Source organism: Centroberyx affinis, unplaced genomic scaffold (assembly GCF_046629955.1).
Source record: "Centroberyx affinis isolate AG114_WGS23_722 - 3 ecotype Tasmania unplaced genomic scaffold, CSIRO-AGI_Caff_v1 ptg000809l_1, whole genome shotgun sequence".
NCBI classification, from domain to species: domain Eukaryota; kingdom Metazoa; phylum Chordata; class Actinopteri; order Beryciformes; family Berycidae; genus Centroberyx; species Centroberyx affinis.
In genome coordinates, this window is record NW_027279412.1 from 264,282 (window position 1) to 336,370 (window position 72,089).

The 72,089-nt window shown below is 40.8% G+C and overlaps 1 protein-coding gene across 1 annotated transcript; it reads right to left on the reverse strand.

Annotated features, from left to right (window-relative positions):
- Nucleotides 1–17,986: 17,986 nt before the first annotated feature.
- On the reverse strand, nucleotides 17,987–43,165 carry gabra1 (gamma-aminobutyric acid type A receptor subunit alpha1). The gene is made up of 9 exons (XM_071520570.1): nucleotides 43,086–43,165; nucleotides 38,224–38,336; nucleotides 37,096–37,163; nucleotides 34,696–34,916; nucleotides 33,387–33,469; nucleotides 31,995–32,138; nucleotides 30,041–30,193; nucleotides 19,768–19,970; nucleotides 17,987–18,307 (listed from the first exon to the last, which is right to left on the reverse strand). Exons 1-9 carry the CDS (start codon nucleotides 43,163–43,165, stop codon nucleotides 17,987–17,989), a joined length of 1,386 nt encoding a protein of 461 aa, XP_071376671.1.
- Nucleotides 43,166–72,089: the final 28,924 nt, after the last annotated feature.

Consider the following 72,089-nt stretch of genomic DNA (forward strand, 5'->3'; position numbering starts at 1 on the left):
GTCTCAGAATGAGTAATAGCTGGCACCCTAGGCACATCACAGCCCGGCGCTGCGTCTGCCCGGGCAACGTGTTAATAATGTAATAGAGAATAAGACTTCACATCACCTCAAAATTGCCACCCCTAAGGAATAATCTGCTTGCTGTTCCTCGTGTTTTTTTTTTGGCTTTATGACACAGAAAAAGCAAGAATAACATCTGTTATTCATTAAAGAATTAAGTACTGGTGATGGAATGCATTTTTCCCCAAACATAATGGATTTTTCTGTGTGTGATTATTTTTCAATGTGTAGTACTGAGCCAGAATATAATTGCACAACCGTAGGGCTAAAAATGTGAAGCTTCCAAACAGGGAGCTGGAGTGACTAGTTGTCCTGCTTCCCTGAAAAGTCAATGGTTAGGTCTACACTAACAAAGCAACAGCAACATGGTGCCGCTTATGAATGATGCAGCCCCCTCTGGATCAATCAGTGTCAAATATGCTGACTTGTTTTAACCTGTAATTCTAGCAGCCCCTTGGGCCAATCAGCGTGATTTTGATGACAATGATTTTGACGCAGTGGGGAGATTTTTATTATTTATCCAATTTAGTTAAAAACAGGTCAGATGCAAGAGTGCAGTGGTGAGATGCATCATTCCCCAAAGTTTTGTCATAATCACATGGGCAAATGGACAAACCATGTAGCACCAATCAGTGTAATTTTGACAATGCCGGAACACAGTGGTGAGATGCTTTACTCATCCAAGATTAATTAAAATCAGCTCAGGGCTCGTACTTCAAAGCCTCGCAAAGTATGCATAATGATCTGGAACCAGCACTTCACATTCGGTATGATCTTGAAGGATAAACTGACCTTAGATCAGCAGTCCTACTCAGAGATGCTTGATAGCTATAAGGCCAGATGCTAGTGGTGAGATGCATCATTCCCCAAAGTTTTGTCACAATCCAATCCGATCGTGGGATTGGATTGGATTGGATTTAGATATCGCACATGACGCTTGGGCAAATGAACAAACCATGTTGCACCTCCCTTGGGCCAATCAGTGCAATTTTATTTAATCAAAATCTGATTAGTGGTGTCTGCGATATCATGTCTGACACATGAACGAATGAAGGAACAAACAAACAAACAAACAAACAAACAAACAAATTCATTTAACAAATTAAATGAATGAATAAATACCTAAATATAACTAACTATGCTACCAGTCTACCAATATTTTATGTTAGCATTACAAATGTATTAGCTTTTACAGCTATTGTAGAGTTAATAACTCCTACAGTATGTTGACAGCGATGACACATACTATATGTAAAACCCAACATGGCTAAATTGTTAACAGGCTAACAGGCTCATACATAATGAATGTGTATTTTTGGTTTGCCAGTAAACCAAAATCACAAACCACACATTGATTTTTTTTTCATCCATGGATAATGGCTACCTGCTATATTCAGCAGTCACATTGTGCGTGACAGAGAGATCCATCTCTGTCTCTGTCTCTCTCTCTCTCTCTCTCTCTGTCTCACTCTCCCTTCCACCAAGACAGGCAAAATGTCAAAAGCTCCCAAGTGAGGGGAGACATTTCATGGTTTTGAACAGCTCTTTCACCGCCCCGTTCCACACATACCTCTCCTCCAGCCAAGTGAGTCGGACTCAGGCACAATAGCAGGAGAGAGAGAGAGAAAGAGAGAGAATAGACAAAGAGACAAACCAACAGGAACCAACTCTATTCATTCAGACCCTGTTGAGGACCTAAATAGTTTTGTTTCCCTGTGATTGCTGCTCGGGTGTGTGCGTGTGTGTGTGTGTGTGTGTGTGTGTGTGTGTGTGCCTGTGTCTGTGTGTGTGCCTGTGTCTGTGTGTGTGTGTGTGTGCAAAAATGTATATTTATTGTGGGTATGTCTGTGTGTGCGTGCGACTGTATGTATTTTTAGCTGTGCATGTGCATACGTGTGTGTGTGTGTGTGTGTGTGTTTGCATGTGTGTGTATGTGTGCTTTTGGTGTAATATATATATATGTCCATGTGTTTGTATGTTTATATGTGCTTGTGTGTCTGTTTTGTTATTGTCTGTTATGTTTTGCCTGTGTGTGTGTGTGTGTGTGTGTGTGTGTGTGTGTGTATGCATGTATGTGTTTGTGTGTCTGTACGTGTTTGTGTGTGTGTGTTTGTCTGTGTGGTTGTATTTGTACGGGAGACAGCCAACAGCCAACCAAATATTGCAACACCTCCCCCTGCTGGATCTGCTGCAGTGAGATGAGCAGATGAATAATGGAGGCGCTGTCTCTCTCTCCCTCTATCTCATTCTCTCATTCTCTTACTCTCTTACCCTCTTAAGCTCTCTATCTCTCTCTTTTTTATTCTCTTTTCTTTATCTATCTTTTTCTTTTCCTCCCAGGCTTTTCTACCCACCCCACCCTACCCACCCTCTTTCCCACAATGATGGCTGGAGTGTTTAAAGAGAAGCCTTGCTAAAACTCCTGAGAGTCTACAGTGTTTCATGCAACCTGAATACAAAAATGAACAGTGTGGTGATGCTCATATTGAGAATCAACTCATCTATCTATCTATCTATCTATCTATCTATCTATCTATCAGACAAGGCTGTAATTTACAAGTTTATGATATGAGTTTGTAAGTCATTCTCTCTCTCTCTCTCTCTCTCTCTCTCTCTCTCTCTCTCTCTCTCTCTCCCCTTCGCTGTGGTTGACATGGTGGGTGGGGTCAAGAGTGCCAGATGACACAATGTGAAACAACAAGAGGTGGATGAAGAGGAAAAATGCATTGCCTGAGGCTGGAAGAAAAACGTCAACAATAACAAATTACATCAGCGTGCTCAGCGTGTGTGTGTGTGTGTGTGTGTGTGTGTGTGTGTGTGTGTGTGTCTGTGTGTGTGAGGTTGGGTTACACGCTAAAAAAACAACTGTTCCAATAAGTGTTCCCTAAAGATTCCTAATTAGGTGGTAGTGTTCTGTAAAACCCTTACCTAACATTTTGTTTTATATAATATACAGTATATACAGATGTTATACAAGGCAGAGGATTATTCGTACAAAAGGACACACACTTGTAACACACAGTAATCAAGTACACAAAGCTAAGAAAGATCACAAAAAGTCACAAAAAAAAATTGTCATAACAGATTTCAACTCCTTAAGTTTCCTTTCTGTCAAATCTTGCATGTACATTGAGCCTTTATAGATGCTTAATTAGCATACTGACAGGTTACATTTGCTCTTGCAAAAAGGGTGACATGGCAGTTTATATTTCAAGATTGCTTATCTGATGAATCATGAAAAATAGAAAAGTAAAAAAATAAATAAATAAATAACCAGCAGAGATTGCTTAGAGGGTGTGACATTTTTCATTTCTAGTTTCTTGAGCATAAATGGTTTAAAATATAACCATGCATGTGAGACTCCTGATAAAAACAGGGCTCTACAACAAAAATGAAAATCACTTTAATCTCCATGTACAACATAACAGGAATTTGTCAAAGCTACAGCACATGCACTCAGGGAAATGTTGCATGGGACATTGTACAGGGACTTCACATACAGTGCAGTGGGGCAGTGCAAGGCATATGGCAGACAGTCAATACATACTGTATATATTTGTCCCACAGGAATAAGTCAAAGAAGCATATAACATCATACAAGAGATTAAGCTGTTTTTCTTAATTAACTAGAGCTCAAAAGGAAGCAATGATGGACATTTTATGTGCTTGTTCTCAAGGTGATGTGTGTGTGTGTGTGTGTGTGTGTGTGTGTGTGTGTGTGTGTGTGTGTGTGTGTGTGTGCGTGCGTGTGTGTGTGCATGCATATGTGCGTGTGTGTCTGTCTGCAGGTGTATCTGTGTGCATGTGTATATGTGTTTTTGTGTGGATGGGCACATGTATGTATGCATGTACAGGGTATAGGCTATATTATTTGGATGGAGTGTGTGTGTGTGTGTGTGTGTGAGTGTGAGTGTGTGTGTGTGTGTATGTGTTGGGGGTGGGGAGGGCTTAAGGTACTGTCCTCTTTTTGCTCTTTTCAAAACATGAATGAGAGCAACCGCAGCCATTCAAAATCAAACAGATCTTGAATGTTTGGGAAGGAAATCAGCATGGCTTTTATGAGACAGCCCCAGGCATAATGTCATGTTAAATCAAATTGTCCCAAAGCAACAGTAGTAGCATCTATGTTTGATAACAGAATGAAATGTTCCACCGATTTCTTCTTCTTTGACCGACTGCATGTTGAAAGTGTCGGCATCTCTGAACGACTTCAAATAGCTCAGTTGCCTAGTAGAGCTGATGTTTGCTTAAAACGCAGTTGAAGCTGATGAGATGAACCCCATGCTGTGACAGACTGATGCCTCTGTCTTCAAGCTGGGGTCCTGTCCAAGTTTTCCCCAGTTATATTGATCCAGTTCCACACTGATAAATTGATTTTTCTCCATTTGATTTGACTCCTTTGAGGATATATAGATTTCACAATTATTTAGCATAATCAATGTAATATGGTACACTGAATTTTCATTTAGACAAATTAAACTTAAAGTCCCAGAAGACATTTCACCACTGTTTTATGTGATTTCAGAGCATAACCATGCATTTTACAAGGGTTGTGAGTGTTGCTGGGTGTTTTCTGGGTGTTTTCTGGGTGACATTTTCCAGCATGCAATGCAACATCCTTTGGCTAGGCTTTCTATGGCAACATGGCAACAATTTCTGTTTCGTTTGTCTACAGGACCTCATGTTTTTATTTGCTTCTAGTCTGATCAGAATCCATTTAACTTCCTCACCGTTTGCATTTAACCTACTAACTGTTGATGGATGCTCTAGCATCTCTTGCTTCCCCTGGGAGGTGATGTGAGATATATGTCGATTCGGTGTACACAGTCTATCACGGCTTGATTTATGGTTCAACAGACTGCTGTATGTGCTACCTGCCGTACACAGAGCGGCAGATTCCGAGCCGAGCCATACATCTAAAGATAAAAGGCTCTGAACAGACTCGGCTTGGTGAGCGGGGGGTTTGACATTTTCTGTGTGAAAACATAGCGGCAGCAAAAGTGGAAAAGTAAGTGCAGAAGCCTGTGCCCTTCAAAACTGATTCTCCTGAAATTATTTTCTTTCACAGTAATGGCACAAAAAGCATGTCGCACCTTGGCCTTACATCCAATTAATCCTTCACACTGTGGCTCCTTGGTCACACGCCATGTTATCTTGTATGTTCTGTTCTTTATTGATTTCTGCTTGTAGAGGCTTTGAGAGGAAATTATATTTTACCTGTTCAAGCCAATACATTTATTAAGGTTAAAGTCGGCATTGCGACTCACTTTGACGAAGTCGCTTGTGCAGTTTTGAAGGTAATCCCCAATTGAAAAGGGGGCAATGCTCCCTCTGAAAGGCAGTGTCACTGCCGCAATTATCTGGAAAAGGAAATAGCGATAGGAAGAAAAAAACCTGATACTTGTTATGCTCTCTCCGGTGATTGAATTCCATACAATTTGTGCCCTTTGAGTGGCTATGTTTCCTCCCGGAATAGATGGTTTCAAAGGGGCATGTCTTCATAACAGGATATGATTGAATGGTAATGTGTGGCTGAGCAGAAGTGAGCTTTATAGCCTTTTGAACTGCAGAGCTTATTAGAGATGTGCACAGCAACTACTGGTTCTGACAAAGAACATCCGAAAGGCCTTAGAGACAGAAGGTAAATTTGGAGGGATGGGGGTAGACAAAGAGAAAGAGAAAAGGATGGAGGGAGGGAGAGAGAGAGAGAACAAGAGAAAACAAGAGAGAGAATATTGGAAGCAGGAGGGAACAATGAACACAAGTGATCACTTCAAAATCCCCAAAGGGCGAAACAATGCTCAGCTTGAACAGTGCAAGGCGAGGTTGGAGCAAGGCGAAGCAGCATCGTAACCAGGTGATGCTGGGGCTGACCGCGGCTATTGTAGCTTTGCGCTGTGATTTATAGGAGCGAAAGGGAGAGAAACACCGCTCTGGGCTGGACACACACAAGCACACACACATGCACATAAAATGAATAAGCACATATGTACACACAGACACACAGATTATGCCTCCCCCTCCTCCAATACACACACATATGCACACAAAACACATATCCTACACAGATCATACAAACACTATATGTAACAGGCCAAGGTGAAGCTATAAATCTACAGCATTAGTCCGGCTTTATATCTATCTGTGGACAAATGAGTGTGTCTGGTGGTAAACTGGCCCTCTGGCTGTGACAGGTCCAGTGCCTAGCTGGGGTCACTGCTATACATGCCGACTAGAGTTTAATATGAGACAGCAGGCGGCACACACATTCTGATAATACCCTGCAAAGAAAGCAACTGAAACAGAAACAGACCATAGTTCTGTTTGGCAGCCAAGAGGTCACCGACAATGTAACCAATCAGCTTACTGCAGGAAAAAGAAACTGCATTCACAGTCATTGCTTTTCTCTTATTCCATTTTTTTAAGAGTTACAAACTGCAAACAGGTCCAAATTGTCCCATATTGGGTCCAAGCGTATTTATGCTTTGACCTTCAAGAATTAGGCAGTGTTCACTGCCGCCAACTAGCTTACTGCAGCAAAACTCCAGCCACAACCATTGTTTGGAATAAAATAATTCAAAACCACAAACAGGTCGAATTTGTTCCACATAAATCCGATTGTATTATTAGAAAGCATGGATTGTCTAGTGGAGATATGGTCACTGACTGCATAACCACCACCTTACTGCAGCAAGATACGAGAAACAACACTGCAAAAGCAAGTTTTACACATAAGTGAAGAACAAAAAAAAAAATCTATATTTCCAGAATGCATCTATTAGGGGTTCATTACATATGGGTATAGAACATCAATTGGTGCTATGTGGAAGACTTTGCATGCAGCTGCCATTATATGTACAGAACTATTTATTTCAAATGAACCATTATTTCATAAGTGCAATCCTAATCGTCTTTCAGCCGTGGTCCAAAGCCGGAAAATGAAAAAGGGGCACCATATGCCCGTATGATGCAATATGTCTGGGACTCAAATTAACTGGCGGGCTGGAATTGGTGTTTCTGTAAGCAGGCAGAAAACTAGTTAATTCCACATGAAAGCCCTCACTTGCAATTAAATGGAACAGGGTGCATTTGGTGATGTAAGCCAAATAAATTACCCCTCTGTTGTCCTGTATTAAATATAGCCATGCAACAAGCTTAAGACATCTCCTGATTCAGGGTGCTTGGCTGGCAAGGGGAAAGCAAACAAATGTAATCCAATGATGGAATAACAGGAACTTTTAATTATGTTACATAACTGCCATTATATAACGCGACCCTACAAACAACTTGTAGGTGTATATCACAATAAAAGGAGGGCAACTTTATGGATGGCAAAGTGGCTTTTGTCTTATTAAAGAGTTAAAAATACATGTGAGGTGGAGGTGGAGGTGGAGGAAGAAGAGGAAGGAGGAGGAGATATAGATAGAAACTGAGAGAGAGAGATAGATAGAGCAAGAGGGAGGGCGGATAACGGATGCCTTTATGTCTCTAATACCATAAGGGCCTGCCTATCTTGTAATACCTCCGCTGAGATGTGTCATATTCTTTGCCGTCGAGAACAGATGCCCGTGACATCTTTTAGAGGCACAAAGGAGACAGCAGCGGCATCAGGCCAAGGTGCCCTCCGTCCGCTCCGCCGCGCCTCACCTGCCACTCCTGACAGCCAAATCACTGGTCATAACCGGCACTTTACCCCACTATGTCACACACGATGAGGAAGGGAGAGATGCGGAAATCAAACACCACACTCGAGAATATAGGCAAAATATGAGGGAGAGAGGGGAAAAAAAGTGGAGGGAAGAGTGTGAGGTAAGAAAGAGAAAGAGAAGGAATAATATTGTAAAGCAGTATTAGAAACAAGCATATACAGACATCTACTGGTCACAAGCTTGTTTTTTAATCACTGGGCTACACAGAAAAATAACTGGTGCTTTAAAAGGCTCTGTGGTTTCACTAAGAACCATCACCTACTAAAGAACCACTTTATTAGTGGATGGTTCTTCATGTTCCTCATATGGTTCTTTGGGATATTAAAATGTTCTTGATTCTTATTTGAGTTAATGGATGGTGGGTGATGGCATACATTTGGAAAATAACCAAACTTCTGCATGGTCCAGAGGTGGGTGGTACACTGCCTACTAGCCTATATATACTGTGCAAACTTGCAAATGAGCCTATACAAAGGCAATTATACAAAAACACAATGCAGGTGTCTAAGCAAAGGAGTGCAGAAATGGTTCTTTAAAGATGCTTGTGGAACCAGAAATGGTTATTCTATGGCATCGCTCCAAAGAACCATTTTCAGTTTTTATTTTGCTGTGTGTACCATCGCCTTCAGTGATGAAGTGGTAAATAAAACAGTGAAGAATATTATGAACTCCAGACAGTTACCATGCCCCATGCAATCAACCAGCAATAAAGATAATTACTGTACATTTTCAGAGTCGCCTTATTTTTTTCTATTCTCAGCAATGTTTCATTTTCATGCAACTTCCATCAGCCTCGTCCTTCTTACTGAGTGTGTTTAGGTGGGTTTACGCTCCAATACATCCCTGCTCCTCATCCTCTACCCCCGTCCTCGTCTCGTCATCCGCTGCTTTGTCTCCGCTGCTCTCCTGGGTCTCTCTCTGCCCTTCCCTCAACTTACTGTCATCCTTTCCTCCTTTCCTGCCTATTTCTTCCTACCTTCCTCCCCCGCCCAACCTCTGTATCCCCTTCCACACTTTCTTCACTTCTTCCACTTTACTTTCCTCCATAACAAAATATGTTTAAATATTAAATATGATTAAATATGATATACTTCATATAATAAAGTATATTGTATCGTATCATATCATAACTACCCTTGTTTTTTCCCTGTCATTGCCTTCCATTCTTTCTTCCTTCTTCTCTTCCTTCCATCATTTCTTCCTTCCTCCTTTGAAATATACGTCTTCTTTCTCCTTGACCCCATCCATGCCTGTATTGTACCATTCCCTCATTTCCCCGCTTTCCTAATCTATCCTCTTACCTATGTCCATTGTGCACCCTCCCTTTCTTACCTCCCTTGCCCTGATCACCTCCTGACCCTTACTACCCTTACTTTCTTTTTTCCTCTCTTCCCACCCTTGCCCTCTCTCTCCACCCAGCTCCTGTTCTCCTGCCTCTCACTTCACCTTTCTTTTCTCCCGCTCGCTTTCTGCCATACCTCATTTCGATCTTGGCACAAGATCACTCCTCCTTCTCCAGAGCAATGCAACAAAACACCAGTTGCAGTCAAAACAGATGGGGTGGTTGAATAGGAGATCAATGGTTCGGCGGTCAGGCTGACCCTGAGCGGCAACTTCAAAACAAAGAACGAGACAAAGAGATTGAGAGAGAGAAAAACAAAAAAGAAAATATAAAGACAGGTGAAGAGAGAAATAGAAAGAGCAGACACAAACATCCCTCCAGTCCAAGAAAGTAAAGTGGAATGTGAATGATAGAAGAGGAGATAATGAGAAAGAGAGGAGATAAAAGAAGACTTGTGTGCTGTAATGAGAGCTGGGGAGGAAAGACAATATGCTGATGATAACACAATGGCCTGGAGACTTAACACCCTGCCCCATACCCCCTTACCCTCACCCATTCTTTCCTCTGGACTGACGTGTCTCGCCTTTGGCTACTTCCACCCTCATTAGCTGATGCCCAGCGCTCTGCAGTGTTCAACCAAGTAACGACTAGCTCATTTTGATAAACCTGTCACTGTGGGGGCACTGTAGCACACGTCGTGCTATATGACATTAACCCTAATGCAAAACCTCAGAGCAGCTCATGGGCTAATGTCTGCATCAGTCTGCCTGCGCTAGCTAGCCTGTCCACGTCCAAGCATGTCATTTTGTGTGGCGCTCTGTGCAGCGTTACGGCTACAAATGGTAACATCCCCCACGGGAGCCTTTTGTTGTAATATTTGTGACCAAACACATTTGAGGTTGATGTTGTCATTATGTGCGGCTGCTTCTGTGTCTCGGTGCGTCTTGGAAATCTCATGCGGTGCAATGGAGCCCCTCAGGGAAACTGTTGCCATCGTCTGGCTCATCTAGGCTGAGTTTGAAATGCACAGCGACAGAGCACAGCTCCGGAGTTCAGCTTGGGGTTGAGCTTCATGAACGGATAACACAGCAGAGGAAGTCAAATCAAAAGTGCTTGATGGATGTGACACAGTCATGACAACTGCCACTTCTCACATAATAGAATTGTTTGCTTTTCTGTGGTGCAGCAGGTTTGTTTAGCACCACCAGTGCTGAGTGAAGGTAAGTCATGAGTCATGCTACTCCCATGAAGAAGAGCCAGTGTGAAGGAAGCTGCTGACAGTCCCAGTCCTCCTTGGTTTAACCCAGATCTGCATATCATGAGGGAAATCATACAAGGGGAATGATAATACTGGAGCCAATATACAATGCCTTTTTTATTTTGTTTAATCTAAAGTTGTTTACCATTATTCCAAGTCAAAACTTCACTCACAATTTGTGCTGTGCATCTGCGCTTCCTGAGCCATGAAGAAAATGTAAAATTAAATGTAAATTATTGATTAATGCAGAGTAGAATAGCAAAGGGTGGAAACTATAGTAACTTTGTTGGCCTCTCACCATGGGATGGTGGATTCATACTAAAACATTACCAGCCACTTTCATTAATTTGCCATAAACAATCCGATGTTCAGAATGATTTGAATGATCAAATATGAATTTCATTCCAACAGTAATGGTAGAGTGAAAAACCTTAACAGCCACCGCACATTTACCATCATTCGGCTGGTGGTTATTTTAAATGTCCCAGCCAGGGTGTAACCACGTTATTATACTACCTCACATTACTGCCAGACATTGTACAGTTATGGACTGGGCCTTTAAGTTTTATCCCATCTAATATTCAGGAACAGCTTTTGACAATGGATTCAATTCCCGATGGAAATGACAGCCTTCTACAGTCCAAACCAATATCGACTCCTTAAGCCCTATTGAGCAAAATAAGTGACTGATTTGAATTTTTATGAAACACCACGAAAGAAAAAAAAAACGTATTAGCCTGTTGGGAGTTTATATTGTATATAAACAGTTTGCAGCACATGTATGGATGGAAAATACTGTAAAAAAAAAACAAAAACAATGCTGCCTTTAGGCACAAAGTCTTTATAATAGAAGCACTTACTTTCAGTAGGTGCACAATGTAAAGTAATTATCTTTTGCTCCAATCACCTTTTCCTTGCTGTTTACGTATTCATTTATTCATTTAAATTGAAGGGAAAAACAAATCACAGGTCCCAATACCTGACCAAATAATCTGTGAGTTGTCAAAAGGGTAATTGGGGAGAGAGAGAGACAGCAGGCAATGGAAGAGAGTGAGAGATGTTGAATAGGAGAGACAGAAAAATGAACGAGCAGGGAGAGAACTAATAGAAATCTCAGGAGATGTGAGTCCCTGGCGTGGCTGCTGCTTGTGAATTAAGAGCCAGGAGAATTGAATGTGGCACAAGGTGGCTTGGATGGGAGAGAGAGAGAGAGAGCGACTCTTTGTCCACTTTTGGCTGATCTGGAGCCTCCATCAGCCCCGGGTAGGGAGACCGGGAACTTCCATGAGAAATAGACAGAGAGAGAGAGAGAGAGAGAGAGAGAGAGAGAGAGAGAGAGGGGAGAGAGCAAGGGTGCATGTTTAATTTTAACTTTGGAGGAGACTCTGGATAAAACTCTGGGCAGCAATTCACACCGGCATCCTATGGGCGTAGTAATATGTATGCAGGTATGAGAGAGAGCAAAGAGAGTTACTGGCCAATGTTAAATACAGTAAGACATTGCATACTTTAGCAATGTCTTACTGTATTTAACATTGACCAATAATTCTCCCTTAAACCCATAATACAAAGGGCAAAGTTAATCAAAATATGAAACATGGCAGTCTAGGTTGTTGTCGAAATGCCTTTAAAGGTGCAGTAAGCACAGTTTTTACTGTGCTATAGCACAAAATTACCATAATATATCTGCAGGGGTTTGATAAGGTTGTTGATCAATACCAATAATCCTGGTCACCAATAGAGGTTGATAGAAGTGATAGATAGAAAGATAGAAGTGATTACTTAATGCTTATTTTTTTGAAAGGGGAAGGGGTGCTTGTACTTGTGACAAATCCAACCATACAATGTGCTTCCATAAAACTCAAATGTGCTTCTAAAAATGCAGAGTAAGTAAAAATAGAAAAATACAGTATATGCATTTGAGGCAGAAATAATTGGAGGACAGTTCATCCTTTTCCTAAGATTGAGAGGGGCAATCATCCCAAATCTTCCCCCAAATCTATGCCTAAATTATTGAGGGTAAGAGAGAGAGCGAGAGAGAGAGAGAGAGAGAGAGAGAGAGAGGGGGAGGGAGGACCAGGGAGAGAAGAAGAGAAAGCCTCTCCTCTCTCCGCTCCTCTGCCAGCCAGAAGCAGCTTCATTACGTAACAATCTCTGGCAGCTCGCATGCTTTTAAGGAAGACGCGCACGTTCCCCTGCACCTGAAATCTCATGCCAGGGTGGGAGAAGAGGAGGAAGAGGAGGCGGGTTGAGAGCAGAGGCAGCGAGAGAGGAGGAGAGAGAGAGTGAGAAGAAAAATGACGAGGAACAGGACGTCAGTCCAGAGATGTGTGGAACTGGCATCTGTCTCCTTTCTGTGTCTAAGAGTGAGGTATCAGCCAATTAACTTCCACTAGAAAGAAATAACCTGCATCATATGCAACACAACCTTTACCCAGTTCCTGAAAGCTTTTACATTTGCTGTTCTAAACATCTGGTGTCAGGAAGGTCTTTCCAGGGAAAAATTTTCTGGTTGCCAGGGAGAGATGCTTTTTACATCTCCGTCAGCAGCAGCAGCGGTTTGTCTGGAATAAATAGAAGACGGACTCGATGACCAGCAACAGACAACATGGCAATTCGTCAGCATCAATAGAAAATCGCAGGAAAAAGACTGGCCATACTGTTTGATTGACAGGTGATCTCTGGGAAATGCAGTGCAAAAACACCACAGCAATGACTGCTTATCACAAGAAAGAAGGATCTTGCAGTTTACCACTTTAAAGCAGACGAAGAGAACTACATTTTGGGGTATGAAACAGAAAAAGTGGAAGTGACTGAGTGATCTGAATGCAAGATGTGAGAGAAAATAGAGAAAATAGAGGAAATAGAGAAAATATGAGCGGTGCGATGACTGAGCACAGAGCAAAGGTGGAGATGGAGAATTTTATGGGATCAGGAAGCATAAGTAGGGAGGCAATAAATGAGGAGGTGAAGTATGGAGAGAAACTGAGAGAGAAAGTGCGGATAGCTGACACTGATAGGGGAGAATCATTATGGTAATAAGTGTTTCTAATGCACATGTTGTCCTCTGGGTACAGATATTTTGGCATTTGGCATTTTTTTTTTGCCATCAACTTTTTATTGAGTTTCTCTATGTAAGGGGTTAGTATACTTTTTTTTTTGCCCAAAATCAATCAATGAATTAATCATTTTCAATAACAACAAGAGTCTAGTTTTGGACAACAAAATACAGATTTATGTTACTTTTCTATTTATTTATTTATATTTTAACCTTTTTATCCAGGGAAAGTCGACTGAGCACGCTCAGTGTTTTCCAGTGACGCCCTATACTGCACATTCACTTAGCTCACAGTTAAGACATACTGTGCTAAAGGATGTTTTGAAAATTACATGCTGCAGTCTGGGGTGTTTCATAACCTTAATTCTAGCTGTGATCCTCCAAGTATTTTATCAACTTTCAGACGCAGAAGGAGCAGATCAAACTCATACTTTATGCTTTGACAACGATCCACGCCGTCAGTTAGGAAATAGATCTTGTCAAGGGAATGCAAAACTGAGTAATGTGTCTCAGTCGGGTAATTCATAGCACAGAGGACAGAGGTGAGGACATGACTTTCATTTCTTTTCTTTTTATTTAAAGACTTATGCAGAGAATCAGATTCTACAGGGCCATATCATAACCAAAAGAAACAAAAGAAAACATTTACAGAAGGTTCACCATTTCATCTTCCTCCTTCAGAACCCTTTGTCAATATTCCTTATACCACCAACACATTCCTGTGTGTGTGTGTGTGAGTGTGTGTATGTGTGCGTTTGTATGTTTTGTATGTGCGTGTTTGTCTGTGTCCATATGTATATAGTCCCACTCTATTATCTCTAACTCTAATCAACTTTTGTGCTTTAGAAAATTAGGTTTTTTTTTACATTTCAGTCAAAACATATTTTGCTTGATAAAAATACAAGAAAATAAATAAATAAATAAAAAAACTCCAGTAGGTACCGAGGAATAACCAAAGACCCAATGTTGAAAAGTAAGTGCTGCTGAGAACTGCAATGGACCTTGCATCAAACATAATGAAATAGATGTTTTTGGATGCCTACGAATGCCTTATATACATGTTGTATCCACTGCATATGAGTGTGAAGGTAAAAGTTGGAAGCTCATGATTGCACTGTGCCTCATATTTCACATTCTCTTTCTGGACCATTTAATGCATACTGTGTACCAAAACCAGACGTGGGTCAAAAATATTTTGCAATTAATCCTTAGTGTGTTTGTTTTATCCTGCTTGGAATACAAGATAGGTGGGGTTTAGCATCAGAGGAATTCCTACAATGTCAGATAAGCTGTCAAACACAGAAAAGTGTATTAAATTGACCTTCATGTACTTTACTGTATGGTAAAACTTTCTGCTGCTCACTGTATCCTATGTCCTTGAGCTTTGGAAAGCAAAAGATATAAAACAGAAACAATCCATTTAGCAACGTAACATTTTAACCTGCCTTCATTTTCATAATGTTCACATAACATAAACAATAATAATAATAATAATAATAATAATAATGATAATAATAATAATAATAATAATGTGATCTTGTTATACTTTTGCTCCTGGTTTTCAGTTCAATCACTTTATTGCATGTCTCTGGAAAAAAGTGCAATCAACAATGAAAGCCATTTCCCCTTCAACCACTGATAAATCCAAAAGGCAAACAAAAGAGATAATCCACTGTTTTCTTTGAGATCACCCTGCATAACAATGGTTTTTAAAAAGCTAATGGGTGCGCAGCCGATAAAAGAGCTAAGCTTTTTTTCTTCTTTTTTTTTTTTTATAATAGCTTGTAAATCTGAAACACAATGATCAGGGAGAAAAGGTAGATGATGTGGTTCAAAGCTGTCCTTGCATAGCACAAAGCTGACTACATAAATGTAATGATATTGTACTTCTAAATGTGCAAAATGCATAACAATAGGTTGATAATACAAACAATATTCATCATCATCTTAGCTAATATCTTCATTAATAAAGAGTCAAATACTGTATGCATTATGTATTTTACATATGTATATATATATTTTTTCTTCATCATGATAATAAACATCCATACAATAGTTTAGAATTGAAATATCTATATATTTATATTTATACAACTCTTCACCCTGAACTTTGCAGTTCCTCGACTCTCTGCCTGTAGGTTGAGTGGCTGTGAACAGTAGACTGCTTGCATATGCATATGCAAGACCTCTGCCATTAGGGGACAGGTTCAGTATTGGTCATAATAATAATGTGACTAATAACAATAGCAACAACCACCAGTCTCTCTTCCCTTCTCCCTCTGGGGATGGCTTGACCTCTTCACCCCAGTGCACAAACACACAGAGAAGTCTGCAGGGTCCTGACATGCCTTTTGCCCTGTGCAGCGTCCTGTAAAACGTATTTAGAAAGCACACCCATAACCCATGATGCCATACAATGCACCCTACTCCTCAACAAGAATCGGAGAGATTTCGTGAAAAGAGGTTAGAGTGGGTGCCGGTGGCTTCAGAACCAGAGAGGGTTTCAGCACAGAATGACGTGCCTGTTATCTTTGACCAAATCCAAACAATGCCTAAGATTGTAACGTACAGCATACAGATGGAACTACAAGTACCGGGGGTCAATGTAAAGCTACAATGGATATCACCCCCAGACTGTGTGTCAGGTTCAGGTCCTCAGAAAAGCCCTTGCTAATTAATATTGCTACATTAACATAATTTAAAATGGACTGTTCGAAAACCTTAACGTGCCACATCAGAGAAGAAGCATTTCCCTAAGTGTATGTTTTTCTAAGGTAAAAGAAAAAAGAGTGAGCAAAGTTAAAGACAAAAAGGAAAGGTAATTCTTTCACATTTGCGTTAGTTTCTGTTGGTTTTTCTCTGAAGAGGGATTGACATCATGCTACAAAAATATAGATATTCATCTTCATCACTATCATAGAACTACAAGACAAGTCCTCTGTGCGAAAACACAGCACCGGCTAAAGTAAGATTATAGTGCCATTCCAACTTAACGTTCCCTTTCCTCTCTTTGTCTCTTTCTGTCTCTGTCCCTGTCTCTCGCTGTTGCTCACCAACAAGCAGCAACAAATGAGTCCAAACGGGCATGTGATACTGAAGGCAGTGTAGCTGGTACTTTCTGAGTGTTACATCTCAAATTTCAACTGAAGGGAGATGGGAACTGTGGCAAACGGGATCAGGAGACACACTGGGATGGAAAACCTAGACGCGCCGTCAATCAACAAAGCAGTAGCCTTCACAGCTCCGACTCTGAAAACGGAAAAGGCACTTCTCCTCCTTCTCAATGTGCCCCGCCCCTCCTAGAGTGATGCTAACTGTACTTTGCTAATGAATGGCGCACTATTTAGCAAAACAAGGCCCCGCCATTGAAGATCTGGTGTCTCTTCCACAAAAGCCAGAAAACAAAAAAGTAAAGAATATGAGTGTTTTAAGTCTAAATATAAAATGCATTCCGACGTTTAAGATGAGTTTTACATTCTTACTCACTACTAGCCAATCCCAGTTTACACTATTGTTGTTGTTGCTCTTGTTGCTGTTAGTGTGTACACAAACACACAGGTAAAGATGCCTTTATATTTTACGTCAATGTCAGTGGTGACAGCAGCTTTGACAAACGATCAATGGAACGCTAACTTGGCAAGAAACAGTCACTTGGGCGTGAAGTAGACCAGTAAATATTATTTTCATAGAAAGTATCATGAACATAAACAAAAAAATAAAAATAATAAAAAACTTTCCTTTTCCATGTGTTGAATAAACATACCCTTTAGTTACACTTTGCAAAGCTTAAACATAATATTGACATCTCTAACACTTGATAATATTTACAATGCTGTGAAAGTAAATTAATATTATTTTCAATGCGGAGCACAGAGATGAATGGATTTGTTTAATATCTTTTTTTTTTATCACTAAATAAATGGTGTGTCCACTGAGACATGTTTTATTGCTATTGCAGAAACCCTAACATATTTTTTAAGAATGACATAATTAACCTCAAAAAACATCTACAGAGAATGGAAGATTTTTTTTGACAGAAATTGAAGGTAGCATTTTGCCTTTGATATCAAATAAACTAAGCCATCAGTCAGGTTGATCTGTATTTGAAATAAATAAACTGAAATAAAACGATGCTCTGCCCATGCATATACACAAGTGCCTTTTACAGTGTCAATGATTTAATGTTTAACAAAAAAAAAACAACATAAGAAAACAAACAAATATACAAACAATAGACCCTTAACAATTTTGGGCTATGTGCAGTTGTAGAATAGCATTCTCTTGGGTATATATTTATAGCGTATTTTCTTAGTAGCATTATCCCCAACCCATCAACACCCTTTCAAAAGTCTGTATTGTTGTCACCCTAAGACATTTTTTCTGTCTATGGTTTTTTCAAAATCTTCAAAATTTAGGTGAACATAGAAGCAATGCAACAACTGGCAATTCAAACCAGCATGGACACCATGTTTGTCTGAAAATAAACATTTTTTTTTTAGGAAGAAGAAGAAGAAAAAAGAAATAAATACAAGTATAAGTTAAAAGGGATGGGATGTGGATTAGTGTGGGTTGACCCCCTGCAATTTGGGCTTTTTATTCAAGTAGGTCGCCCAGTAGACCAAGTTAAAGGTTCCAAAGAGCAGAGGGAAGGCTATTCTGGCAATCCTGTCTATCTTGCTCACACTGTTAAAGGTCTTCTTGGCCTCTGGAGGTTTGGGCTTTGGCTCCTCCTTGGGCTCGGTTGGGGGCGGAGGGGCGCTTTTGGCAATGGTGGCCAATCCAGGGTCCCTGGCAATATTGGGGGCGAAGGCTGTAGCAGTGGCGGCTGGGTAGGCTGTGGTGTTGTTCTTCTTCAGCAGTGACTCCTTCTTCTTCTTTTGCTGATTTTGGTTTTCATAGGATTGGGAAAAGTAACAAGGATGATGAGTTCAGATTATGGACATCATCAAAGCTACGGCTGTGACATAGTGTGGCTACACAATGCTGCGCACAATGCGTTCAAGCTTAAAGTTGCAGTCTGTAACTTTGGCACAATTGGCGCCATCAACTTGGTGCCTTTTCTGGAGGTGAGAGGAGAGCTGTCTGTCTAATGGTGACAGCTATATGGGCCTGCTCAGTCACTTGGTTTTCTGTCTTTAACTTGTTTTGTATTCAGCCATTCAAGATGAAAACTAAAGTCTTCAAAAGATACAATTTGTCAAACTATATTTTTAATTTGACAAATATAGGAGTTCCTAAACAAGACTTGTCAAGCATTGTTTCTAGCAAAGCTAACATTATAGCTAGGATACTGCAGAACAAGTCTGACAGTGAGATAGCTGTGCATACATTCATGTACCCATGAAATGTGAACAGATTTGTGCCGTGTTCCACTTGTGGTTCACTCGCATTACTTTTTATATAGTCTGTTTGACCAATATGTTTGGATATACAATCCAGTATAATATGAAAAAAAAAAAAATAATTCTGACCAAAAGAATTCTGACCATTTGTCTTGTTAGAATTGTAAATCCTACCACTGGCTTTTTCCATCTAGTAAGTATCTTTGTATGCGTTTTGTTTGGGTTTGAATCCTTATTAGTGTTGAAAAGTCTTTGGGAGTTCATATTGGCAATTTCAGAGGGTTTAAAGTGGGTGGGTGGGTCAATCATCTGTTGTCCAGTCCCCTAATATGATTTATAGTAAGCAATTATATTTTTAGATGACAATCTTACAGAATGACACTTTAACACAGGCTGATTGGGAGCAGGTGTCGTAACAAGTTAGATCAGAGGCACAATATAAAAACTGTGTTTTCCAGCAGCCGTGTAAATATTCAGTAAAATTTCTGAATATCAAAATGAGAAATATTCACCCCACAAATCTAGATATTTGCATATCGTAGTATTCAACTAGGCAGTCTAAAATGTAATATTAGTCTGTGTTTAATTTTTTTTTTAAAGAACAGCTGGAGATTACAAAGTAGTGTGCCACTAACTGTGGTGTAGAGACAAGTGGAGCAGAAAACTCCAGAGGAACACTAAACTATTAATGTCCACGTCATGTCTCATGAATCTCATTTGCTGTGAGATGAGCTGGCGACAACAGCTGAACATTCGCTGCCTGGTCCGGCTCCCTCAACAATAAAGTGCTAACTGTCCTGCTTCAAAACTGACTGACTTCAGCCTCATACAGTATTCCTGCAAAAACCATAATAATAACCATAATAACAAGCTAATCACTGCTATAATTGATAGAACATTTAGGTTTATTTATTTAATTATTTATTGCAATGTATATTTAATACAAGTACAAAATGCAGTATATGAGTATAAACGAGTAATAAAAGAGGTCCACATACCTTCTCTGGCACCACACTTTTCCCATCCCAGGCGTAGCCCCTTTTGGTGAAGTAGTTGACTGTAGCAAACTCAATCAGGGCGGAGAACACAAAGGCATAGCAGACAGCGATGAACCAGTCCATAGCTGTGGCGTAGGCCACTTTAGGGAGCGAGTTCCTAGCGCTGATACTGAGCGTGGTCATGGTCAGGACAGTAGTCACTCCTGCAGGGACACAGAAAGAGGGGCTTTATGGGCAAGGTGAAAGATTGATCAAATTATGGTCCTTGTCCTTGTGTATTACCTTGTGTATTAAGTATCATGAAAATAAGAATGAGACCTTTTATCATCAAATATCTTTGTTGTTGCAGGGAAACGACAACCTTGTTATGCTCAGAAGTTTCCAGGGCAAGGATGTTGTGGCAAGAATTAGGCTGTTGCTGCTGCCATAATGTAACAATATGCATGAATGAGTAGTACAGTAGGTTAATTGGTCATGGGCTATATTTGCTTAAATGGATGCGGCATAAGGTACCATCATGTTAGCATATAGGGGCATTACATTTTGACAGGCAAACTTCTTGTGATTGAGGCTAGAAGAATAAAGTTCATAGCAAGATTTTTCTCTCTGAAAGCAACTGAACAAGCAGTTCCTTCACATAAACGTACCTAAAACCAGCTGATACAATCTTGCAAAATGTGATTTTAATGGACTCAGAAAGGTAGATTTTCTCAGATGCAGTTGGAAGATGCAGCTGACTGCATTGCTTCTGGCTGACTAATAGCAGCCAAAATGGTATTTGTATCTAAGTTTGACCTGCACACCAATGCTCAAACCAAGAGGGCTAAAATAAGCCACGATAAAGTGAGAGAGGAGAAAGGAATAACATTAGCCAGTTGATGCACGCTTTTATTTAGAGTGCATTTCAGCATATAGGTAAGAATCAAACCTCTAACCGCTGGCAGTGTTAGTACTACACAATACCTACTGACTTATGCAAGACTGAGTTATGGTTTTCCAATAAAGCTTTCCGATGTTAGCAAGGCCTTTATGCTGTGTGTAAAAAACAAACAGCCCATTTCCATACAATACTCTCCCACTCCCACTCCTACTCAAAATCTCCCCTTCATGATTGAAGTGGATTCAATAGGTGAAATCAATAAGAGATTATAGCTCTTACCTGGGATTCACCTGGTTAGTCTACAGTATATGGTGAATTGAGCAGCCGCTCCTGTTATTTAATACAGTGTGTGATCTTAGTCTTATATGAGCCTTGTAGGACATCAGCCTCTCATTAGTGAAAGCAGAGGTGAGAAACTGTATGGAGAGGAACCGGGTCACAGCATATCTAACGGTGCATTGCTCATCCACATGGACTACTGCAGATGTTTACACACCAAACAACAACATTGGCCCGGCGGCAAACATCCCACAATACAGCTTGGGCTATGATGGTCCAAATGAATGGAGCTGAGGAACAGCTGGCTTACCCATAAATGATAAATTATGCAGAGAGGAACCTCCCACACACATGCTGCATATGGAGAAAGGTGTGCATGCACACACACGCACACACACGCATGCGCACACACACACGCACACACACACACACACACACACACACACACACACACACACACACGTTTTTGGCACATAATTGAGATTGATTTGAACTTATGACCTATCAGGAATCTATAAAATGGGACCCTATCGCAACTACGAATGAGATGCTATGATGGATGTTTTGTATGCATGAGATGCACAGGTAATTTTCTTTTTTTTCAATACTGCACTTCCAATTAGCAAATGACTGGATAGGCTACTAATGATTTTTTTTTTTTTAGCAAAATGGTGTATTCACCATATGGGGACAGAGGCTTAAGATCTTAATCTTAGCTGTTTTTCAAATATTTTGAAATAAACACTGTTAGAGGGAATGTGAAGGAATTTTAAGTTGTAATTGTCTAAAATCTATAGCTTTATTTAAAATTTTTCAGGACTTTATCTGGCGGAAGCGTCTTGCTTTGGTTTGTCTGTTGGCTTGAATGGGTTGTGATTGACAGAAGGATGAGAACGTTGGTTATATTATGTGGTCCATTTCTAAACCAGCTGTTGTTGTTGACTATTCTAGAAAAGAGGAATACCACAAATGTGTTCTTACCCACTTCTTAAAATCCTCTTAAAGAATTATTTTCGACTTCAGAAAACAAGAATCTCATGAGAATTATCTTTTTTGAAATTAATCCATTATGCTGAGCAGCTTTCTGACGTGAGCTTTGTTCTCATGACCTTTCCTCATTACAGAAAAAACCTTCTTGATCCAGACAAAAGAACCTTCCATCTAATCCCAAAGCTAGACACAAAATATTCTTTTTGATCCTAGTATGAGAAACTAAGGTCGTCCTATCAACAAACCGCGAAAGCAACTGGCGGTGAGCGATTACGCCTGTCCCAAAATGTTATCGTTTGCTATCAAAATTATCAATTCTTCTTCTTCGTCCTCAGTTCTGATGAAGTGTAAGCGATGAATCACAGAGTCTTCATCCTCCCACTCTCTTTTCACATGCTTTTGGCATTGCTGAGTTGGTGCTGTGACATGAAGCATAAAGGATGATTATAATGTTCTCATTAGTCAGAGCCAAATAAATGATTGGTCATTAGCCATAAATGAGCAAGACACCTCTGATGGATTTACTGGATCTGCATTGTAGGTACACATGGTCATACATTTCTTTCATTATGCCTCAGAGGGGAATAACGAATAAGTAGGTCAAAGTTGTTATTTATTCTGCTGTTATTTATTCTGTTAAACATTATCTATTCTGAGCCTTTCATTGTATGTTCTTTCATCAAATGTGTTATGTAGATTGTTTAATTAATTCAAAAATTATGTAGAGTGGGAGGAATGTTCAAGAGTAACACCTGCCTCAACATGAATGTTAAACAAAGCAAAAAAAAACAAAAAAAAAAACAAGGCGCAGCACAGTTTGTAGTTGTGATGTGACTCAGATTTTGCTCACATTGCTATCACTACATCTTCAAAACCAGATATGGAAGTGTGGTCAATTGTGATTGAAAATATATGTAGTGCATGCACAAGCAATGTAAAGAGATGAAGAGAGAGAGGGAGCAGGAAAAAGTAATGCAGATACAGATATAAATAAATACAGCCACTGAGACGTATAATAGCCATTTTCAGGCCAGGCGTGGAAATACAGTGATGTGATCAGAATCAGATCTCAAACATCAAGTCTCAAAAAGTATAACCATAGTCATAAAGTCAGAAATCTTTCCTGTCAGGAGCACAAACTTTTAAAACTATTATCTTTACACTTGCATATATATAGGCTATATAGGCTATATATAGGCTATAGGCTATATAGGCTAGTCACAAGCTACGTACAACAACTGCATAAAAAGGCAGCATCATACGTCTTCCCTGTGGTAGAAAGTGGAGACACTGTCCATGCCATGGTACTAGGTTAGCTAAGAGTGATGAGGAGCTAAGGCTGCCTTTCATATTCTACTGTTTTCTTTAAGGCGCCCACACATGACCAGAGTTCTGCACTGCGCTCACTGCTCAAGTAGGGCATCGGAGGGCTTGTCGATACATCATCATGGAAGTGCGCATGGTAGTGGAAAAGCAGGGGATATAAAAACATTAGGTGACGCTAAGTCGTCTTTTCACACCTTTATTTTATACTCTTTGGAATTTTGCAAAATAGGAAATTATTTGTGTGAGCTTTAACAATTCTTGCACACCCATTATAACAATACACGCTGGACAGGATCATGTCTGATGAGTGGCTGTTCAATTAATTTGCTGATTGGAATACTGTTCACACGAAGATTTCATATATTAATTAGGTGTCAATGAGTATAATGTGTTAAAAGAAAATATTGATGTAGACTAGAGTTAATGTTGTATTGTGCAGTTCAGACATACTGTACATCCTCCACCGTTATGCATACAGAACATTGCTGCATACATCACATAAAGCCGTAATAGGATTGTAACAGCTTTGAGGAATAATAATTTGTAGTTGGAGCGAAGTGGAGATTTGGAGCAGTGCGCCATGCCAAGGTAGCGTTGCCACCTCACTCTCCACACAACAACCAGAGCTTCTGCACTTAGAAGAACCATAGAGGTAAGATGGAGGGAGTGGAAGGAAGATGAATAAGCAGCATCCAAAGGGACTGGTGCTGGCTGGGAGGAACGATGAGATGCACATATGAGATAAGCGTATTTGGAGAGACAGGGCTACGGATGGAAAGATGGATAGAGGGACAGGTGAAAATAGAGTAATGTCAATCTGTCAGGTAGTTTGTTTGCCAGTAAGTCAGTCAGTTGCTTTTGTGGGGGAGGATGAAGACAACACTATTGGGTATTTACACAAGTCTTCACAAATGTGCTCCATTGCTTGGATTCATATTTATTTTTACTTTGGTTAACAAGCTCAGTTGCCATGGAAACAACTCTTTCAACTAGACTGTTTGCCATAAAAGCGGTAAGTTGCTTTGTTGCTTGCTTGCTTGAGCTGATAGTGTGTGTGCATGGGTGCATATGTGTGTTCATGTGCATGCATATGTGTGTGTGTGTGTGTGTGTGTGTGTGTGTGTGTGTGTTCCCACCTCCATGAGGAACAAAGCCCCATTCCCCTTTGTTTCTGTTTAGTGATGGGCCTATTTAGGAATCATTTAGAACACTAGCAAGTTGATTCATTAGGACATGACTAAAGCTGGTTTTAAATGACTCCATTTGACATGTTGGGCTAATAGACTTGAGGGAGTCAGTTTGAAGGCTGTTAATGAACAAAGCCACTGATCTGGAAAGTTCTAACTGGATTAATAGTGGTGTAACTCAATTCTTGTGAGTCCCTTCCACTCGATTTAGCTCTGTGTGCACAAGCACTGACACTTGATTTATATGATACATATCTTTTAACAAGGTTTTTGCTTCTGTGTGCAGACTCAGTCACACACACGCACGACATGCACACACTTTCTTCCACGCACAAACACACAGGGTGACGAAGGAATGAAAAATGTCAAGATATAGAGAAATATGGCACGGCAAAAGCAAATTGGGGGAAAACAAAATTAGAGATTTCTGGTGATGAATGACAAGGTGAGGCAGACTGTCTCAAGGTGGGAGGGCTACCTGCAAGGGAAGCTTTGCAGTAAGAACACGTAGCCCATAATGTTAACTAAAAGGCAAACGTAAATTACATTTGTAAGTTACATTTACATTTACATTAGAACATTGTATCTAAGCAGGACGCTCAAGAGGGCTTCATAATAAAGTCACCGATGTGTGGACTCTGTTTCAAAAAGGCAGCTTTTAAGACTCATCTGTTCAGACTGGCCTTTGTTTAGCCTCTGTTCTGTAATTCTGGATGTTTTTATGACTTATTGTTTTAATGTCTTACTGTTTTTAACTATTTTACTCTTGTGAAGCACTTAGTGACTTTGCTCTGTGAAAAGTGCTATATAAATAAACTTCACTTACTTTACTTACACTGTTAATGAACTGTTTTACAAACTCTTCAGCAGCACACTGTGCAGCTATACCTGAGTAAGGACATTGCAGGACCATTGAAATTTGCCGGAGGACTGATCACATTAGAATATACTGTCCACATATTAGCGGCAAACATCTGAATATTCAGCTAACTTCATGAAAGCATGCCTCAGACTTTTAAGACACATCTAGTGAGACCATGGACTTGTTTTCTTTCCCACATGTATATCAGACTAGAGACGAGATCATTTTAGTGCCAGTTGAGTATTTGTTTACTGATAAGAGTAAGTAGATCATCAATTGGCTCCTATACAAATAATATAATCAGGGTACTAGTGTTGTTTGTGCTGTGAAGTCTGCTGATGAATAGGCATGGTTGTTGTGTGTAGAGATGTCAGACAACTTCGACAACAATGAGTCCCTCAACAACCAGTCCCAGGAGTGAAGCTCTCCTTGCTGGCTGTCTATTAGCAGTCCAGTGTGCTGCTTCACCCTTTAGGCTATTGATTTATTCATGCCCTTATCAATAACTAAAGCCTCATGTGGGTCTCTTTCCACCAGCAGTAGAACCATATTACTTTCAATATCACCGCTTCACTCTGTTTTTTTTTGTTTTTTTTTGTATAAATGAAGAAATGGATTGACACGGTAATCGGTGGGGGAGTGATGCGACTGTGCCAACACCACATTCCCACAGCTGTGAGATCTGCACTCTCAGTGGCATGCGCACACACACACACACACACACACACACACACACACACACATACACACGTCTCACTGGCAGCACTGTCAACAGTGTTGTCAGTTACGTAGTAATCATAAATGCTTGAGCACCCGCATGCACTTCAACACCACCAAATATGAGCACGTACATACAAACATAGCAAATGCACACGTATTGACACAAACTCACATGTGTATGCACACACACAACCTCCCTTCCAACACACACACGCGCACACACACACACACACACACACACACATACACACAAACACACAGGGTGTTATTCCTTAATGAGCAGATACATTAAACAGCATCTAGGGAGAGCCAATAAATACCCAGCCAATCGCTCTTAAGAGGAGAGAAGAAAGAGAGCTAATCTTCTGAGCGCTGCTGTCCCTGACAGCTTAAAGAGAGAGAGTAAGAAAGAGTACAGAGGAAGTAAGAGAGAGCGCCATATCAGCACCATCGATGGTTGGTTAGTTTTTGTTTTTTTGTTGTTCTTGTTTTTGTTTTTTTTCATTTGGATCGCAAATAAATGAATTACAAACTGTTTTCCACTACACCGATCTGGCTGTAAACTAATCAGCCTCTTTAATCGGCACAATGATAAATAAGATAACTCTACCGACTGCTGTGTTTTTAAATTGCCTATTCATCTACAGGGCAGGCTTTAGGGAAGGATTTAGTGCCGAGGCTGTGCTTCATAGTGATATAAAATTTATACAGTGTTTTCAATGCTGCGTTTGTTCATGTTAATGGGATTTCTGTGTCAGCCTTGGACATCTGTGTTGGAAACATAAACCTGGTCACATCTGTGGCAATGAGAGAAGAAGTTCATTTTTTAGTAGTTAGATGTTCATTCTTAGCATTGGTGAGCTGTTTGAAGAGAGTGGTTTGAAACTGTCTGCAGGAGAAATAAAGTTTAAGCTGAACTGCACATGTGTTAACACAATAAATGGATATTAAAAAGTACCATATTTTTTCTTTAACCAAAATAAGAGCTGCTTAATTCATGTTTTTGCTTCTTTGTTTGTTTCTTGTTTCTACACACCTATCAACTATATCGCAGACTTGTCATGATCTGAAACTCTGCAAAGCCCTAAATTGACTGTTTCAAAACACAACTGCTTGTTTCTGCAACACCACTTGTTGACTGTTTCAATGCACCATTTACAAGTATGACTCTCAAGACAATCAATAAAGTGGCAACAAGACTGACAACCCGAATCAGAAGTGCTAACACACGTTTCCCCTGCAAACAGCAAACATTACAAGCGCCGAGATCACTGTCAACACGAGCACTACACATTGACTTTTGTCCAACTTCAACATACAACACATTATTCCTTGGCTGAGTTTACAATTTATCAGGACTTGAGTATTGTTTGCGCTCTATATGACAATGCAAATTAATATCCGCTCATGTACATATGATTCACCAAGGCAAATGTAAGCACTACATCAAGATATCAGAATTTGTGTGACAAGACAGCTGAGCGTACTCCTTCATTCTGACAGAACAAGCACTAGACACACGTACAATGTCTTGATACACCACATAAATCTCTGACTCAGTCGATAACCAAATGATTAAGCTGGCAATAAAGCATTTTCATTGTCTCCTATGTCTTTTTAATGATTCATTTACAGCGGTATTGACATTGTAACCTCTTTGAAGATGAGGCCCACTCATCTCCTGTCTCAAATGATGCATATTAATCACATGAATGACCTACCTAGTATACTGGTACGCTGTGTTGCTGTGTATGTGTGTCTTCATGCAAACACATACATGTTTAGTCATGCGTGTGTATGTGTGTGTGTGTGTGTGTGTGTGTGTGTGCGGACGTGCATGTGCGCTCATGGAGCAGAACCAGCGTTGATAGCATAAGGGACACACACGCCCTAGATAGTTGTTTGAATCTAATCTAGGCCATCCTCATTTCCCCTCTACACGTGACAAGCACCGCAGGTAGCTCGCTATGCCGCACACACACACACACACACACACTCACACACTTACACAATCACATAAAGACACATTCACAAACTCACACAGACACAAAAACACTGCAGGAAGGGTAAAAAAAAAAAAAAAAAAAAATCTGCAGGAAGATGCAGAGCTGGAAAATCTGGTGCCATAGTTAGACACTCTGCCTGTATTATGTTTCTGGGAAAGCTCTTTAAGTACTGGGCCAGGGGAGACACTGACATCCATGGGAAGAGAGAGAGAGCGAGAGAGAGAGAGAGTGAGAGAGAAAGAGAGAGAGACAGAGAGAGAGAGAGAGAGAGAGAGAGAGAGAGGGAGAATGAGTAGGGTGAGGTAACTCAAGGACATTCTGCCTACCGCTGTGCTTTGCTGCTACAGAGCATGCTGCAGACTAGCAAGAGCTTTCCTTTTGGGCGGTGTTATGTAAGACCTCAGTGTGACAGACAGACAGATACACACACACACACACACACACACACACACACACGCAGGCACTCATATAAACACACATGCATGCACATACCCAGACACATGCACACGTACACACACAGTGTGTACGAAGTGTCTGTGCACACACTAGCACACACTTACATCATACACAGGCACGCAAACACACACACACACACACACACACACACACACTGGCAGACCCACATACACACATTCAGAGCACGTAAATCTACATTCACACTAAGCCTTGTGCTTGAAATTCCACTGCAGCTAGCCACAACTGATTAACTCATTCTCATCTCGTTGGTGCAGAGACCGAATAGAATAGAATAGAATAGAATAGAATAGAATAGAATAGAATAGAATATATCTACACAAAACACTGTACAATTTAGTTAGGCAACTGATTATGCAACCCTAAAGAGACATCTGTTTTCTTGTCTTTAACATCATCTAAATGATTGATTTGTCCATGTCAGAGTTAAAGTGTTTCTCCAGGGATGAAAGTCGACGTATCACAATTTTTGTTTTAATCAAATGGAAATTAATCAAACTGTACTGTAAGAATGAGATGCAGAGAGGGGGACTCACCCAACACAATACCTTGCGGCAATAGACCATATATATGCTGTGACCCCAGCATTTTAAACACGTGGAAATTTGGTGTTCACATTGCCGCAGATACACACCATGCTGAATGCATAAACAATGTTCCTATCCTTTGGGGAAAAGAAATAAAGCTGCACTTTATGGTCAGTGACAGCTGTGTGGAGACAGACTGTGTGCCTTTCCCTGTTGCTTCTATTGAGTCCAAAACCTATTGGCAGTAGTATTTCATTTGAAAATTGCCATCAAATTTTATTACAGTCATTCATATTTCAATGATTTTTTTCCTGGGACACTGTTTTCATATAAGCCCTGTAACAACTGATAATGTAATAAGGGACAGCTTCAAAACAAAAAATATCTGATACGAGTTGAAAATGTAATAATAATAATAATAATAAAAATAACGTTAATTTAATCAATTGCTGGATAATGTAATAATGTCATTATTACATTAACTGGCAAATATTATTTCATAAGGGATGTAATAATATTGACTTATAATGGAATTACTTGAGTTGTCACATTATAAGTAATCAGGTAAAAATATGGCCCATCCATTGTGAAATAATAATTGTTGGATAATGTAATAATGTGATTCAATTTATTGCATTAACAGATTGTATTTTGTATTACATTTTTATGACATTTTATTACACTTTTTTTTTTAAATACAAGTTGTTCCATTATCTGGCAGTTACAGCTGCAATATCAGTTGCTACAAGGCCACAACAGGTCCAGAAAGTCTGCAACAGGGTTTCTGTAGTTGTTAATATGGATCCTGACAGAATGGTATGTGGTTTTCAAGGAGCTCCACTGGAACAACTTGGGGGTTCAGTGCCTTGCTGAAAGGCACCCGGACTGCAGTTTTTGAGTGAAGGCCAAATATGTCTCAATCACAGCTCCCAACCAGATTTTCCAAGGGAGTTTTGACTTCTGGTAACAGGCTCACTTTTCTAACCAAACATGTCAAGAAAAGTAGAGAGCGGACGACTCACCAAAGACAGTCCTGGCAGGGACAGACTCTCTGTTGAGCCAGAAGGACACCTGGGACAGGATGACTGTCATGATGCAGGGCAGGTATGTCTGGATCACAAAATAACCAATCTTCCTCTTCAAGTGGAAGTGGGTTGTCATCACAACATACTCTCCTGTGGTCAACAGACAAAGGACATGAAGGAGTTAGGACGAGAGTGATGCACTGACAATACTATATGTAAAGTAGAGAATAAGTAGAAATGACCACCAGCAACCATGACAACCAATAATCAACAATTTATAAGGATGAGTATTCAAAATCAAACATCTGTGGCAATAGTAGCTAGTAGGGATGGGATGACATATCAAAATGCATTATATTGCAATACAAAAATGGGACAATATGTAGGGTGGGACAGAAAAATGAATTGCGATATTATCTCCATTTGATTCTGCTGTAGTAATCACAAATGAGATGTCTTGCCCATCACAATTTCACAAGCTCTCCATCCAAATTCTATTATTTGCACTTTGTAGTGACATTTTTAAGTTGTTTTACATTCTAGCAAGCCATTGCCATTGCTGGAAAGATTTGTGTCTCAGAAATAAGCATAATTCTGCACAGTCAGACTTTGTTGTCATTGAACTTGTATTTATTATATTCATATTGTGGTTGTATCAAATCGTGAACCCCATATCACAGATCAAATCGTATCATCAGATAAGCATTTCGGCCCATCCCAAGTAGCTAGAACGTTGAATAAAATCTGAATATCTGATCTTCTACATCTAACTCAAACAAACAAACAAACATACAAACAAAACAACAACAACAACAACAACAACAACAACAACAACAATAAAATAGCTGGCAGCTCTCAGTACTATGCTGGCAGTATACCTCTGGTGTATGCTTTAAGTGGTGATGTTGGGTTGTGCTGTCAAACTATAATAACCTAGATAGGACATCTATCTGTCCCTAGTCTGAAGTGTTTTTCTAAACGGTTTATGGTGTTTTGGGCTACAGTTTTATTGCAGCAGAGATTTATCAGTGTAGTTATAGGTGTCATTTATCAACTAACTCAATAACCAGACCCGATCCAATTCATCAATGCATACAGAGCCGCTCATAGAGAGACGGAGTCAGTCATAGGCAGACGGAGTAGCCTCTGAAACAGCAATGGGACTTAATTAGGTTGTAATAAATTGGCTGTTTTTAGGTTTGACAGAGACATACACAAGAGGATCAATGCACACTTAGTTGATAGCAAGGGCAAATTAATTAAATTAGTTTTAATAAATCAACTTCAGGAACAGAATTAGCTTATGGAATTGATCCAGGTATGTACTGACACTTGGGAGCATGTTGCCAATAAGGCAAAGCATGAACTTGGGGGAAAGGGCTTTCTTAAGCATTACTTTCCTGCCTGAAGCTAACGTCAACGTAAACAGGTCACCCATTTTATGCTGTCACTAATTTTGCCAGTATCAATGGACCAAAAAGAGGAAGTGGAAAAAAAAATAGATGGAATGGCCAGTAGGGAAATGATGAATCTGGGACATGGCCTCTCATTTGTAAAGCTACAAACTGATGCCATTGAAGATGCGAAGGAGCTGTGATACAGTCGTCAAAATAACCTGTGACAGTCCATTTGTTTGTGCTGTGATGAACGTTTAGTGATGCTGAAGTGTTTTCTAGTGAGAGGTGAGATTTGACTTGTCCTGTTCTGTTTTTGTACTGAATGTAAATCTCACTCAGCAACTTTGTTTGGAACTGTATAAAAAATATGAATATCTGAAGCCAAATTGATGAAGTCCCATTGGAGTCAATTCAAACTGCAAAAAATTCTACCCTATTTTCTTATCTACCCAAATAATTTTTTTTTTCCAGAGAGAACACTAATAAAGAACACACCAAAATGCAGAAAACGGGTGTGAAAAGGGTGTTCTGACCAATTTTGAACTGAAACCTACCTGTGCTGGACTGCACCACGCCAGAATCCACACTCTGCCCCATCAGATCATACTGGTTCAATCTGGACCCATCCTCTGCCACCACCACGGACTGGGCAGCACCTCTGGTCCACACATACACCACCTCTGCCCGGGTGTAGGCATCTGACAGGGGCAAAAAGGTTTTAAATTATTTTGCAGCTGGTTGTCTGTTGTCATGTGCTGCCTTGAGGGATGTATTTTTGGAGCTGCTTGGGACGCCAGACGAAGCTGAAATTAGGTCTTCGGCTCAGCTCCTCTGGTCTTCTCTTGCCTCATCTCATTTTGTCTCATCTAGTCTTGTCTCCTCTCATCTCGTGTGGTCTGCTCTCATCTCAGCTCTTCTTATCTCGTCTCATCTGCTATCTAATCGTATTTTATCTGTTTGTTTCACCTTGTCCTCATCTCATCTCTGCTCATTCCATCTCTTTTTTTTCTGTCTCCTTTCATCTCAGTTGGGGGTATTTTCCTGTCTCTTGACAAACCTGTTTATCATCTCATCTCATCTCATCTCATCTCATCTCATCTCACCAAGAAATAAACAAACAGCATCCCAACAGGACAACATGACCTTAAAACAGCCAAGTCAGACGTTTCTTCCCTCCGGCGACCCAACCTGTCAAAGCTGCAGTGTGGCTGGACCACTGCAGAGGAAAGGATGGGTAGACTGCAGACTGCAGCATAAGGAAGAGAGCTCATCACTGAAATATTTAGGGACTGAGTTCAATTTAAAGGGGGTTGAAGGCTCGGTCCTCTCACTCACGCTGTGCTGCTCTCTGAAGAGACCAGAATGGTGCAGACACACTGTCACGTTCGGCTCTCTGCCTGCCTCACTTTGTTTCACTTTTGCGTTTTCCCTGGTCTTGTGTATCTTGCTCTCTTTCCCCTCTACTTTTCTCTCCCTTTGTCTTTCCATATTTTTCTCTCTCTCTCTTTATCTGTATCCCTAAACTCCTTCATTCTCTCTCTCGTTCTGCCTTCTCAAGGATGATTCGGGGTCAGGCTAGCTGGCAGCGGTGAGCAGCTGGCGCGATGCTCTGGAAATATGACAGAGAGTGCTGCCTTGGATAAACACAGGTCTGTGCACCGCACGCCTGCCAGGGTCTTGCAGGGTCTTGCAGGGCCTGGCAGGGCTGAACGGGGGACCAGAGAGGCCTTGGAGGACAGCTCCCCTGGGAGAACAGCTGCTACCAGACTGTCATCCCTTATCAGGGACTGGTGCCGGGGTCGTGCTTCCAGTTGGATGAGGCAGTGACAGTCTGCCAAGGAAGTATGCGTACATGCATATTTTTTTGTGTGTGTATGTCTGTATGCAAGTGTGTGTGTGTGTGTGTGTGTGTGTGTGTGTGTGTGTGTGTGTAAGGGGGGACTTACAGCTGCCAAACTTGAGTGGACAAGCATGGGCATCCATAGGGAAGTCTTCCAGGTGCATGGGGCATTCTGCTCTTACTGTAAGCCTAGAGAGAGCCAGAGAGACACACGGAGAATGAGAAAAAAACAGAGAGAACATAGAGAAAGAAATGGAAACCACGCTAGAGTGCATGGTGGAGCCAAGAAGAGAGAAAGCATAGAACGGGGGAGGGGAACAAGGGGAAGAATGAAGGCGCAAGAATGACAAAACAGAACAGTGAGACACGAGGAACATGTGGTATAACATTTCTCCAGTCTCATAGCCCCAAACACGATCTAATTGCAGCCACTTTTCCCCCGAACAGACAGAGACGCTCCAGTTCCCTGAGCTGTGGGTTTCTATTTCCTGACAGCTTGGTGAAAAACAGCATGTCAGGCCACCCGTGACACACTAATCTCCCATCCATCCCTCATCTCTCTCATCTGTGACAGCAACACGGGCTCTGCCTCCACCCCCTTCCCCCGCTAATAAACATGCTAAAACAAATGTTTTACGACCCTCGCCCTAGACCTCGCACATTAGCGCTGCACTGGAGTGTGTATCGAGCTTCGTAGTGTCTTAAAGCTTTTTATTTACAAGCCCTCAGCTCAAATATAAACTCTGCGCTGTGAGGTGCCATGTGTGGCCCTCGCTCGCCTCAGCTGGTGGTATACCTTATCTTAGCGCTCCCAACTGCCACATAACATCCCAACAGTGATAAATCATGACAGGGGAAACCAATTTTACTTTTCTTGGGGGCTACTACAATGGGAAAAAAATACAAATTGCACAGGAAATATATATGGTACAGGGGACTTGTAAACTACTAACCATAATGTGTAAAAGAAAAAAATAAATAGAGTATTGATTATCATCTGTATGTACACAGAAACATATATGTGAGACTGTAAGTTTGAGTGTTGAAGTAGAAGCAATGCACTTTCAGGTGATGTCAAGTCCTGCTGCTCAACAAAAACCAAAATAGATGTTTCTTCATTTGAAAGCTTCAACTGAAATCACTGAAACTTTACTTTTGTTTTGGCTTTTTTTGTATTCTCTCAGCCTTGTGACATTTTCTTAATTTATTGTGAAAATGTATTCATAAAGTTGCCTTAATCATACAGTTGCTTGTCAGATTATATGGATCTCGGTCCACATGCGCCCTTCTTTCTCCGTCCTTTCTCTCCATCAAGTCAAAGACACAGAGTCTTTGCTAGCTCCAGGCTCAACTTCTTCTTAGTCTTTGAGTCTTTTTAAAAACTTTTATTGCAGCAGTGCAGTATGTTCGCCTACCTCATGGTGTAGAGCAGTGTTCCTTCCTCTGTGATCCGCAGCAGCTTGTTTGGCATGGTCATGTTGTGGGCTACAGACTTCTTGCCGTTGTGGAAGAAGGTATCAGGGGTCCAGATCTTGCTGGCCATCAGGTTGTTGAGACGCAGCACGGCCATGGGGCCTTTGAACTTTAACCTTTCATCCTTCCAGCTCTGTCTGAAGAACACATCAATGGTGTACTCCTGTTGTTGGAGGACGGAGGGTAGAGAGATACGCAGAGAGAATAGCAGAACAGAAAGGAACAGAGAAAGAGACAAAGAGAAAGAGAAAGTGAAGGAGAGGGAAGGGGGAAAGCCAGAAGTCAGACCGCCACCCTGCAGCTGTTTTCTCTCTACCTTTATCTGCCAGAGTGGGCTTGGTGAGGATGATGAGCAATCCAACCTCTTTTTCTACTTTTTACCCTTTTTTTGTGTTCTCACTTTTTTTTTCTTTCTCTTCCTCTTGTCACTTTGGCTTTCCTATGGTAGCCTTGGCCTAGTTTCCCTGCTGGTTACTGTCTGCTCAGGTTAAAGGCTTTGACAAACATAGGGTGGATCTCGTGAATGGAGTTGCTTTGCTCTCTGGCTTTCTAAAACAACACCTCCACTATTAGAGCATGCTAATTGTTATATATTTACTAAGATATTGCACAGCCGAATGAGTGATTGCCGTTTAATTATTGTTCCACTTCCGTAATTACATAGTTATGGTGTAAAAAATCAACTGGGCATGTTAATTGCAAAAATACCAAATACCACCGGAGAACCGTTTGGTTCCGGTGGTATTTGGTATTACATTGTAAAGGTAAGTGCCAAAAATGATCATTGTTACCATTTAACTTGGGGAAACGTCAGTGCTCAATAATCTAAATTATACCAGACACAAAAAAGAAGCCTCGGACGCAAAATTAGGAAGACATTTCATTTTGAAGCCAACTAATGACTGTGGCTGAGAGCGGATTTTAATGGTTCCACACCACTGCCTGGCAGAGTAAAGGGAGCCAGTGGAAATTACAGTGTGGTCTGTAGTTTTGTTCTTCTTCCCCCCCTTCTTCTCCGTCCGTGTGAGATAATTAGTATGAGCTGAAACAGAGCTTCAAGGTAATAGCGGAGGATGGGAAATGAGGGTCAGCGCTAGCTAGCTGGAGGAAGCTATCTTCCTCAGCTCTTCCTCCTGGCCTGGCCCATCCGTGACTTCACACAGCGGCAAAATAGTCCCGGCCCGTATGTCAGACAATGCAGCGCAATTAACTGAGATTATGTCAAATACAGTACACACACTTCACGTGCGTATAACAGGAGTCTTCTTCTGTTCAAAGACTGAAGGAGAGGCAGAGAGGCATTTGCATTGAATTAAATGGGTTTCCTATGTGCATGGTGCGAGGATCAGGTAATTGATTTGTAACACATCTTTAAATAGACTACAGTTTCTTCAGATGGCGCACAATTTCACCATTGTTAATGCAGGTTCATATTTTGATATAGTATTTTTTTTTCAAAGTGATATTGAAATGATATGATAGTGCGCTTTAATGAAATCTTTGTTTTCATTTAACTGTCAGATCGTACGTTAAAGGATTTTCCAACATCACAATGAGCAATCACAATGAACTTTTCATCATCTGATCATTTCATATCATGTTGGCTGTAGACTAGACTCAAGACTCAAACATCTGAGAGAAACACTCTGAAGCTCAAGTGTTTATCAAAAACCTCAGAATAGGATTCGAGAGTGGTTTGACCTTTCAGATCACAGTAACATAATATGAGATAAGCTATTTGGTTTAGCTATTTTTGATGCTATTTAATTACATTTGAGGAGTGAAATCGCGATCAGTTGCTTATTACGATGTAAAAACACCCAAGACACTAATATCTATTTGTTATGGCTCCAAATAATCAATGTCTGAAGGAATTCAGACTCGCAGCCCATCACCATGTTATGCCTTGGCCCTTGGACCTCAATATCCACGAATTTGGGAGCCAGTAAAGACAAATCAGCATGGACCTTGTCTTGAAATACTAATTCCAAATGCAAAACCACTATAAAAATTCAGGCCATTATTAACATACCAATACAAATAAACATTGTTTGGGTCACGGTACTCAACAAATATCGACATGCACATAAAATCGCATGCAATCACATTTACGACCAGGGATGGCATTTATCTAGGGTGGGATTAAGGATTGTGCACCAGTAAATACAATTCACACATTTGACATTTTTATTTACCCATCCAAAGTTAATGGGATGAATGATCAAATTAATAAATATTTTACCGCTTACAGACCACAGTGTCTGGAGAGGTGAGAAGGTGGAGGGACAGGGACAAGGGGGAAAACCAGTGACATTTAAAAAAAGAGGCGAGAAGAGCCTTACCATGTCGTGGTCTGAAACCGGCCCGATACTAGTCACGAAAATGTCAGTCTTGACTTCAGTTACACGCTCTGTTGAAGCAGGAAATTGGGAGAGTGAGTGTCTATCAGGACCGCTCATTAGCCCCTAACTACCTGTTAATGCAAGACCACCTGGCTATAGCTTCTGATCCATTCAATCCATTCAACATTGTTTTTAACACACTGACACGTGGCACAAACATACACTCTTTGTCATGTGCGCACACACACAAACACACTCTGTCACAAAAAAATAGCATCATTAAACCCCATTTTAGATGTCGATAACCATTTCTTCTGGTATTGGTTTCAGTGTCAGCTCCATTATGCCGACACCGGTTCAATCACTTAATAAATTCTCGCATTGCTGTACTCTGCTGACTAAAAATATGCCACTCAGGTCCCGTAATTCTGATACCCAAAATGGATCCGCTGAGGATACATTTAGGAGGGCGGGGGTGGTGTGTGCGTGTGTGTAGAGGGGAGTGCTCTTTGTGATTTTGAAACTGAAATATGACAGCATGATTTATGAATGATTCCCGTCATAATCCATAATTTCTCCCCCTCGGCTGCTGAACTTCTACAGGGCCCCGGTGCTATTCCCCTGTCTGTGTGACGCCTGCTGCATCGCACTGGGAGATCTTCAATGTCCTTCACACGCCAATACTCACTCACACTCTCTCTCGCTCTCTCTCTCTCTCTCTCTCTCTCGCCCCCTCTTTGTCTCTCTTTTTTAACAATGGACAGCCCATAATAGAGTGAAGTAGGAGACCACACAATAAAATGACATTTACTGTGTTATATTACAAGAGCTGGCCTCTATTGACAATGCTTACTCTATTCACTGCTCCACAAAAGAATAATCAGTCTTCACTCTTTTTTTCAAATTATCACACACAAATCTCATATTGAAAGCAAACACACCGCCATATGATTTAGTCATATGAATATTACTCTAGTTGCAGGAGCCAGTCATTTTTGGATAATATACCTAGGGACTGCAGATGATGACTGTGCAGCTAATTCAGGTTCATTACCAATAAGTTAATGATGTTAAATTGTCACCATGAAGGGCAAAATAGATTCAGTGAATTCAATTGGTTTTACTGACCTCCCAGTCCTGGCCTGAGGCGATTGTCATAGCCATCCAGAAGGCTGTCTAAGATCTTGGTGAACACAGTAGTGTTATCTTTCTGTTGATCTGTCATGCCGTTCTGCCCAGAGCTGGCAAAGCAAAGAAGAAGAAGATTTAAAGTCACAGCTAGAATCCAAAACTACAGTCAAAACTGCAAACAGAGTTAGAACAAACTCTGAATACGAATTGTATATCAGAGCCACAACAACAATCCTGTGTCCCTGTGTAACTAAATGGACAGCACAGAATGCACAGTGAATCACGTTGCGACAAAAAGGAGGAAAAAAAATCAGTAATGTTCCGTCAAATCCTTTATAACACTGACACATTCGTTGTTGCTAGTTTACAATGAGCAGTGTGCGAACAGCAGGATTTAGATCATGAGAAGAATCAGCAAGTGATTCCACAGAGGTGGACTGCCGGGGAGAATATCCTGCCAGGCACATTCTCTTGAATTCTCCCTTTGAAAAAGCTGAATTTTAATAAAGGCGTGTTTGCAATTGTGACAGTTATTTTCATCAGCAGGATGTAGAATTGTGCATGCAGAGCACACGCAGATACATATTCGCACACATGCATGCATACGTACACACACACACACACACAATCTCACACAGAGTGAGAAAAGAAATCATAATACATTATTTATACCTTAATATGGTCTTTAAAACCACAAAGGCCTCACTGAATTTGCTCTTTGAACAACATGAAACAAAATGCTTAGGGCGACTCACAATCAGTAATTGTGAGAGTAGAGTTTGCACCATCTCCACTCATAAATATTTCAACACACTCATCATCAGCAATACAGATTTTAATTACATTGTGTATCTTAATGGTAGGATGTGCAGGAGGATGGGGGTGGTTAGAGAGGGTGTGTGTATGTGTGTTTGCATACCTGATTTCATGCAAGTTTGTAATGTGTGCACGTACATGTGTATGCACATTCATGCATATGTTTGCATGTGTGTTTGTTCTGAGAATAATCACATGAAAGTCTCTCAGAAATTATTGTGCCCCTAAGCAATCATCATCTCCCACTTTTTTTTCGCCAGTGGCGGACCTCACTGGTTTGATTGCATGCTAAATAAACACTGCCAAGTGTTTGGAAACAAGCTCAGCGAGCTGAATGGCTCCAAGGAGAGGGGGAGGTCATCAAGATTAGTTAGCAGGGACCTGCAAAGGAAGGGAAGGAAGCAGGGCAGGAGGGATGGTGGCTGGAAAAACGTGAGAGAAGCGCCTCTGAAGAAAAGACAGAAGAAGAGGAAAAAAAAAGATGGAGATAATGGAGATGGAGGAGGGGGAGATAAAAGGGGAAGAATGAGGTTGAGGGAAGGTGAGGATACTGTTAAGTGAAAGTGGGGAATAGAGTTTTAAAAAGAGAGACACAGAGAGAGGGAGGGAGGGAATGACAGAGAGAGAGAGAGCGAGATGGGGAGTGGGGATTGAAGCAGATCCCACAGCTTTGAATGTGAGCTGCTACAGATTTTGCTTTCTAAATAAGGATGCTCCACCAACGTCACACATGGATTTGTAAAAAAGGGTTAATGCCACATCCCTCTGCCACCAATTTCCCATAATTCACGAACATCCTTCTATCTGCCAAAAATAACGGAGAAAAAAAAAAAGCAAGGTTCTGATCTCTGGGAAATGTGATGAACAGTTTTGATTTGCATCAATCTAATATACTATAATTTGGAAGTAACTACTGTGCCATTCTCCAAAGTGATAATTAATATGTTTTGTTCAGGTCTGGGGAGCCAATTAAACATGAACACAAAAAATATAAACTTCATGCATAGAAGGTCAGGTGACGCTAAAAGTAAACACAAACTCCTCTTCCCCCATTTTTTATAAATGCTCCTAGTTTCTACCTCTACTCATTTCCATTTCGTACTCTAAGCCAATGTGACACGCAAACAGTTTTTGCTCTACCCCCAGAGTTACAATATTCTTGCTACAGCCTCCACCAACACAGGAAACAAACAAGGATGCCCCTTAGCGCTTTCAAGTTCACCAATAATTAAACTACTCTTGACAGAGGGGAATGCACTGCAAAAACAATCCATCTTAACAAGTCAGTAAATGTAATATTGAGACTTAAAATCTCCTCATTTTCCTTAAAAGGAATCAAAACATCTACCAATGGGGTGAAATAGTTTCAACTGATTTGCATTATTCTGCCTTGTATCAAGATACTGACACTTGTTTCTAGAAAATTCCTACAACAAGTGTAAATATATTGGAAACACATAGAGTTATCTCACCCCACTTGCAGAATTTTTCATTTGTTTTCAAAGATTTTACGACTTTCACACTAAATGTAAGAATGTGAGGCTGCATGTCTTGTCAATATGGATATTTTTGCAGCGTATTTGGGAAACAGGGGTGAAGGGGGGGTGGAGGGGTGGGGGATGGGGTGCATGCCAAGGGATGAAGAGAAGACGGAGAAAACAGGATATTCCAGTCAGGAATAGGAGGAATACACATGTTTATCAGCCAGGGGCCACTTCCTCATAAAACATTGTACACCATCCCCATCTACAGGTCATCTGAACAGCAACAGTGCCGTTCACATTCGCTCTGCCTCTCTCCCTCTCCCTCTCTCGCTTTCCCTCTCCTTCTCTCTCTCTAACTCTGTCTTTTTCACTCTCTCTCTCACTAGATCTCTCTCTCTCCCCATACTCTGCAGATATCTAATTATGAGGCAATTTCTTTCTTTGGCAACATACTGTAGCAAAGTGCTAGGTCTTCCTGATTACCGTGTCTCTTTGAAATCCCCCAAGGTGTGTGAGTGTGTGCGTGTGGGGGTGTGGGGGTGACTTCGGGGGGGGGGGGGGGATTATACAGTAAATCTTTGGGTGATAATTGCTCTGCAGTTTATGGTGACAGTTCCTCAGTAAAGTAATCAGCGTTTATTTATTTATTTTTTGGGGCTGGATGTGTAATTTCCCCTAATGTGCTCGATGTACAGTACATCAAACCCAGTAAATCAGACCCTCAGTTTTGCTAGCAGTGAATGTCAGTACATCTCAAACCTAAGCAACAGTCATGATTAATCAGTTAAATCAGATGAGTGTCCATGTGATTATTGTGGTGATCTGTGTTGTGCTGCTGTACATTTAAATAGGAAACATGCCATCTGCGGTCTGCATGCATGCATGTCCTGCCACGGCATGTAAACTGGAACATGTGCTGTATACAGGAGCATGTCTTCGTGGTGTAGCAGTTGTCACTGAGAGGGAAGCTAGTTGGACCATCTCAATACATCACCATTCAAGTCAACTCCAATGACTGCCTCTGACAGTTCCACTGAATTATTCAACCTTGCAGAAAAGCCAGATCTCTCCAATCTCTCCAGGATTCCCGAGAACCACAATGGGATGAGAGCCCACATGATTTTGTGCACTTGTATTCTACCTTCGGCTTTGTTGCGGCTTCATTCTACATGTGTTGAATATTTGATTGGTCTGCATGCTTATTTTGGGTGCTATGTCAAAGTTATCCACATTAATCCTAGGAGTGGAGTCGGATTATGATGTTTTGAGGTGTGCTGCACGTGAATGCCTGCCCGTCGTTTGAATCATGTGGGGATTAGCGCTGTTGCAGTCACATGATAGTGGGTCATATTGCTGTCATCTCTCATCCAGTCACTTTCTCTCTCTCTCTCTCTCTCTCTCTCTCATATCTCTCTTTCTGGTTGGGTGACATCCGGCACCTCGGTGCTGACATTGAGAAGTGTGTCTGTACATTGGCCCTACTATCCCTACAGCCATTGTCAGACAAGCCATAAGAAAAAACACATGTGCTTCATCTGTGCCAAAACAACCGGGGCGCAAGACACATCAGCTACTACACAGCACAACTCTAAAAACTGTATAATGTAATTCAATGTTGTCCCACAAGGCTAGTGAACCAAAAGGAAGCGGCGCTACGGTAACATGGATAATTGCTATTTTGGTTCCAAACCCTCCTCATCTTCTCTCTGTGTTGCACTTCTTATTACCTCTATGCAATTATACAGCATGGAGGTGTCCTGTGGGGATGCCCCAATTACAACCACAGTGAATATATTCCAAAAGAGTGTAACCCAACAGGCCAAGCAATAGGCAGAAAAAAACATGGTCAATATGAATGTTACAAATCAAAGCTAATCCTCTAGAGGATATCAGCTGTTAGCTTTAGATAGATGGGCTAACTGACTAGCTGGTTGAATGTATCAGTGGCTGGCCCTTTGGGATGGCTGACCGACCGACCGACCGACCGACCGACTGACCGACCGACTGACTGACTGACTGACTGACTGATTGACTGACTGATTGACTGACTGATTGACTGACTGATTGACTTGCTAGCCAGTTGACCGCTTTGCTGGCAAGCAATCAGGAATGTTCTCCAGCATGAAAAGGTGATTGTGCTTCTCAACACAATTGTATTCAATATTGCAATTCTGCCCCTTGTTGGGGGTTCTTGAGATATTAACATTGAGTCTCCTCTGTAGGTAATGCATAACTGCTCAATCACAGTGTTCCAGTGTTTTATAGGACCATATAGGCTATATTTAGAGCTATAGCACTGAATATGGCTCCGCTGAGAATTTGCCTCATACCCCCCTCTCTGTGTCACAGCATGGCTTGCACATGCTTAAAAACCAAATCATGTCAAGGCATGATCTACTAGAAGGAGACTGCATTTGTGACTTAAATGTATGCCTAAATGTATGTTACCACAAATATTCATTATGAATACTTTCCCATTGTTGATCTTCTTGTTTCCTTTTATTACGGCTATGTAATATACAGTTATGTATGCATAGGTAAGGTAAAGTTTATTCTTACCTTTTCCCACCAAGTACGCTGTTGGCCGCAAGCAAGCAGGCCCACAGACACAGCAAGGCCGTCCTGCTCCGTCCACACATAGTTGCAATATGAGGACCTTTCACTGCTGGAGGTCACAGAGAGAGAATAAACACAATATGATTAGATTTTGGAGCAATGTAATGTGAAGGGTGAAGCAAAATATGAATCAGTGTTCCACCACTACCTCAAGCAGATCAAGTGCCAATAAATGTGCAGTTGTGCTACAACAACAACCACCAATGTGGACGTGGAGGCTGCTCCTAAATGTATTGTGTGAGGTTTTGGTCCCTCACATTAGAGGTTCCTAACACCCCACACAGATCTGCTGACAGCACATGAATCAAACCAAATGGCCCTGCCACATGCATTAGGCTATCACATGCCACTTGACACATACACAGGGGCCGTTAAAGATTTCACATCATTTTGAATTAGGTGCCACATCTACAGAAGCATAGTCTGCACCCTAACTATGAGGGAGACCGAATTTAAATTGGGGATTACTGGGCAGGCATTGGCTAACCGCCGCGTAGAAAGGGCTCCATTGTAACTATGATTTTGATAACACACACCCAATACACATCCATACAGTATAAACTATAGCATTACTGCATAATAAATGAGATAAAATAACGAAGCAACGCATCATCGAACACATAACATCCTGTGTGAGCGTGTAGCACCTGTACACAGTTGCCTCCACTCATAGTCTGCAATGTGAAACGCGGCAGTACCGCAATATCAAACCAAATCCCGTGAAATAAGAGTATTCGCTTCCTCCTTAATCATTAAGATACGGTACCGACCAGGTCGTAAAGTGTGTAAGCAATAGCCTGCGCTATTGTGTAATGCAAAACACGTTTGCCCTGATTCAGGGTCCATTTCTGAAACCATAATCGATGTATCCACGAGTGAACCAATTACTTACTTGTGAAAAGCGCTGTTACCAGCTAAACCACTATTCCACAAACGACTACAAAATTCAGCCAATGAAATATAGCCTATATAGTAAAAAATGCCCCCGCTACTTGCTTCTGTTCCTCCAAGGTGCACTGCAATAGAATGGCAGTCGGAGGACATACAATGCTCCGTTAAAATAAATAAAAAATCCTGTGGTTGACAAGGATTTGATAAAGCGGGGATGATGCAGATTAACGAAGGGGGGCGAAAATCCCGCACAAGCACACTTTCTAAGTTATTCAGTGGAAATGCCACCCCCTCCCCTGCATTATATGAATATCTTGAGTCTAGAGCGAAATTAAGCATGCAACTGGCATCCCTGCAAGGCTGGTCTAAAAACATGCACGGTGATTCAATTCGTGCGTGGCGGAGTAATTAAGCAAATGTGCGATGATGCCGTTTTATTCTGAGCGCTGTCCGCGGTGCTGAAACCAGGCTGCCTCCTAAAAAGAAACACCGAATGGTTCTCGTTTGGCATACAATACCCTCTAAAAGGCTTTCATTTCGACGGCAAACTCCCCTCTCCCCCAATAAAACTCCTCTCCTATTCTAGCAGTGTCCAGCAACCCAAATTATCCCTTTCTAAATCCAAGTGTTACTCCCCTCTCCCCTTCCTCTGCTCCGATACAAAAAAAAGGCGAGAAAATGGAGAAAATCACTTACAGCAGATGAGTCGGGGTATGTTCAGTGTTCGCTGCCTATATCCTCAAACTTTTGTGAATATCTTTTCTAGGCGGATTGAATGAGAAAAATCCTCTGTGATCTCAGATCTGACGAATTTTAGCTTGAGGCTGGAGAAGCGGCTGCTGACGATGCTGAGTATGCGCAGGTCTCTCTCACTGTTCATTGGTGCTGCTGTAGTGAGTTGAACTCTCTCAGTCTGTCGACAACAAAAAATTGTTCTACCAAACTACCAAATCAGGTCTATATACTGAGACCACTGCCCAAAATAAAGGTTTTAGCTCAGCAACGGTCCCTCTTAAAGAGTGCATGAGAAACAGACTGTCTTCGAGCACAGGCGATTTTATTTTAGAATAGAAGGTGGTACCAATCTCATCTAAAGACCAATCCGCCCATTTTATATGCAGCACAATTTAACTTCCACTGCTGTCGCCCTAATCTCTTTTCAGTGGCTGCAAAATCAAATCCTCTTACATTTTCAACCGGATCCCTTGTTTTTTCCCCATCGCTCTCTCTCTCTTTCTCTCCCTCGCTCTCTCTCTCTCTCTCTGTCTATCTCCCTGACTCCTATGATAATTTCCAACGAGATAAAAGACAGCGTTTGACATTCATCAAATGAGCGTCTCAGCGGCCACGACAGGGCATCTTATGAACAAAATTAGCAACCATAAACCGAGCAGTAAGTACTTACGATAACGAAATAATACTAAAAAAACATTTAATGAGAATGAATTACACGGCGGCTCGGATGCGCGCACACAGGCAGGGAAAAAAAAGGCACCTCCAAAAAATGTTAAGAAATTCGTGTTCCCTCACCAGATTTGCACTGATGAGACGAGCTTCTCTCTGCAATAAAAATCCCCCTTGAATCACTCACCGTCTCCTAAAAGCCCACGTTTCGCATCGAGACAACAGCACTGTGTCTCTGTTTACAGCCGAATATTCTGCTGCTATAGCCGTGCCACTCCAGACTGAGCACAGAGCGGCGAGGAGCGCTGAGCTGTGTGCATCTGCAAAAAAAAAAAAAAAAAAAAAAAAAAAGGAAGAAAAAAAAAACGCCTGATGATACCAAGCGTATATTTTGTAGTCATCTGCGTATTTCAAGTTAAACTACAAATCAGAGGACATTTTCATCACCAAGGACCACGGATAAGGAGAATAACCAGGGCATTTTTTTTTACGGGCAGTTTATTAATATCCGTATAATTCATGATCTCACACCCACAGATCCCAGCTGTTGATTTTTGGTATGTTTGGTTTACAGAGGATTTGGATGGGAGCTACTCGTTATTCGATGCATTATTTACTGAAGGTTTATTTTCATCAGAGGAGGGAGAGTGAGCCGGCAGTGTAGTCGCGTCAGTCTGGTCTGCAGTGCAACGTTTACTGTGCGCGTGTGTGTGAGTGAGTGTGTGTGTGTGTTGCCTCCTCACGCGTGGTTAAAGTAGTGCATGTGCGTGATTAGTTATGAGGCACGTCATGGGCTTATATGCGTCGGTATTCAATGAGGTCTCTCTCTCTCTCTCTCTCTCAATTATGTTATGAATGTTATGAATGTTAGATGAACAGTATTGCCAAAGCTTCTAAATGCAATTGAATACAAATATTGACATAAAAAATAAGAAGTACATAACAATAAACATCTGTTCCACTTGTATGACAAGGACTCTCTCTCTCTCTCTCGCTCGCTCTCTCTCCCTCTCTCGCTCTCTGCGCTCTGCATGTTTCGCCCTTAACCTGATGCTGCAGGTGCATGTGGCATTTCACTGAGAACTACACAACGCCGCCGAGGTCCCCAAATGCTATTGTAATGCAAGTAGCGCATCATTTCAAGCTGCTTCTCTTCTTCTCTCTCAAAACCAGACGCCACCGCTGCATGTGACTCGAGTTGCTCGTGCGCGCGCGTGCACGTGCGGGCATGCATAACCAACACGTGCTCGCGTGCGTGTTTTGAGCGCATGCACGAGGCAGATAGTGGAAAAGGAGAAAAGAGTGCGATTCTCGTCTCCCCACCACGCGTTTTAATAACCTTTCATTCATTTGCCGAAGAAGACAATTTCTTCGTGTGCAACCGGGGACAGCTTCCCCAAAACACTGCAAGCGATCAATCAAGCCCCGTTTCCAATGACGCCGCTCAAACAAATGCGGCAAGCGAAAGCGACTTCCCTCCTCACAGCTCCATCCCTGGGCAGGTGATGGGGACGGATAGCGAAGTGAGGTAATTTGGAGAGGTGTGTGTGTGTAGGGCTAAACGGAGAGAGATGGATGACGGTAATTTAGGTGAGGGATGTGCAGGTTATGGGGAAATAATCACTCGCTGCGAAGAGTGCTTTTGAATTTTAAAAGAAGGGATATTGACGAACTACGCCCCCCCTCCCATTTCTGTTTGTGCGTCCACTATAGCGCCTTTATATGGTGATAATAAGTTCATTTTATACAGCGCACGTATGAGTTATAAATTGACATTCAAAAGCACAGTGCGACTTCGAGAGGTCACTCTTGTATCACTTACCACACGCAATAAGTGACCCAATGGCGTCTAATGGCCTTCTGTGTCATGTGTGCACAAGTGTGTGGGGATATGTGTGCGTATGTGCGTGCGTGTGTGTGTGTGTGTGTCTTCATACATATTTGTGCGTTTTTTTGGTGTGACTGTGTATGTGAGCACGCATGTCCATGTTACTGTTCATGTATTGAGTGTGTGTCAGTGTGCGTCTCTGCATGGGTGTGTGCAAGTGTGTGTGTGTGTGTGTGCTTGAGTGCACAATCAATCATGCATATGTTAGTGCGTTTTGACATCTAATTTAATGTGTATTAATGTGATCATAAAGTACATCCCATTGACTTTTTAATGGTGAGTCATTCATAGTTTATCATTGCATGTTTGAATGTATACATGTGAGTGCACTTATCATTCATATATTGTTGTGTGTGTGTTTCGGTGGGGAGTTTATCAGTCTGCCATACTTTATCACTATTCAAACTATATAGGGTTCTTCAGTGACCAGACACATTGGCTGTAGTATGTAGCTCCGACTCTGCAGCACATTAGCAGTGACTTGCCTCAATCAGTCATCAAGAGGAATAAATCAGGCTTTTCTAGAAGACGATGGGGGGCTTCCCTTCTGTGAGCTGCTCTCTGCAATCAGCCATAAGCTGGCGTCTCCTCTCTGACTCACTGTTCCAGGCCAAGTCCAGTGTGACACACGCACACATAGGCGGGCTTGCACACTCATACATACACTTGCCCATGCATGCAAACACACATCATATACGCACATAAAAATGCATGATCATATACATGCAAACGCCCACACACACACACACACACATACACAAATACATACATGCGTGCGTACACACTCATACACAAAAGTGAACACATATGCACATAATTACAGACATACACACATCCAATACACACAATTCAACACTCAAATGTAACAAAACACACACACAAGCAAATCCACATATCCCGCACACAAGTACACGTGTGTACAGTGAATACACAAATGTGCCTACACATTAAAGAAAGCTCAATCAAATGCATACGCATGTACAAAAACATATACAAGTACTGATATTCAAACATGCACTTGCATACACAAATGTTGTGAGCAAATATCCATTCATGTCCTGCATATGAATACTATGGCAAGGGTTTGTGTATTGGCTGCAGGCAGGCACACACACACACACACACACACACACACAAACACACACAGTACAGTGCAAAATAAGGAGGTAAATCCAAAGCTAAAGCCAGAGATAGTCTGCAAAGCTCTGCAAGCAACTGCATTACACAACCAATTGATCTTTTCACACTCAAATATTCATGATTGCCTACAAAATGCCATGAATTATAAACACCCTTCATATGAATATAAAATAAAAAGAGCTACACTGCTCGGCTCTATGTGTAGAATATATATGGTAACCCGAGGCAAAGACTGTAGAGGCCTTTCTGCTGCCTCTTCTATTGACACAGAGAGTTAAAGGTTAGACCAATACTTCCCCGCCTTATGGCTATAAAGTGCAGTTACCATTGATTCCCTGTATACCAAGACAGTCAATGGACTACTTTGTCATACACCTCTGTATGTCTGTGTGTGTGTGTGTGTGTGTGGATGCATGTATACGCACTGTCACACTTCTTCAAGTGATTTTATTGACTATACCTCCATCGTTCCAAAGTCTCTTATAATCTTGTACTGTTGAACAAATTGGCCCCAGTTACAATTCCCAGCCAAGAATCTACTCTTCATATCAGTGATGTATCACCAAACCCGCCTTTATACAGCTGAGGCAGAGGCGAACAGGGCAACATCTTCACCATACAGATCGCAAATAAATCAGCTTAGCCAAACATATGAGTGTATATGTATTATCTGTAGGAGAAGAAAGCCAGTGATCAGACTTTTGTCATGATTTCATGTCAACACAGAACAACATTACTGTTGTCCTGCCCTTTTCCCGTGTCCTCTGTTTTTTTCTGTTCTATATCTGACATATAGAACATATCTGATCAAGCTTCATGAGTCCAAAAATAATGTCATGGTACATCAAAAGTGCCTCTTGAACATTCAAGTGTGAATCAAACTCCATGCATTACTTATTGAGCTATACTCCTACACCAAGACATTTGAGCAATAATCTATAAGATATCTAATATGTGTCATTCTCTATCTATCTATCTATCTATCTATCTATCTATCTATCTACCTCTAATTTTCCTTTGTTTGGACAAAGAATTGGCATGCATTTCTCATGGGAAATTACTGATTCAGAGTTTTCTTTCCTCCTGCTTTTTGGTTTTCCTAATCACATCCCTGCTCCTACACAGTCTGCTCTGAGTGGGTGATTCAGGAAAATGGATGATGCTAAGCATGCTCAAACAGCACTCTCTCAATGTCTCTTATTGCTTCTCTTGATCTTGCAATCTCTCTCTCTTGCTCCCCCTCTTGGTTTCTGCCTCTCTCTGTCTCGTAGAGCTTGGTTTATCTCTCTCTATACTCTCGCTACTTACTCTCTCTCTCTCAAAAACACACACGTCTACTTGCGCACACATCAAACACACACGCACACACAAACAGCGCTGCACACACAAGCAAGTAGGGCCATGAAGCGGAGGCAGACCGCACAGCAGCAGCAGCGCTCTAACTTGTCAGTTTACATAACACTGATTATAACCCTGAGATTTAGCCAACCAACGCGCAACAGTTTAGTTTGGCCTGGGCATTAAAATCTCACTGACCATCTGTTCCAGTGCTTAGTTGCTTTCCTTCAAATACTTTTCCTGGATACTTAAACTACCTAGTGCAACTTGCGCTACCTACTCACGGAAAATAAATGAATGTGGGAAAACTTTGAGCTACCTCTTAGGTCCATATGTTTTCAACAATTAACAAACAAAACCTCAAATCCCCAGGTATGATGCTCTGAATATACAAAACTGTGTAAAGACACTAGAAAAAAACACTAGAAAGGCCAATGGATTTGGGGGTTCGAACAGAAGGCCAGCAAGTCGCCAGATGAAGGGAGTTTATACTGTATAATTCCAACTACGACTTCCTTGCACGATTTTAAAAATACACAACACTGGTTTGCATGGAAATTAAGATTAACATTATAGTCCCCATGAAATGAATGCTGCACTAGCAGGCATAAATATACAATTCTAACCAATAAAGCTATCAGATCTCGCCCTCCGTACCCCTCCCATCAAATAAAATTGTCTTTCTCTCCCTGATTCATATTCAATTGGTTTAGACTTTTGAATGATCCCTCACTGCATTATGTCCCGCCCCAACATCCTGTTTCAACAGGAAATGCATCAAATCTAGGAAGTAAAGGTGCCATTTCATGGAGTCTTTAAGATTAAGAATAAATATTTAGATTGCTCTTCAATGTTCATTTTAATTTGTTTGTGACCAGCGCCAGAACAAGATTCATCACACATCATACCAAACAGATAAGATCACAAGACTAAAAACAACATCCAAATAAATGATGCACTAGGCGCACTAAATCATAGTGTTCAGGCACGATGCACATTTCCCACCTGTCTGCCTCCTGCCTCCATAGGAAATTGTTAAACCCAAATTGGGTCTAGGGGAAATCACGGGGGAAATTTTGAACGCTGATTTCAATTATAAAAGTCAAAACAGCAGTCAATTGAGCATGGCTTGGCCTCCCTAAAGTTAAGTTTTAATCTCCTGCATTGCATTGGTGTCACGATTTTAGATATTATTCTATGACTGTTGACGTGTTTAGGGATATTCACCTTTTCCTATTGATATCACAAGCAGATGTCTAGCATCAACATATGAGGTGTTTATTTCAGCAGATTCTTTCTTTATTGTCCTTATTAGGATCCCCTGTTAGTTAAGTTACACAGGACATTGTGAACAGGGATGTAGTCAGCTTACCTGCCATTGTATTTCTCTTTATGATATAAACTCATAGTAAACATAAAAGTTATATCAAACTGGTGTAGGGGAGAGCAGGGTAAGATGAGCCAGTGGGTAAGTTGAACCACCCCCTGTATCCTAGCAATGGTAAGCACTATGTGTCATGTGACCAGGCATTTAGGACTTCCATTTCAACATGGCTGCGATGGAACTAGCCACATAGGATAAGTAGTAAGTAGCCTACATTCATGCTCAAACTGTTTTTTGCAACAAAAAGTCATTCATTGTTTAATGGCTGTTGTCTCAATATCAATTTAGCTACATTCAAACATATACACAATAAATGTTGGTCTACTACCAAGGACTAAAACAACATTAATTATTTTTTTACACAAAAAAAGTGGTTATGGGGTAAGTTGAGACAAGGGACCACTTTTTTTTAAGAGGTTGTATTTTTATTATTCTTTCATTTAGCTGCACTCTTACCAGTTAATTTGAAAGTCAACATCCTGAAATATGGGTGGAAGCATTTATTTTACTTAAAGTAAAAACTGGTTCATCTTACCCCGCTCTCCCCTACATTTCATGAGGATGGAGTTAGTGCTTTTCTGAAAGTATTCTGACTTTTGTTTATATCGGTGGTCGTTTGCATTATGATGATCACTGGAGGTCATACTTTACCCATCTTTTTATCTACCACTACATTACTAATTACGAATCAACTTCCTCCGCTATGGATCTTGCCTCCATGCTGTCCTCCCTATATCCGATATTTCCACTGAGTGCAGTTTACAACTTAGAGTACTGACATTAAAGGATCATAAACTCTCTTCCCTCTCCAGATGCGATAGAGAAATTGCAGTGTAGCAACATTCACTATGGCAATTTTATGGAATGACAGTTCCCCCTCAAACATCCTGCTGATCCCAAAATAGAGGGGGGAGGGGAGATAGAGGGAGGGAGAGAGAGAGAGAGAGTCTGTTCTCTGATTGTTAGCACAAGGTAATGAAACACTGAAAGGTGACATTATCAACATGTGGGCTGAGGGATTCAGTGAGACTGTTGCTGCCTCTATTTCTGGAGGTGTAGGAGTCTGTGTGCATGCGTGTGTGTAAAGGCGTATGTGTGTATGTGTATGCATGCGAAAGAGATGGAGAGAGAAAGGGGGTGTGAGAGTGTGTGAGAGCGAGAGAGAGAGAAAGAGTGACAGAATGAGAGGATGGAGAGAGAGAGAATGAAGGAGATAGAGAGTTTTCACACATCTCCTACCTCATTAGAGCCTATCATTCAGTCATTCAGCGAGACTGTGAATTTGTATGGAGGTGCTATTCTGAGCTGCTGCCATGAAAAGTTGTTCTTGAATTCCCACCGTGCAACAAACGCTGAGAATACTTCCCTTTGACTGATATCACTATGTGTCGTGCCTGAAGACTTCTTGTTTGCGGTATTCTGCGGCACTGACTCCTATCAAACCAAGAATGTCATACACTGCAAAAATCATCCACTTCAGCAACTAGAAGGGCACTCGGAGAGCGCAGACCTCCGCCAAGGCCAATAGTCCAGTCTACTATGACATGCAAATTTCGTGAGTCGGATCTGATCCGCTCCACTCCACTCCAGAATTTAATGGGTTCTTCCATGGCCCATGCTACACCCTTCCACAAAGTTTCATGAAAATCGGGCCAGTAGTTTTTCCGTAATCCTGCTGACAAACAAACAAACAAACGGCACCGAAAACATAACCTCCGTGGCGGAGGTAATTATATTTCAACCCTCTTTTTCAAGAAAGTGACTGGACCAAGCTGAATTGCTTTGAAACAAGTCAAATGTCATCCCCCATTGGCATTCTTATAAAAATGTTAAATGTTTTCAGCTTTTTTCAGTGTAAAATTCATGTTGATTGTGCTTTTCCTTTTGTGCATTGTTCTATATTGTATATTGTCTACAACTTTTACTGTATGTTTGTCTGGATGCTGCTTCAGGAAAAAAACAAAACAAGCACAGATCCTGTACAGACCCTGTTCAATTCTATGCACTGAAGCATTTAAACTTACATCTCCAAATTACAGACATGACATGATGCGCACATCAGGTGCATTAGACATCGATCCATACATTAGATCCATACAGTGAGCAACTTTTGAAACACTGCATCGCACAGTCAAAAACGCCCTCTAGAGGCCATCTGACGAAGTGCATCATCTCACTAAGCGTTACCTGACTGACTGACTGACCTGAATTTGCCTCATGATGCCCTCGGCTGCGCCATGGGAAAAAGATAAACTTAACTTATCTTAACATTTATACATTTTGAGATATTCACCATTTGAAATGGTAAATGGACTGCATTTATATAGTGCTTTTATCCAAAGCTCTTTACAACACGTTCCTACATTCACCCATTCACACACACATTCATACACCGATGGCGGCAAGCTACCACGCAGGGTGCTGGCGCAACCATCGGGAGCAATTTGGGGTTCAGTATCTTGCCCAAGGACACTTGGACATGCGGACTGGAGGAGCCGGGGACCGAACCACCGACCTTCTGATTAGTGGACGACCCGCTCTACCTCCTGAGCCACAGCGGCCCCGAAATAAGAGTAATCTCTTACAAAATGATTGATAGTACAAAATTAAAACAAGAGCTGCTTGAGCTGCCTGATAATCCCTATATATACATAACCAGTTATGCTTCTGAGGTCATTAAATAAGCCAATTAATACATTAAATAGCAAACATTTCTATGTCAACATACTTGTCTTTACATAAGACAGTGGTATTTATATCAACTATGTATCTTAAAGTTTTAAGGAGTTACAGTAGTTTCAAGAAAAACTGTTCTTCATTAATATGCTAATTTATGCAGCAAGGTGCTCCAAAATCAAATCAGCTCATCTACTCTATTGGGGGAACCTGTGGTGTAAGTATGACATATCTATCATGTATTGTCCTTGAGTTATTCACAAGAACGTACAGTATCTACACACTGACAGACAGACACAAGCACCACCATGAGAACATAATGTTCCCACCTAACATGTAGCATGTTGGCGAGACATAATTAATTGTGGTACTTTTTAACGGACAGTAGACAATGTTGTTGTCAACCAACTCCTTGGTTGACAAATGAATAACACTTTTACAGACTGGATCCTCTGCAGTTTGGATACTGAATTACAAACTTCAGGTATGCATATCTTTTTCAAAACAGATTTTGTAGCATTTTGTAGCATTTGACTGAAACTAAACAACCTGTATATATGGATATTATACTCATCATCCAAGCCAAAACAGCAACCCAAGGTCTTGTTTATTTCTCAAATGGCCCCTTAAGCTCTGTAATTGCTGTAGAAAGGAAATGTTTTAGGCTCTAGTGCCTCTCATTTGTTTGCAAGAAAGAGAAGCGATAAAGAGAGTGTTAGACAAAGATTAAGACAGGGTTAGAGTTAGAGTAGTTAGAGGAAGAAGGAGAAAAGGGAAAAACAGAGAGAGCAAAAACAAAATAGACAGAGATAGATAGACATAGAGACAGAAAAAGTTGAAGAGCAGTGAAGTTTGTCAAAACCATCAGATAAAACTCGATATATCTGGTCGTCTGGCTGCCGCTTCGCCATACTTTGTCATTTCCGTTTCTTGTGGTTGGCCCGGGCAAACCAGCAGACGTCACCCTACAATTTACCCCTCCTTGATCAGTGTCTGCCAGCAATAGAAGCGGAAAAAATCACGGCTATTTTCGTTTTCTCTGTTTTAGCACCTCATTGCTGTAAGCTGCTGCTACTCAGCTGACAGTAAGAGAGAGAGAAAGAGAGAGAGAGAGAGAGAGAGAGAGAGAGAGAGAGAGAGAGAGAGAGAGTAATACTGGGGATAACAGCACAAGTGTCTGTGTGTCTGCCTCTCAGCTTGTAACTGTCAAATATAGGTGCTGGCCTTTTGCTACCCCACTGACAGGTTGTTACAGTGAGGGTAAACAGACTAACATGGAGAAAAGTTAAGATAAACTGCAAAGGACAATATCATTAGACTAGTCATGTACATCAACCATCACCAACGCAAAGGTATGTTTGATTTGAATTCACGTCTCTTTTTCATCTAACACAGCAATTCCTGTCGGTTCAGTATAGAAATGCATTTCAAATCTGAACTCATCAAGTGTCAAACCCAAACACATACATTCAAGTAAAACAGCAGCAATCCTCTGGCTTCCCATCAATTACAACTAACCTGCTTGTTAATCTACTGCAAACCTAATGCCAAGCTAATTGTGAACATGGAATGAGTCGAGTAATTAGATGGTTAGATAATGGAATGAGTTTGTATATTTTGATTGTCTCCTCAATTATTCCCTGATTTGTAGGTACATCTTTAGTCCTATGTTGACATGCAGAACCACCATAATTAGTCCACTCAAGTGTTCTCGTCATCTATCTGAATCAATTTCTTTTTCTGCCATGGCGAAAATGAATGGGATTTTTGGATCCCGTTTGCCAATCATTCTGTTCATCAAATGGGGCCAATAATAAAAGTACAAATGACATATGATGAAGTTATTACATATTTTAATGCATTACTGAATGAAAAAAATTATAATAATTTGCTAACAACCATGGTGCGGATGTTGCGTTATCCTCGTTTCAGGAAATACCATGAAAGCCAGGAAATACTGGAATGTATGGTATGCACTTTATTATTTTTTCATTGCAGCTTCAAAACCCATTAGAATCCACCTCAACAAATAAAGAAATGCATAATAGAGGAAGCAAGCAAAAAATAATCAATATTAGTGTTGGACGTAGTTAAATGCAATCCTTTTACACCCCTATTCATTTTCACATTAGACTGAAAGGGGGCGGGATCCAGAACCCCTTGTTTGGGCTGAAAAATTATGTCATGCTTGAGAGGACAATACTCCTGGAATTGAGTTTATTAGGTTGCTGTTCTGTACTGTAAGAAAGATGTGAGGAAATAAAAGAAGTTCTGCTGTCGTGTGTGATACACTATGTAATAAAAAGGTAAGTGCTGCACTCAGTCAGTAAACATGCACACAAACACACACACACACACACATAATCATACATGCACAAACACAACAGCATGTAAACACAATGTATTCTCACACATACACACAGTCACACACATAACAATGTATACACACACACATGCACATACACACACACACACACACACGTCTGTCTAGTCTGGGTCCACATCACACCAACATCAATCTTCATCAAGCAGTTGACCTTGGATGTGACCAGCAAAGCATGGACGATATCATCTAGCCCAAAGCCAGGGGGCCATTCTACACCTTCACGCTTATTTGTGTGTGTGTGTGTGTGTTTGTGTGTGTGTGTGTGTGTTAAGCATGTGTGAGAGACCTAGAAAGTGAGTGAAAGACAAAAAGAGAAATCGTAGGAGAAGGTGCGATATTTCAAAGAAAACATATCTCCATAAGCTGTTTGTATTCTACATACAGTAAACTGTAAATAACCTTGAAATTCAGTTGATCAGCTGCCATGGATCTGTAAACAGTGTAAACAATGCTTACATATGTTTAGGCTACAGGAGCTTGTTCCCTATGCGGTTCCACCCCCACCAAGCCTCCATCCAGCCTCCATACCTAGTTGACCATGATTGATGAGAGGCAATGGACCATACTGGTGAGGGAGAGGTGACCACTGGAGCTTACACAGGTAATAAGGTATGATGGTGGTTGTGATGGCTGCAGTGGATGTATTAGTACCACATGCAGCAGACGGTGGGTTCCCATCCTCTTAAAGATCAATCCCATCATTTTATTCCTGTCAAGTGTTTTTTTTAACACCAGCAACAAACATTTTAATAACTCCAAAACCGCGGGGATCCGATGGTAAAACACGGCTCTTTGGTTGAAACGACCTTGGAGAATGTGGCAGTTTCAGTCAGTATTGTGGCTGTTAGCTACATATTTTGGAAGCTCATCACTATTTGTTAAGAACCAAAATAAAGGGAAATCTGTGCTCTCAAAAATATATCTTGATTGATTTATTTTACATGTTTCAAATAAACTAAAAATAACCGCCTCGCGGTTGTATGCCTCCGCCAATAAACTTTGTTTTATCATTGCAAGGACAGTCTATATTTATTGAACATATATAATTAATGTGATTATTAGGTCAACTTAAAGGATTTTGGCTGAAATAGCTAGTGCTTGCTCTATAAAATAGAGCATAAATCTTTGAAATATATTGTGTAGCCTGGCTGATTTTTTGTTTTTCCTTTATGAAATTGTAAAAAGAAAATATTCATCAATATCTGTAAATCACTTCCATTAGATTTAACATGAAGATTCTGTAAAATCTACATGATATTTTCTATCTGACTACTTCAGAGTACCTGTGACTTGCTTAGCTTCTTCTGGGCCATATTTTATAACATGTAGTCAAGCTAAAACAGGTAACATGTTGCATGTCTCTTAATTATACAGACATGTGGCAAGCAATCTGGATAGGCAAATGATTCTAGTGTCTGTAGGTGCAAAATTTTGATTCTAGCCTGAAGATTGACAGAGTTATTAAGATTTAAATTCGCCAAAGGCACTGTGACAATGGCTTTTTTTTGCAGGCACCGATGAACAATATAGGGTGGCAGAAGCACCAGAACTGACTCAGTTATTAACATTTAAAGTGACACGCTGCAAAATTGAACACCTTAAGAGGTTAATTTGTAATGTGATTTTGTGGTGACTCTGTGGCAAAGCATTACCATGGTGAGGATGAGGAAACCAAGAGCTAAAAGTATCGCATGCTGGTGGATTGAAATTCCACAGAGGATTTGCACTGTGTGTGTGTGTGTGTGTGTGTCTATATGTGTGTGTATGTATGTATGTTTGCCTGTGCGTGTATTCCTGTCCTTTTGAAACATTACTAATAATAAGAAGTGAGTATTTGGCTTAGCTTCCCAACATGTTGTTCCAGATTTACTTGCTGTGGGAGAACAAAGTTGTTTTGCAATGGGATGTAACCTACTTACAATATTTTGCAAACAGCCAAAACAACTTTTGTGTTCTTTTTTTACTTCCCTTGATTTCCAAGTATAATTTCCCTCCATGTACCATGCAGCGCGAGTCTGGGTTGAGGTGTGCCTGTTCGTTAACGAGACGGTCACATAACCAACAGGTCACAGGTTCACTCCCACAGCAGTCGATGTGTGTTCATCAAAAAGCCATGTGTCTTGTCAAAGAGCCTTTTAGCAAGACACTGAACCTACCTGCTCACACATTGTACTCACTCTGGATACCAGATACAGATTTAGTAGTAGTAGGGCTGCAACTAACGATTATTTTCATTATCGGCTATTTTTTAGAATAATCGATTAATCATATAGTCTATGAAATGTCAAAAATAAAGACAAATGCCCATCACAAGTTACTAGTCTTACTTAGTCTGACCAGCTGCCAAAAAAAACCCCAAAGTATTCATCTTATAATGATATGAAACAGACAAAAGCAGCAAATGTTAGCATTTGTGTAACCAGCAAATTTTTGATATTTTTAATTGATTAAATGACTAAAACGATTAATTTATTATCAAAAATAGAATACATTTTCTGTCAGTCGTCTAATCGATAATCATTTCAGCACTATCTTACAGTTTTTTGTTTCTGTCTCCATAGCTTGGTATCAATCTTTTAGACCCTAGTACTCATTCTCGTTCCTTACAGTTTCAAAGAGCTGTGGTCCATATTATATTTCGGTTCTTCATACTTCATCTAGGGCCGATGCTTCCAATTTGTTGATGGTTTCTGTATCAAGGGCATCGGATGGAGTTTGAAATGGGGGGTGAAGGGAGGGCAGACATTGGCCTGGGGGATCATAAAAAGATCATAAAAGGACCTCTTGTGCATTCATCGAATCACGGTAGAATGATATAAACTTACCCATATGGAATAAACCCTTCCTTTGTGGTTTGAAATTGCATTATATCTCCATAATGTCATTAGAATGTTTTGGAGAATAGATCACACTATTTTACCTTGTGTCTTGTATCCTCTCTCTCTCTCTCTCTCTCTGCCTTTGTCTCTGGTTTCAATGTGAGTGAGGAGGAGGCTGTCTCTGTCCTGGATAAATTGAGAGCACTGACTCTTCAACTTTAGGTCTTTCTCTATTAAGTTAGATTCTGTAAATATAATTTTGTCCTGGCTCTAGTTGTCACATTTTGACCATGAGGATAAATTAGGACACCATTAAGCGTGCTGTTATGCAGCCAAGGTGAACTGTGAGAGAGCTCAGCTCCATTAGCTAGGCAAGGCTAATGTTAACAATGGCTAGTTTACTGACATTTCTCCTACACACATGGGTGACAAGGCCAGCCGCTGTAAGATTGTCCTGGACAATACAGATGGTCTGACGGTGACACTTCCTTTCTCCACATTTACATTTATGCCTCGGTAGTACTTAATGTTCATACTAACAGTTTTCTGAGAAAAAAAAACAAAAAAAACACTCGCTCACACAGATTTTTTTCTTTCATTTGTGATTCTCGCTCATACAACCTATTTACCTTCATCCACCAGCATGCTAGACCGATGTGAAGGGAGGTAGTGTGCTCTTACCTTGCGTGGGGAAATCTATCCTACTATAAAATGAGGAAAACTCTGTCTGTCTGCATCCATTTTGCTCCTCAATGGGTTGGCCAATCAATCTGAAACTGCACATGGGCATTGAGCGTTGGCATAGGCAGGGACTGACGAAGCTGATTTTTCCATTTTCCCAAATTTACGCTGTTTATGCTCATTTTTGGCAAGTCTGCGCTGAGTATGGACTAGTTTCACAATAAAAGTCCCATTTAGGATCAGTTCAATAGTTTATGCAGGGAACAATTGAATCCTCTTCAGTTGTCCCCTGTGTCCCTTGTGCTTCCTACTAGAGGTGTACAGAGTGTATCTGTCTCTGTATCTGTCTTTGAATAGAAGGCCGGAAGTGGGCGTGGTTTATACCGGAAATCACGTTAAATCGGGCAAATGTTGTATTTTCTAACCTAATATTCATTGCCAATGCAATTTTTGTGCCTTCAAAGCATCAAATTGATTTATATATTGCCATATAATTAATTATGAAATATATTTCCACATCCTCATACTGGATTTTTTTGCGATTTCTTTTTGCTGGGGGTGCTGCAGAGTCCATTGCTAGCTCCACAAATCACTTGTTGCTGTCACTTGAACTTGTTGCTGTCTGTTTAAATAACCATGAAATACTTGGTAGGGTGTTAGCGGACGCTAAGTCAAAATTCCATGAAACCTTTGGCTGATACATACAGCATGTTACATCTTAAAAGGATATATCAATATTTCGACTGGGTTTTTTAAATGGAGGAAATTAACACATACAGCTAAAAACTACAGGGTCTAAGCTTCATTTGAAGAAATCCAGCTGCCACACCAGGCTTTTGTCTCGCTAGCTCTTGCACATGACGCCTCCTGCTCCTCGATGCGAGAGTTTCCCTGAGTGACAGCCGGGAACGGTCAGCTCTCAGCCCGCTGCCTGCTTTGCGCTGACTCGGTGGGGGCACCTACAGAATATAGCGATCACTTTTCAATAATGTGTAGTAAATGAAACGACTAGTTAGTGAAATCAAAGTCCTATGTTGCAAACAGAATGGGCATTTTTATCTTGTGGCCATCCACAGTGATATGAATCGATTTGAAGAAACATAATGGCTGACGCACAGACATATCAATCATGGTTGTTTTTTTTGTTTTTTTTGAATGATAACGCGCAACTTCGACTAGAAGAAATATCTGTTTCCATCGCATTATTTGTGCTTTCCCGAATAGCGGATTCGGATTCGGGTACATCCCTACTTCCTACACCCTTGGTCAATATGCCATTTCTCAAGCTATGATTTGAAATTGTCCAGGGGCAGGACATCCATCTCTGAACAGGGAATGGATTTGTTTTGGAGACCTGGAGCCATTCATTCTCATATGATGACCTATACCTGATGTTCGTTTGCCTTGCTTCGTGAAATGAACACGACATGCTAACAGCAAATTACGTGTTTGTGGAACGTAAAGTGTTAGATTTACGTTTTCCCAGCACAGAACGGTTTCGTGAAGGAGACACGACTATAAACAGGAAGTAGTGTGAGATTGAAATAGCACGGTGGCCAGTAAGGGTGATGTGGTCGGGGTGGTGGATGGGCGTATACGTTTGCCTTCGACAATTGATTTCCAGTGTTTTCAACCATAAATCACATTTTAATTATTAACAAACGTTTTTCTTATTTAATTTAATCATGACCAAACCATTTATCTAACCTTAACCAAGTTATTTTATCGTATTATTTCATGTATTTGTGTGAGATCATGTTGAACTGACAATACATTTTAGTGTGTGGGTTGTCCCAAAGAAAACACAGGTGTGTTAAAAATGACATCCTTTTTAAGAGTGAGGTTTGTGGCATGTTTTAGGGGATGGAGTTTGATAATGATGATTGAATTTGACAATGACAATTATATGTTTAGCTATGCATAAAAAACAAAGCTGTGTTTGGGACATATCATATTATCATCGTGGGCAATACCTTGTTATTGTCTCTAAGCTGATTGTTATATATTGTGAAAACAAACTAGAAGCTCAAAGCACTAGGCTGTGCATGCTGCTTAGCTGCAAGAAAGCCATTAAAGTGAAATAACCTTGCTGTCAAAAAGTAGGGATTGACCCTTGTTTCTATTTTTCAAAGGCTGCACCTATTATCAATCAGGACATCACTGGAGAGGTGGCTGCCCATATTAATTTACATTTTTGGCATGCGGCTGACCCAGAGTGCCTTGACTGAGCAGGGAGGGGTTCAGTGTCTTGCTCAATGACAGTTTGACAGCATGGACACACTGGCTGCTGAGGAGGCAGATTGAAGTTTTAGTTCTACAAATATTTCTTAGAGGCAGAGCTGCTCTTGAGGCAGAAGTAATGCCATTGGTTCGGTTAATCCTCATGGGCAGAGATAAAGAACCACAGTTTTTCTGGCTAAGTGACATTTTACTGAAGCCCAAGGGTAAGAGGGGAGGTAACTAATATTATGAAGCCTAGTGTTTTTGATACTAGCTGAAAAAATGCAATCTACTCAGTTTTATAGGTTAGCAGGTAAGTCTAGCTGACCTTCCACGTTCAAACTAGGCATACTAGCTATACAAGCCTATAGCTATCTGGTAGGCCTATCTAGCTATCTGAGATCATGTATGCCATGGTCATGAATGATTGCACTGACGATGGAATTAATATTTTTATTTAAATGTTGCCCAGAGTTCCTGCTTTGTCCAGAAAAAACTGTGGTTCCTTGTAGAGCTCCAACGATTAATCAATTAGTTGTCAACTATTAAATGAATCACCAACTATTTTGATTCCAGCTTCTTAAATGTGAATATTTTCTGGTTTCTTTACTTCTCTATGACAGTAAACTGAATATCTTTGGGTTGTGGACAAAACAAGACATTTGAGGACGTCATCTTGGGCTTTGGGAAACACTGATCGACATTTTTCACCATTTTCTGACATTTTATAGACCAAACAACTAATCGATTAATCGAGAAAATAATCGACAGATTAATCGACAATGAAAATAATCGTTAGTTGCAGCCCTAGTTCCTTGGCTCTGTCATTGAGATTTAAACTGAGATTATCTTGAAAAACGCATAAGAAAAGGAGCACTTCTTGGATCTGAGGTAGTAGAGGGCAGCAAAAACAGCTGCTCTGTGGTTGGCGGTACAATACCTAAAAAATATACTGATATACGGATATTCCTTGCCAGTCACGTAAGGTAGATTTGAGCAAGTAAAGGCATGAATTCCCCAAAGAAAAACCACGGCACTCCGTCTGCAGGTGCAAAAATGTAAAAAGCCTTTATTGTAGTTGCTACATATTAAAAACAGCAACTAACGCGTATTGACCAAGGGAGGGTATTCCATCAAGGCGGATAAAGGAAAAGCCTGGCTTATTTTGATAAATCTCGCTAATTTAAGTGAGAGTTCTGTTCCATCACCGTGGCTTATATGATTCCCTGCTCAGTAACCAAGGTAACGTATACCGCAGAACTAGCCTGCTCCGTAGCAGGCTAACTGTCAAGCTTAATTTAGCTGCGTGTCAAAGGATGTCCGACGGGCAGAAACAGAATCCCAAGAGACAGTTCTGTCAGGTGTATTTCTGCACTCGCATCACTTATGTCATGTCCGTGTTCGGAAACATAAGTTCAGACCTTTTTCGCACAATGTGACCATGAATGTACATGTTTACTTTAGTTACAAAAACCATATTAATAAAAATCAATCAATCAATAAATCAATCAAACTTTATTTATATAGCACAAGTCATACATCAAATGCAACTCCAAGTGCTGAACATAAAAAGAGTTAAAAAGAACATGAGGTTAAATAAAAAAGATGTCTTATTTCATTTCCCACCCGCATTCCGCGAAGACCCGCCCTACTCTGCCTCTGATTGGCTAGTAGTCAGCCCCAGTTCCTCTGCGGGTGTGAGGTCCCACACCATTATTTTAAACATACATCTGATATTGTCTAGCCTACTGATAATATAGCCACACAGTCTTACTGTATCTAGTGATCTGAATGTTAATTTATTAATAAATACAAATGAAACAATAACTTACGCATTTAGTCTGTCTGCAATTTTTTGCCAAGCCATATCCCTCGCTTTGTTGATTGTGGCAGTATTGCCCTTTCTGGTGATGACCCCTTTATATTCCTCGTATAATTCCATCAGCAGTAGGGTTGGGTATTGTTTGGATTTTAACGATTCTGATTCCGATTCCGATTCTGCTTATCGATTCCGGTTCTTAACGATTCTTGATTACAATTCTCTGAGGGGCAGGGTCAAAACAGGTCACATGCTTATTTCACAGAATTGTATTTTATTTGATTTATTTTTTTTAAATATGACTTTACAAGTCATATTCAGAAACTTCTAACTTGTGCGCACATTAAAAAAAACAAAGACCCGGGTATTTTTCAAAGTCTTTGTAAGTCTTTGTCACTCAGACTCCGGTATGGCCGGTATGAAGAAAGGTAACGTTATGTATGTTGTCTGTCTCTGGAGCTGTATGTGTGTGTGTACAGTTCAATCCTACCGCACTTGAAGTAGGTGTGGAATAGTGTTCCTTAGTTCACAGTCTTCTCACTGCAGGCAACAGGTTGTGTATCTTGTGGGCTGGGCTCGCCATCCAGTGCTGGATTAGTTCAGAGAGCTAATACCTTTAGTAAAAACTCTATTGCAGCTAGCGGACTTTTAGATCGCTAACGCTTTTAGCATAACTCAATGGAGTTGAACATAGCGAAAATTAGCATCACGGCTAGCGGACTTTTAGCATAACTAGACTAAACTGCATAACTAAGAAACAGGAAACTTCTTCTTCTTCATTGGTTTTACTGGCGGACTACAAACCAAAGGTGCATGCCGCCACCAAATGAAATCTGTTTAGGAACCGATAAGCAGAATCAAAATTAAAATGTCTTAATGATTCCTTTGGAATCGGAATTTTGGAACCGGTTCTAATTTGGAACCGGTTCTCGATGCCCAACCCTAATCAGCAGGGCCTGTTCCGCCGCTGAGAAGAACACAGCTCTCATTTTCTTTTCTTTTTGCGACATACTATCGTCTTTTCGACAATCGACTCTTCTGGGCTGCTTATGTTCTCTGTGCACACACACAATGCAAGATTATTCAAGCCTGGTTAGAGTTAACGTTGACTAGACACGGCTGGATTGTGTTAGTGGAACGGCTTGAGCCTTAAGTGAGAGTCGACGTTAATTCAAGCCGGGCTTTTTCAAGTGAGCGCGGCTTTCATTAGCTGCGTTGATGGAATACCCCCCCAGTTTTCTTTGGGGAATTCATGCCTGTACTTCCTCATATGTATCTTACGTGACTGGCAAGGAATATCTCTAGTATATGTTTTTAACCAGTGAGATTATTTCCGTTTCCAGAGCAGCTCTACCTCAGAGAAATGTTTATACAGTGAAATTGTCATTCTCTGAAAGTGTTACAAACACTGCTTGTGTTTATATATTGTAAGTCCTATCAATACTAATTAACACTCAAAATTTACTGTGTATAACTGAAAATTCAGTCTGAGCTGAGGACATCAAACCTGTGACCTTTCTGTTACAGGACAGTCTCTATAACCACTAGGCTACACTGCCTGACGCTTGGGAAGTGATTTTCACAGGTCGTATTGTTGGCTGAGACTTTATGGGGTGGTAGCTGTGCTCCTAGGGGCTGGTGGAAGAGATTTTTTTTTTTTGTTTTGTTGGTGTTGATTGTCAGGCCCAAAATGCTTTATGCCAATGTGAATTATGTCGACTCAACGCTGGCCTGAAGGTCCTTCTCTGAGCAGGTATTAACTTGAGCACCGTCAGCATATTGGACCAGGCTCTAAATTGGTTGATGTTGAATACGTCTGCACCGGTCCAATGATGTGTATTTCTTTGGGGAGTAATCTCTTTGACAAGTGGAGCATCTCTGCCAGGAAGACTGAGTTGAGAGGGGAGGGGATGAATTTTAGGAGGCACAACATCATCATCGTCATCATCATCAGGATCATCATTGTGATTTATAACAACAACAAAACAATAGCAGTAACTACAAGACTGCAAAAAAAACCAAACATAATATCACTCCACTCCATTTTTTGTAATGCATCTCTGTCTCTGTGTCCCAATCCATTTCTTCTATCCTTTAATCCTTGCTTCCTCCTGTCCTTTCACTTATCTGTCTCAGCACACTAACCATGTCTCTTCAGCTGCCTCTCCTCTCATTTCTTGTCCCTTGCAACTCCTTTACAACCCTCATCCATCCACCCATCCATTTAGCCATCCATTCACCCATTCATCCATACACACACTCATCTGTCCAGCCAATCCCTTATCTTCCCCCTACAGTGTCCATTACATCCACCCCTCATCCCTTGTCCCTCTGTTCACCTGTTCTGTTATACATTGCTCATCCTTCTGCTTCTGCTTTTTACTCCAATGCTAATTTATCTTCCTCCACTTCGCTCTTTGCTCAGCCCCTCTGCCTTACTGAATTACTCTGGCTCCATTATTTTTTTTTTCTTTTTCTTCACTCTCCATTTCTTCTTCACAACATTTTCAGTCCCTTCCTGGGTCTTTCTTTTCATTTCACAGGGACACGACTCCCCTTCACCCCCCCGCAAACATATCAGATTTGGTTTTCCCTTGATTCCTTCCTCCCTTCTCGTCTCCCTTGCCGCTCTTCCACCCACTTCCCCATCATGCCTCCTCTGCCTCTCCTTCCTCAGTCCCTCCTTACTGCTTCCTCTCTCCTGTCGACTGCCTCTGCCTCGCTCCCTCCTACCTTTCCCTCCCTTCTCCCACGTCTGTCACTTACCTCCCTCTCCGCTGCCTCTCTCCCTCCTTCCCCTGCCTCCACACTCCTCCCATGGCTCATTTCTCTTCCTTGCCCCTCCTTTCCTCCCTTTCCCCCCCAGCTGGCACCCTCACCTTTAACATCTCGCACGATGTTGCTCTCCCTCCCAACACTGAACTCCTGTCCTTCTTCTCTCTTGCCACTGCCAACCTCACCCTTCCAGTCTCCAGTGGACACATACCTCCCTCTTGTTACCCATCCTCTTCCTCCTACCACTCTGCCTCCTCCTCCTCCCACCCGCCCTCCCCCTGTCTTCCTCGCTCTTGAATCCACTTTGGTTGTTTCCTACAGTGCGACATGCCCTCTAGTGTGCACACTACAGCCTCTCTAAGGGCGGGATCACCCGGGAGTTCTTTTATTGACAGGTTTTATAACCTTGTAATATTTCTAAGTCTACCAATTATAAGTCTACAAAATATAAGTGTACAAATAAAGTCTACAAATAAATTAAGGCTATAAAAAGAGCCTACAATTAAAGTACCTCTACAATCTTCTTGCTCTGTTCGTTACATATTTTTAAGCATTTTTTCTGTGACTATTCTCTAGCCTAGTTGGGAAATTACTCACACAGTGGCACATGAAAAAGCCTGTTTTGTGGAACTGGTGTTGATTATTGTTAAACATTGTTTGCATCACAAAATGCCTCGTTTTTGCCTGCATGGCAAGTCACATTATATCCTAGCCTGTCACAGTAAAAAAAAACCCACATTGTGCTTTTTCCATGCATTGGCTGGATAAAGGCTGTTTAATTAATGTTCAGCAAAATCAATCTGATTTATACTGTATGCTCAACAGGGATTATTTAGGTTTTGCTCTCAGCTAGGTCATACAAAACCGCCCACCAGTGGGAAACACATAGCTTTTACATAAGTTCGCCTGCATAGCCTGCAGCAAATAGTTACAAACCTGCAATGTTATCGATTGAGCTGAACTCCTTGACATGTCAGTATTCTTAGTGTGTAAACTATAATCATATGACTCTGTTTACAAAATATACATGAGTTACTACCAATCAGGGGCACATTATCATTTTGTTTCCATATATATTAAGAGTCAGGAACAAATTAGCATACCGTTTAGTTAGTTTAGATGCATGGGGTGGTGGGTGGTGCAAGGAAAAAACATTATGACAAGAAAAATAATTCTGTTTATTCACTGTTGGCTAGTTTGTTTGAGCTGGCAAACAAGTAAAGGAACATAACATATAATTTCAAATGGTCACAGTTTTGCAAAATCAGATTGAAAAAAAAAGATTATTGATCTGTTTGGTTTATATTTATAATGTTTGTAAACACAAAATGCACTTTATTTTAAGTGATGAAAAACAAAAAAAAAACAGATCAACTGTTTTCCATATTCAAGTCAAACTTCAGTGAATACACAACATTTCAATTGTCAAATGATTTGCTTATTATATATTTAACATTAGACTTGATTGTTAGACAATGCTGTGGACAATGTGCGGTCTAGCTCACATATAAAGCACTAATTAATTGCTTAAGTAAGTTTCTTTCTGCCTCATTTTTTGTCTCAGATTGCTTGGTAGACAGCCATATTCACATAATTCCTCATGGATTAAACCAAGATATCAACTCTGACATGAAATGAAAGTTTGAAACATTAACTTAAAACAATAAGATATAACCAAACATTAAAGTTAAAGGAGCCAAGTGATTACAGAGTAAACTTCCCCATTACTATACTTGCTGGTTTAAGAAATGCCTCTCTGTGTCCATTCCCTCTGAATCATGGTACATGTTACTCACCAGCAGGATCTATTTAATTAGTTAATTTAATTAGTCATCGTAGAGTGTTCTGAGGCCGGTTTTCCAATAGAAATTGAACTCTCACACTTAAGGCTATTTTATGGTAAACAAGTTTTTACTTTCAGCAAATGACAAGTGTTTCTCAAAGAAAGCATGGAGTTAATTAAGTGGAACTTAACAGTGACTTAACAGAATCTGCCTGGGGCTGAAATGACCCTCACCATGATTAAAAATTGATTGCTGATGCTTTGCACGTGATCTTTACCACCCTATATCTGTGAGAGATTTTAAGTGCCACTTTAGCAATCATGCTTTTTGGGAAACAAAGAAGCATGGGGCTGCAGTGATAAGAGAGACTGAAAGTCCTGTGACTTGAATGTCACAGGTTTGATCTGCTAGAGCCCCAAGGTGAACCACAGTGAAATACAAATATATGATCGTCTAAGGAAGATATAGAAGAAATAAATCCTTAAATATATGTGATTAATGACAAAATATGTGTTTAACGTGATGCTCAGAGTACACAAGTTGCCAAAAAAACAAAAAACAGTAACATTACATTTAAATCAGTCATTTTAAATCAATCATCCACTGTCTGTCCCATTTCAGTCCTGCTGCAAATGATTATTTCTCTTTTGGTTCTTTGGTTTTTCCATTTCATCGGAGCAAGGCAATCAAGAGGACCTGAAAGGGGCCAGGCAGACAAGCAAATCATTCAACCAAAACAACCATGCCTCAACCCATGTGACACAACTGTCTGGTTGTGGAGTGTCATTCACTTGAAGGATTGTTATTCAGTAAGAGATGCTTTCATGTACTTGCATTAGACGATGTTTGCTCAGATATTTTAGATCTATTGATGTCTTGATCTCATTCTCGCTCTCTCTCTCTGTCTCTATCTCTATTTGTGTATTTGGAGGAGTGGTGCTGGAATGAGTGTCATGACAAACAAACAAATTTTTCCACACTGTCCATGACGTTGGTGATTATCACACTTCATAGAACTCTCTGCGCGAAACCCATCCAACCATCTATCCATGGATCCATCCATCCATTCATCTATCCATCCATCCAGCCAACCAGCCATCTGCTATTTTCTCTCTCTCTCTCTCTCTCTCTCTCTCTGTCTCTCTCTCTCTCTCCCTCTCTCTCTATCTCTCGTTTCTTTAAGCCCATCCATGAGCTGAACCCCCCGCTCCAGTGAGCAGTGAGCTTCCCCAGACATCCTGACAGAGAGAGACAACCTTGGCAGAAGATTTTATGTAAGCAGTTCATTAGCTTCTTTGTTCTGGACCCCCCACACTCACATGATAATCAGAGTGGCCTCCATGGCGAGAAATTACCCAGAAAAACACCCATCTGACATGCAGACTGAAAACACTCGAGCCGGGCCATGTTACGTAACTGTGACCCTGATCGCTTCGTGCTGTGGGAGAAAAGACATTGTGGTGCAGAAAGGCCAGCCAGTGAATCACAAGGACAAGCCAAAAAGGCTTTATGTCACTGACCTTTTAACCTGACACTTTTTGTACAATGCGCTTACAAAAGGCGCTTACTGAACTAAGATGTTGGAAACCAGCAGTGTGTAAAGATACCACTAAATTCCACACAAGAGGGATGTTACTGTACCTTACCTGCTGTTTGCTCCAGTCCCAAGCAATGGAGTAGTGGTGGTTGAACAGAGTGTGTGGCGCTAACACTGCTCAGGTTATGGTGTTTGTTTTCAACTACGGACACCCATGCCTCTGTACTGTAAGGTGAAGAATTTCAGTGTTACTTGTTCAAACTTAAAGGTTTAATAAGATAAAGAAAGCGATTGACTTGAAACAATTCAGCAGAATGACTAGTTTTTGTATATTGTCAGAATCTGCTTTGTTCGCGTTCGTTTATGTGCTAGAAGTATGATTTTCAGACCTGTTTCACAATACAATGGCAGTGAATGGAGAGAGAGAAAAACACAATTCTCCAATCGCCTCTATCGGAGCAACAGATAACAGAGAATCTCTGATTTTGGGGTTATATCATGTCCAGGAAGCAACACAACCTAAGGTACTCCCAAAGTTCAACATCACTTTAATGTTATGTTAGTTTAGGAAGTGTATATACAGGTAAGGAAAGATGAGTGCACACTGTGATCTAACTTTTCTATGTATTGCAGTGGTCACAAACCTGCTAGGTGAATATAAATAAATAATGAGAACAGGTAGTTATACTCAATGCTTCTGCACAACACTACTGCAGATAAAGACGTTTTGTTTCAAAATGTAATATTATTTGAAATAAAGTGATACCTGCTTTTAGTAATGATTGATGGCACTAAATTAAAACTAATTATGGTATTTGAGTATGTCCATGGTGGATGAAATGATAATACAGACTGCCTGGTCCAATTTTTTGAAATATTCTTTATTGAGAAAAATATAATTAATAATGAATTAAAAGTTGTATTGTTGTGAAAAATTTTACTTTAACTATAAATCTTCACACCTTAGTGTGAAGATTCAGTATGCATGTAATATGCTAATGAGCTATGTTTGCTAATTGCTAACTAGCAAGCCAGGTAGCCTAACATTACTGTATTCTCCACAGAAGAAATAGAGGCAGCTGATCAACTTGGGAGCCAGAGAGCTGAGATCACGTTCTAATAAACTGCTAATTAATTAGTTCCATATGTCTTTACCACAAAATGCACCGTGGGACTGAAAGAATCTTTTTCTTTTTTGGCAGTTTTTAAGTGTATTCTTCATGTTAAGAGTCCAGTGAAACTGCAGAGCACCGGATGTTGCTGCTTGAGTGAACATGAAGATCCTTTACGACTATAACAACAGCAGCTGGTGTGAGGTGTGGAAGAACCAACTCAAAGTTAGCTGTAGAACAGATGGAGCAGCTGGTCTGTTCCGGTGGGTTACCATGGTAATATGGAGTTGACCTTATTTGCGTCAAATATTCCTACCCCCCCTCCCCATCACTACCATCCTTTCTTCAAAAAGAAAGACATGCATCCATGTTTACAGACATATACACTTGTATACACACACATACAGACGCATATCCACTTAAACACACACAGTGATTCAACCATCCACAAGCACACACTCATCACACCCGTCCACCCACACACATGCACAGACACACATACACCCGTTTTAAGCAGAATCTGGCAGTGCTGCCCACTGTGCTCGGAGTCACTGTTGCCTCTTCTCATTCAACTTGCTTTCTAAACCCAGGGGAGGCCTCCTGTGTTCCTCATTAGCATAGGTTCTGTCCACAGCATCCAGCCTGTCATCAATCTTCCACTTAGGATATGCAAACGTGGAGCAAAGGAAGAGGAGAAAAAAATAGAAGACAAAAGACTGAACGGAAATTGTAATGCTGGTTGGCTATGGGACGCTTTATTGAGCCTATAGTTATAAGAGTAGATCTGTGTGCGTTGTGAGTCCATGTTTTCACATGAGATCACGTGTCTGTTTTATGATCTACTCTTTATTTACTACAGTCCACAATATTTTGCGGCTGCAAGTAAAGGAATACATCCAGTTGTTGTGCAATGAGTAAATTGGTTGCGGCTTAACCTCTGTCCAGCCTTTTTTTAACCACAGTATTTACTGCTACAATGCATGCTAATGCTACAGCAGACTCTTTGTGTTTAATGGAAAGTACAGAGTAGATTAGTACTGGACATATGGAGGTGAGATTGTTGATCAGAGAGTTTATTTGCAAAAAAAAGATG

Excerpts from the sequence above, each read along its gene's own strand:
- gabra1 (XM_071520570.1), bottom strand. The coding sequence starts at position 43,165 with ATGTGTGGACGGAGCAGGACGGCCTTGCTGTGTCTGTGGGCCTGCTTG. Across the intron at positions 38,337-43,085 it reads AGCGTACTTGGTGGGAAAAG|CTCTGGGCAGAACGGCATGA; the intron begins GTAAGAATAAAC and ends TTGCTTTGCCAG. Across the intron at positions 37,164-38,223 it reads CCTCAGGCCAGGACTGGGAG|AGCGTGTAACTGAAGTCAAG; the intron begins GTCAGTAAAACC and ends CTGCTTCAACAG.